Raw genomic sequence first — 72,089 nt, forward strand, 5'->3', positions numbered from 1 at the left:
CAAACTCCAGAAGAAAATTATCTACAAACCTTTCATTTCAGTTTTGCCCTTCACTCTGGCTTTGCGAGATATCTGGTGCTTCAAAATCCTGAGCTTTTCTGGGATTTTGCTATGAGAATCAACTTGATTCTCATTGGTTTCATCCTTCTGCAGACAGTTTTCAGCTTTTCTCATAAATGTAAACTAGATTTCAACATATGGTTAATAAATTAAGGATTTTCTACTCTCACCTTGAAAATTTTCCTTGAAAATTAAATTAAAAAATAAGGCAGAGTAGACTATTACCTATTAGCTACCTATCCCCGGTGTGTACAGATGCATTTTAGCATTTAGACCAGTGAGTAAGTACCAATCGTCCAACTTTAATGTTATTTTAATGGGACAATTTTAATTCTCTATATTGACTTCTAGTTGTTTTTTTTTTAAGAATACTTATAAAATCCTAATCCTGAACAAACTCTTTAGCTGAAAAACATAGATAAGAGGAAGGAGTAACCTAATAATTTAGTGTGACATATAACATAGGATCGTTGAATGGATCGTTATAGGCTTTCATGAACTCGGGAATCAACATATCTAATCTGTTACACCTGCAGCAATTTTGTATAAAAATAAGTTGCTGAAATACAGAGTATGTTCCTCAGAGGATTCACTTCTTGTCTAGTTAAGGTCTTGGGCATGTGGTTCTTTTCAGAGCAATCTCATTAATTGTTTATGTCACAGAGTTTTTAATTCTTGTGATAGTGATGTTGAGCTAACATTCCACTGTTACTTCAGTTCACATGACTAATATTAGTTTGTTCAATATAGGTATATGTTAAGTTTTGAACTACTGTATTAAGACTATACTTACTTAAATGGTTTTATGTGTAATTTACAAAGTCTACAGTTAGGAAAACCTATAGAACTCTCGTAATAATCATTAAGTCATAATTAATTAGTATTCTCATTATTTTTACTATTAATAGTAATTGTCAGCCTTATTAAATATAAAGTTTTGTGTCATATATAGCTTTCAATTTACCTTTTTTTTAAATATCCAAGTACAAAGGCACAGTAATATTCAGTTTTGATTTGGGGGTAGAAAGGGAGTCAATAAAATTCAAGATTGCAATTGATCTTGCAGAAAGGATTAAATTAGACACAACTAAGGAAATGCAGAAATGTCTAAAAGACATCAGGACAGACATTGCTAGTTGCCTGTCCAGTAACTATTCTCCTCTAGCTAAGTTAGGGCAACCATCCAGCCATCACTCTTCTAATCCTTGGCACTTGCTTCCAATAATAAACCTAAAAATATATGTCAATGATGATATGTGATAAAGTTGATGTTTAAAAACCAACTAATTATGCATGTATATAAAGTATATATAGCAATTTAATATTGTAATCAATCTCCATAAGTTGGACTACCTTTCTTTGGCACACTTGAAGTAAAAGTCTAACAGACTTTAAAGATGATAGTTTCCAAAGTAAGATGTACATTAATAATAATCCATTTGTACTGAGTTTAGCACTGTGGATGTATTCCTAGAAAATCTGGGCTGTCACAGTTAATATGGCATGGTACCTATGGAACTGCATCTGCAACATCATTTATTCAAATCAATCAACATACAATTAGGGTTTATTGGTTGATGACTTTATGTTTCTACATTCTTTAGAATTGCTTTAATGGTGGATTTTTGCTAGGACTGGCATATGATTTACCTCAATCTGGGAAATCACTTGCTAGACTCAGAGTAAAGCTGGCATTTTAATGCAACCAATGCTGTACCCATGATTGCTTATTCTTTGCAAAATAATCAAAGTGTCTTCAGATAATAGGATGTAATAGCACTAAAAGGGACTTTTGCGGAGTAAACAAAATTAAAGAGATTAGAAAGTGCCATGGAAATGGAGGAAAGTGCAGTAAAGGGGCTAAGCACTTATTTACATGAAAGCAAATTCTGCCATGCTGACTGATCAGTGCTATGAAGAATCATAACTATGTAGTTGTGCTAAATAATGTATTGCTGTAGTCATTCAAATTCACTTAATATTTTTAAAAGCATTTTCACATCCATTTGCTTTCTAAGACCCTTTAAAAATTCCAAATGTGTGAACTTCAATTTAATTTATGTTCAATATATCTGACTGTATTTTCATGCATTAAATTAATTTTACCTTTAAATACACACTTGGTTTCATTTATAGCCAAGACAGAGTAACTTGTCGCAAAATTACCCTCCCACTATAAAAAACTACAAAACTGGACAAAATATATGATGCATCTGTTTTTTAGGATTGGACTACAGGGAGTGCAGATCTTTGAAAAAAGGGAAACTTGGGAGGTGTGCTCCAAGTTTGCTGTGACTTTCTGCCTGGAACACTTTCACTATCACAGAACGGAGACAGGAAGCCCAAGCAGAGCCACAGTGTCACTGAGCTGAGCAAGCATACATCAGAGTTGGGACAGATTAAGTGGCTGGAAGTTGTTAGGACAAGAGGAGCTGTATAAAGTCTGCATGGGGGTCTCTATGGTCCTCGGCTGAGGGCATTGCTGAACCTGTGCAGAGCAAGCCTGTGAGGCTGAGCAGAGAGCACCTGCTTCAGGGCTGGTAGCTGAAGGGAGATGCCAGAGGTTAGACAGTGTGAGAGATGTTTGTGTTCAGGACCAGACAGGGTGGCAAGGCCTTGATGAACACTTCAGGCATTTAACTGATACTCCAGAAATGTGTATTTAGGAATAACTGCTAGAAAATAAAGTAAGGGCCACAGCTGCAACAGATCCTCTTCAATAAAGCATAAGAAAAGCCCTACAGAATTAAGGTGGATCTGAAGTCAACACTCTTTACAAGAAGGCAGGTCTGAGTGAGGAAGGTAGCTGGGGTAGGGGTCAGGGCTTGAACAAGGAAATAACCCTGTGTGGTTTTGATCCAGAGGAAGTAGGTGAATGAAGCATAGTGGCATGACAGAGGTTGCAATCTCATGAGGAAGGCAGCGTATTAGAGAAGTGACCCATTCTAGCATTCCTGGATTGAAGGAGACTGAAGAGACAAGACAACAAGGTGAAACGTGTGGTCCTGTATTAATCATTTACGGAGAACATTACTGGGAGAGTTGATGAAACTTGAAACTTTCTGGGTAAAATATATGTGGCAATTCTTGCAAACTTTTTGCAAATTAAAAATAGTTTTTCAAAACAAAAAATTAAGGAAAAATAGACAGAGAAATTGACATTTCTGAAAAAAATGAAAACACAACTTTTTGATAGTATTAGATCTGGTGTAAAAGTGTGAAATATATTAGGCAACTTCTCAGGTTTTCTTCCTGCACTATGTTATTGCATCATGAGACAGCATAATGTACTATGTGCACTCATTCTTAATGAATGTGAAATTCTAGGTCTTAGAAATGACTCAGTGTGGTATAGATATAAATATTTTAGAAAAAAATAATAGGTTAATAAAGTCAATAATTTGTTCAGGGCTAGTGTTTGGTAGACAGCAAATGTGTAACAAATATGATGGCACATTTAATGACCAGTCAGGGGAAAATGCACACGTATTCCCCCCAACGCAGTGAATTGACACTCAGGCACTTGTTGATGCATTGTAAGCAAAGCTGGCAAATACCAGGGAGGCTCTTCTTAGAGGCTTCTAAGCCCTTGGAAGATGTTGCCAAACCTGACTCAAGTCACTGGCAGGAAGTATGAGCTCTTGGGAACTACTCGTTGCCACTCCAAGGGCCATTTTAGGTTGCTGGCAGTTATCCAGAAGATTCTCCTGATGTGACCTATAAGATACATGGAATACAGTGATCTTTCTGAGCATTTGTATAACTTCCTCCTGCAGTGAAGACCTCACTGAGGCATGTTACAGTGTGGGGGCAATGGTGGTGGCTATGGTGGTGTGCATGTGTGTGAACAGAGGCATTGCAGGGTAGGGGGAAACAGCATAATTTAATTAGAATCGCTGAGCAATAATCTGCCTTTGATGGCACCTACCAGATATCCAGGAGCCTCAGGTCTTTCCATGTTGATTTTTTACCTCTTTGCATGCTAAAACCTACTACACTATTCAAAAAATCATATGCAACTTTCACTAATACCGTTCAAAGGTCAATGTAACTACTAAACATTTCAGAAGAAACAAGATTTTTGTTGAAATATTTAGAAAGAGGTAGAGGAAAATACAGTCAAAAGACAAATGCTGCTAAAAAAATCCAGTTTGAGTACATGTACATTGTTTTGATTTTCAACTCCAACATTTGTACCATGAATCCTTAAAATAATTATAAATTTTATTTGGTGTATGTCTGTGTAATTCATGCCTATTATAAAAGCAATACTTATGTTTATGAAGGGATAATTCTACAATATGAAAGTAAATAATGAAACCCCAATTATAGTAATGGGTTTCAACCCATCTATTTATTTACTATTGTTATTATTATTTGCTCTTTAATTAAAAATTTTACTTTATTCCTTCAAATATTCAGATTTGCACTTGGGAACCAGCCAAGCCCCTGTGATGACATGGTCACTGTTTGCAGAGCCTCCCCCTACCCACTGTGGACAGAGGTCAGTCTGAGGGCTGGCAGCTCCCCTGGCCTCTGGCCAATTTTTTCCTGCAAGGTGGGTGGTGGGGCAGGCATGGGCCTTACCTCCTGTCAGCCGCAACAGTGGGCTTCCAGGCCTCAGGGAGTCCTCATCCATGCTGCTCACACCAACTGCCTCAGCTTCCAGATGTGCCTGGTGTGCCACGTTCTGAGCACATCAAGGTCATTAGAAGCACCCAGGCAGGAAGGGGCAGAGCCCTTGCCAGCAGGGTCTGGGGCTCCCTGAATAGGCCTCATGGCTTCTGGTCCCACCTGTGCTCTACTTACTGTGCAGCCCGGCTGCCCATCCCCATCAGTAAGCTCTAGCTCATCCAGGTCTTCATCTTCACCATTGGGGCCCACCCTTGTCTTATGGCTGCTGACAGGGTGGTGGAAATGCCATGTGGGGGAAGGGTAGCCAGAAGTGCAGGGAGTGTGAAGGCCACCAGGAATTGTGCCTTCAGCAGGAGGTAGTCCAGGTTGTGCTGGATTTGCTTCCACACCAGTCAGAGCAAGGCTTGCAGGGCTCCAGCCCAGGGCTAAGCCTTGCACCTGGCAACTGACGTGGCCTTGTGTTCAAAAGCCTTCTTGTGGAGCGGGAGGCCAGACAGTGCTCACAGGCTGCACAGAACAGGGGCTGGTAGGGCGGCCTGCTCCCCAGGTCAGGCACACACGTCCCCCATACCCCGTTAGCCACTTGCGTATGGCTGTTTCACTCTTCTGGGAGAGCAGACTCAGGTCTGGGGCTCCCTTCTCAGGCCCAGACCATGGTGGGGGTAGCCTCTTGAGGCCCAGAGGCCCCTTGGGCTCCCATGTCCCTGAGCGGGACCCTGGTGTCCCTCCTGGACCACTCTCTGGGCTGGCAGCACCATGGGCAGGCATCTTGCTCGATCAGGGGAGCTCTGCCACAGGATGGTGGGCCTGGGAGAATGTACTGGTTATAGAAGTCTCCTTGGCCATCTGGGACTCTTGAGGGTTATGGGCCGTATCCCCACCCACTTCTGCAGGACTTTGGAATGGGAGTGATATTGCAGGGGTCAAGGAGTCTGTCCTAGAGGAAGGGTCTAGTTCCACATTCCTGGGACTTTGGGCTGCCCGAGTCTCCAACCCAGCTGACAGCAGAGTCCACAGCAGCCCTGTGGGGTCAGGGGTACTTCCCAGCCTGGGAAGGCCCACTGCAGCTGGCACAGGCACAGGCAGAAGTCCATGGGCTGTGAGCACCCAAGTGATGGGGAGGGGGATGTTAGCCACCACTTGGGGTCTACCCTTGTGCATGCCCAGAGCTGACATCAGGCTGAGGGCCTGGACCAGCAGCTGAGTCGGGGTGGCAGCTACAGGGAGAAAGGGTAAAACCTTGGGAAGGCCTTGCTTCTGGGATGTGGTGGGGGTCTGAGACGTTCCGAGATAGCAGCAGCTCACAGGGACCTGACTGGGGCCAAGGGCAGAGGTTTTGGAGGCGGAACTGGATGTACCCTCAGCCCCTGTGGAGGTAGGAGCGACGGGCAGGGATTGCAGGGTGTGTGTGGAAGGGGTGTGTCTCATCCTTGGCTGAAGTCCCAACATCTTTGCCAGGAGCCAGGAGCACTTGGACTCGCCACTGCCGGGGCCCCAGGCCCAGAGAGTGCTTGGTTTGAAACGGTGGCTGGGGAGCCGTGAGGGGGCGGGCGGAAGTGGGGGCTGGAGGATTATAGGCCAGGAGACCCGCGGCTGTGGCAGGAGAACAGCAGGTTCCTGGGAGGCCTTCCTGTCACAGGTCTCTCAAAGCTACTTCTCCTGAAGCAGCCCTGACAGAGTATTGGGCTTGGGCTGGGTGCCACATGGAGCCAGCAGGGACAACTGGGACAGGGTGGACTTGGCCCGGTGGGACTTCAGCCCTCGGCTCCCTTTGTGGCTATCTCTCTGTGCAGCTCCTCGAGCTGGCACATTTGGGAAGAGGCAGCCTGGGGTGCTCTGGGCACTTGAAGGCCACTGCTGAAGACATGGCAGTGGATCCTGAGTACCAGCCTGGAGCAGCTTGGACGGCTGGGCCTTCCTCTCTCAAAAGACCTCCATGTAGCTGGCAGTATGAATCTGGAACAGTAGAACAAAAAGGGTAAACACTGGGGTGCTGTTCAGGCGGGCATGCTGAGCTGCTTCCTGATGACACTGGCTCGAGTCTGTGCCACAGTGGGTCTCTGGGGAACCTGAATACAGGACAAGGACAAGACAATATCACCCACTCAGGGGATCATAGCCAACAGAAGCCTGTTCACAAGGAGCCTCCTGTACAGACCACATCTCTGGCACTGCTGTCCATTCTGGAAGGTTCCATATCACAGCTGCTGCACATGGGGCCCAGCCATGCTGTCACAAGGGCCGATCCCCAGAAGTGAGCTGAGCAGGGGTGCCTGCCTCAGTTTCTCCTTCAGCACATGGCTCCAGGTGGCCATGTTGGTCCTGAGCACCCTCAGCATGGTCTCTAATGGCACCCCAATGTGCAGATACTTCCCATCCCAGCAGACCAGCTCCTCTGTGCTTGCCAGGTAAGTGTCTGCCAAGTGTGGGTACTGAACACCTCTCAGGATGTCCTGTGGGTCCTTCAGGGGGCCTGTGCCTGGCTCATCTCCTCTCCAGGAGCTGAGGTGGTAGCAGAAACTTCCTTGGACCCCTTAGCAGGGCTGGGGAGGTGATGGGGCCTCCTGACCAGTCCCTGTACCTCTTCTCCATGGTTGGCACATGCTCTGCCTGGCAGGAACTCACAGGTCCACATCTGGGACCACATACTGCGAGCACAGCAGCACTTTGCCACCCTCCTGGGTCTCTTCTTGCTTGCTCCTGAGTCCTCAATGCTGCTGCTGCTGCTGCTGCTGTTCCACTGAAATCTGCCATGGGGTGTCTGCCACCTCCTCTGGAGACTCTGCTTCTTCCCAGTCATGATTTTCCATTTGTGCAGACACTGGAAGCCTGACTGATGGGGTAGTTCAGGAGCTATTTTTGCCCAGTAACCAACACTGTATTTTTCTATCAATTCAATTAATCATTCCTCTTTTGAATTCTATCATCCCTTTTTGAAGCAGAAATGCAATCTTCTGAGATATTGATCTTGTTTTGGCATTGGGCATCACTCCTACCTGGCACCTCTTCCCAGATTTTAAATGAATCCTGCTCCCCCTACTTGGCAACACTATGAAGCAACTTAGCATCTTCCTGTGAGGCCCAGAATTCCTTTTGCAGGCTAGGATCCAAGGTTCTGATCAACTGACAGATCAGCTGCATGGAGTCTTTCCCTTCCACGTAATAGACAGTTCTGCGGTAGGGGATGTGGCTCCCGACATGCATCTTCTGGGTGAGCATGTCGTCGTCCTCCTCTGTCCACTCCTCGCACTTTCAGGGCTTTGTTATGCTGCTGGAATTTCTGCAGGCACTGAAAGTTACCACAGCTGGTCCCCAGCTCCTCTTTGACCTTCTGCCATTCCAGGTGGCCAAATGGGCCTGTGATGGCCATCAGCTGCTCCATCTCCTCCCTGCTCCATTCCTGCTTTTTGATGCTAAGTTGCTCAGAGTTCTACCAGAGCTTCCAGATCTCCTTGGTGCTGCACCCTTCTTCAAAGTTGATTTTGGAAATCTTCTCCCAGTCATGGCTGTCTAGCATCTTCCCCAGCAAGGCCTCCTCTGGGAGCTGGCTGATATCCTGGACTTCCTTCTCCACTTCTTGGGCTTTCCTCTCTAGGATCTGTCTCTTTGGCTGGCTGGAGGCCCTGCTCTGCTTCTGCCACTTGTACTTGAGCTTCAGTAACTTGGGCTGAAGCAAATGCTGAGGGAAGTCACTCACCACTAACTTTCCAAGTGAGGCTTTTCCCCAGTTTTTCCATTTGGTCCCGAGGAGCTCCTCAAAAGCCTTGATTCCCTGGGCAGCCTTCTCACATGTGCCTTCATTGGAGAGAGGCCCAGCTCTAGTGACCTGGTCCTTGAAGTATGGCTTCATGAAGTGCCCTATGTAAATGTCTGGGGCAGGCTCTTCACCTTGGAGCCTTGAGACCCAGCCAACTTCCGTATTTCTTCATGCTATTCCCAAGTCCTCACTGGGAGGCAAATCCGCTTCAGAATCCGAGTTGAGATGTGATTCTGAGAACTCTGCTTGAATACTCAAGGAACTAGGAATCAAAATCCTTTCTAGCTCCTTGATCTCTTCGCTGTTATCTCTCTTTCAGCTTCTATATCCATGATTTCTGTAGTTTGAAAGCTGGGAAGTCCAAGGTCCAGGGAACACATCAGGTGAGGCCCTTCTTCTTGGTTGCCTGAACAAGAGAGATAACCTTCTCACTTGTTCTCCTTATAAAGCCATCAGAACCACACCCTTGATAGCTCATTACTTCATGAATAGGCTAATCCATTCATGAGGGCACAGTCCTCAAAATCCAGTCACCTCTCAAGGGCCCCACCTTTCAAACATCAAAATTGGATTTCCCAACCTCTTAACGCTGTTAACGATAGTGACCAAGTTTCCAATACATGCAATTTGGGGGACGCATTTAACGCACAGCACCCACCTTCACTGACATCAAGGACTGCCCATTCTGCTGGCATCTCACTCCTTCCTAATGGGTGAGTACAAGCAGCTTCCCACCCACAGGCAGAACCTCCCCATGAAGACGGTGGGCAGGAGACAACCCTCTCCAGCCCCAGATCTTGAGATCCTACACCAGACTCAGCTACTCCCCCAAAAGGCCAAGCCTACCTACCCATCATGGCTGGGTCCAATAGACCCAAGGAAGGCACTGGTACATCAGTGGGGAGGGTGGATGGCTAAATGCACTGGCTTGGGAAACATGATCCAAACCCACTTCTGCCTCTTGCTAGCAGTGGAATCTTAGGCAAATCACTTGCCTTCTCCGAGCTTCAGCTGCTGCATTTGTACAATGGGGTGAGAAGTAGCTGGCACCATCCCAAGAAGTACTTAGCACAGAACCCAGAGCACACTGGCACCTCATACTTGGGCTAGACTGACAGAGGCGGTGGCAGGAAGGAAAGGACAGTAGCTCCTGCAGCCCAGCCTGCGTCAGTTGGAGTCCAGGGATGGGGCCACAGCCTGCTCCCAGCCTAGGGGCACTAGGGACAGAATTTCTCCAGTCCACATCCCCAGGCCTCGGCCCTTGCCTCCTCAGGACAGTGACCCCTCAGCAGGGAGAGCCCAGGAGCTGCTGGTTCCTGAGCCCCCACGCAGTGGCTCACCTGACAATAAATTGTTTCACTCATTATCACTAGTTCATGACACATTTACATGATCATTCTTATCTTTACACAAAAATAACCCAAATATAAATTGTTTCCCAGTAAAGAGTTTGGCTACAATGTCCTCTTTATCTTCTAAATCAGTTCAGTTATGTTTATGCCTAGGATTCTGTGATTCCTCTATGCTAAATTAAGAGTGTATATTGTCTCATAGAAATTAACCAAATATTCTAGGTCTTACAGCTTGTGACTATAAGGGAAGCAGCCCTTTTTTTTGTTTGTTTTTTTAATACCCAGAGTGTAATGAGATGCATCCCCATTAGATTGACTGCCCACAAATAACATCCTTGAAGTGTATCCTCTTTATTTGTGAGATTTCCTTGGAGGGAGTTTCTCATGGGCCCCAAACCAGCTATCGAATGAATTCATTTCACAGTGTCCTCCTTGTTTTCTGCCTCTTGTACTTCAATTTTCTTCTGTTCTCTTCTGCTTTCTACAGAGCTGCTTGTAGAGGCTTCAACACTGCTTATACCCATCATGATAGCATCAGGTAAAGGTCAAGGTTACTGTTTCAGTCACTTGCAAATTTCTAACCCTCAGGATGCCTGAGCAATTCAAGGTTCCATGTGAAGTGAGGGGAATGGTTTCTTTACCTACTCTATGCCCCAGCTTGTCACCTGGGTTTAAAGCAGCTTTACTTGTGCCTAGAACTTAAAGATACTGTTAAATACTTCTTCAATCCCTCCGATAATAGAAGTTCTGAAATAATCCCAAAGAATGGGTGGGAAGCAGATATCATGTCATTCCCTCTGCCATCCTCCCCCCTTCTCCTAATGCCCTGACTCCAGTCAAAGTTTCTCCAGCCTTTCCAGTTACAAAATGTTTGCCAGTGGAATCAAATGGGTACTAGTAACTGAGAGCATAGTTGTTCTTTACATTGGTAACTTATAGCTATTAATGTAGTTTCTAGTTTCTAGCTACTCAGCCAGCTACTCAACTTCAGCTCAACTAGCAAACCAAAGACTCATTACAAAACATTTTCAAAGTCTGATTTCGCAGTACGCAATTTAAAAAATAGCTCTAATTTGTCATTCCAAGAGAGAATGTTATACTCTGACAATAGGGCCAAAAAGAGGTGAGGTTTTTATATTTCTGTGCAGGATTATACCTCAATAGGAGTCATGAAAGTAAAGTAAATAATGAGTACAATAAATTCCTATTTCATCTCACTCTGGCACTGCTGTGCGTCTTTCCTACTTTGTCATAAAAGACTAGCATTAATGAATAAAAGATCCTGCTGTCACAGAGCTCCATCTCCAACTCTGGATGACATCTGGTTCCCATATTTTGAGAATCATGGTATGGTGCAAGGCTCTATTTTTTGAGAATCACAGTGCCTGTTTAGGAGCTGTGTCAGCAGTGTTAGAGCAGAACAGACCTCCCAGCTGAGACCCTACACCTAAACTTCTGTTTAGATATCAGATTTGGAAACTGAAAGCTTCTGTTTACATTAGAAGTATTTCTAGCTTACAGGGAAAAGAGCAGTCATGGCTGATTCTGACAACTTAATTTCAGAAAGTTATAGATGGATGGAGAATGGAATGTCTATTAAGGACTAATGAATTCAAAATTTATTCATGAAGGTGTCTGCATTGGCTGAGCATTTCTTTTTGAAAAATTTATTTACTCAGTGGATAACAGTTATTAAGTTGCTACTCCATACCACGTGCTGTTTACAATAGGGATAAAGATGACTAAGGCAACAAACAAAAACAAACAAATAAAAGAACATCTGAAGTTGCCAGTTTTAGAAAATTTGTGGCAACAATGTGGAAGACGGGAAGGGAGGTGTGATGAGAGAGACAGAAGACCTAACTGATCATTGCAATACCCAAGCAAGTAGTGATGAAGGTACAAATAGAAAGTAAAAGATGAGAATAGATTCAAGAGATAATTCAAAAAAAGAATTGAAATAACCTATTGAGTATGAAGGATGAGGGAGGCGGGCTCATAGGACTTTACTTTCCTGATTGAACAGATGGTGGTGTCTTTTCTTGAAATAATGCCCTGAGAGGTGGGGCAGTTTTCTGTAATGATTGTGGCTAAAGCAATTAAAAGTAGATCAGTTATGGGTATTGTGACAACTTTGTGAGAGTGTGTGTATGAGCATGAATGTGAGTGGCAGAAACAGTGACCTAATTTCCTGTTATTTAATGTCAGTTTAGGGAAATAGCTTAAGCATTTGTCTAACACTCAGTAAAGTCCAGATGCTAATAAAATATTTTCCTGATAGTGTTAAACTGAAAATAATGAGAAGTAAGTAGTATGGATTTACCAGCAGATAAACCCTAAACCAGGTTAACAACATGGCATGACATCTTGAGTCTACTGTGTCACCCATGACTAGGCAGGCACACCAAGAGATTGTAAGGAGAAGAAGAGATATGTGGAGAGTGAGGCACATATGTATGACCAATTTTGTATATATTACAGTGTATTGCTGAGATAGTACTCTAATCCTGACCTCCAAGTATTCATGTTCAAGTCCTAGAGGTTCAAGTAAAACTCAATGAGTATGCCCACTCGCCACTCTGAAGAATATTGAGAGCATGTGTGTAACTCAGATCAAGGGGGTAAGGAATTCATTCACCTCAGCAGAGAGCACAGTTCTGTCCTGGATTGCTTTTGGCATTTGCTGGCTGTACTAGTAGCTTGTGCAGTGAGGTGGGGAATAGCTCCAGAAGTTTTGGTGGCAGTAGCATTGGTACAGATATCAGTTCTTTTGAGATTGGAATGAGACACCTTGGCATATTTTGGCAGCTATCACACACAGAGTAGGCAATGGCAAAATGACTTGTACAAGCACAAGCAACAGTATTACACAATTGCCACTGATCACTGCAAGGAGTCTGAACCAGTGAGGGAAAAATGGTCAAGACTGCCTTATGGTTGAGAGGAGATTGTTAATCAGAATGTGGTATGCTTTTCTGATATAGGGGTGAGGTTTTGGCTTTACGTAGTTTTCTATGGATAAGTTTTCACTTATGACATTGCTAAGCCCAAGAAACCACATAAAATCACGAACACTTGGCACAATCTTATTCTCTGGATAGCATTGAGCTAGGTTGTGATTGTAGCCAGAGAAGAAAATTAAAGCAATGCCTTTAACAAATGACATCATGCATATCAAACTTGCTAACATTTCTTCTGATACCTCAAAGTAGGAAAAATTCACAACTGTGTACAACTAGATGAAATTACTATTATTTTTTTGTGCTGCCAAATCTTGTTTTTTTTATTTATATGTATGCTAAAACTATCAAAAGAATGTTCTTATTTATGAGTCACTTTTAGAAATGCGCGCTACCAGATGTCCCGCGCTACCGTCTCGCCAGCAAGAACGACGCGGCACACAAAGGATCCTTCTGCAGATAAGCTTTAATGCCTCTTGAGAGGAAGAGCATAAGCTTGCTAAGAAATGGAGACCCCGAGCGAGGGGAGCCGCGCCCCTTATATAGAGACAGTCCCTCGCCTAGGACGTGTTCCCATCTGATTGGCGGTCGTGCATCAGCCCAGATGACGCCACGGGAGAGGCAGAGACTAGAGGTGGGGAAATTCCCAGCACATGCGCTCTAGACTTGTTTTTGCCGATTGTCAATGGCCATACATACTTCCAACATGGTGAGAATTTTCTTTACTGAACAAATCTTAGGCTAAGGAAAAAAAACCACCCCCCCCCCACCCCACCAAGGAAAACAAAAAGATAAAAAAATTAGTTTATTGCTCCAGTGAGGCGTAAACAGGATTGACTTCCCATCCGGATTTCCTGCTTTGAAGAAGTCACATCATTCTGACTCTGATTGCTTTCGACCTGAGGACGCTCTGGTGTCCAAGACTGAGCCCAGGGTCTCAAAAAGAATCTTATTTATTGCTGTGAGAGATATCAGTTTCCTCAGAGCTATGTTATTAAATCATTGTCTTTTCAAGAAGTTTTGTTACAAATTCATAACACGAAGTTTTTTTTTTTTTTGGATCTCAAGAAGTTGGCCACCTTTTAAGCGTTTGAACTGTAAGAGGGAGTTTCACTTCTTTTGAGAGAATAAGAAAGCCCATTCATACAAGAGCCTGACAGGGAGAAGCACATTTAGGGGTTGGCTTACTTGGCAGATATTTTGGTCCAATGGAAAGGCAAATCTTCTGACTGAAGGCCCTGCCATTGCCCGTGAATGCTCTGGAAAACAAGAAGTTCTTTGGGCTGTTTTCATTCTGCAAGAGGAGGATGGGGGTTCAGGAACATACAAACTTTCCAGTTCCAGAAGAAGTGCTTCCAGGGCTCTGAGTTGAGAGTGACGGTCTTGTCATTTTATCCATTGGCAGAAGTCTTTGGCTATACCAAAATACTAAAAAAAGTTTTTGAAAGTTAACACTGTTCTGATGCCCTTAACATCAAAATATGGATTTATTTTATTTTCTTGATGAAATAGACAGGATCAGTGATGCAGTACTTGCAAAGATGACCTTATTGACTGGGGGAAGTAATGTGACTAGAATTTATCCAAAGGGTCTTGGAGAATGTTTTTTTTCTTCACACAATTTTATCCTTGGCTAGCAAAAAAGAGAAGTGGTTATTCTAATTCTGTGTGATGTGGCAATGTTATCGTATATAGTGAGCTAGGTTTTTCACTACTTTTTGCCCTCAAACAACAATAAAGTCATAAAGCTATTGCGCCTCTGAGATATATTCTCTTTGCCATGTCAAAAAAAGTTAAGACTTTTAAATCAACTTCTTGAAATTTACTACTGAGAATTGGTTTTCTTTTTATTTCCACAATGCAATTTATTTCCATTTTATTTCAGGAAATGGCCTTTAGTTTTTGCCTGAAAAATGAGAGTAAGACAGAATTATTTATTAACAAACTGTTTTCCAAATATTCTGTGTAAAGAAAGAAAATCAATTCATAATAATATAAAATAAAATTATGCAAAAATATATGTATATGTGCTCATGTTCACATTATTGGTGAAGGGCTCTGGCTTTCATAAATTTTACAAAGAATCTAGTGGCCCTCACAAAAATAAGAAAAACTACTCTGCTAAATAATCTCTAAGAAATTTCAGTGTATAGAATCAGAATCAGACTTCAATAGGAACTTAATCTTTATTTGGTTTAACACCAAAAAAAAAAATGAGAGTATTTAAGTATTGTATTAGTCGCTAGGGCTGTCACAACAAAATACTACCAATTTCAACAAAAATTTTGTTTTCTCATGGTTTTGGAGGCAAGAAGTCCAAGACCAGGGTAGGTTGGATCTCATTCTAAGGATTCTCTCTTTGGCTTGCAGATGGCTGCTTTCTTGCTGTGTCCTCACATAGTCTTTCCTTGTGCGTTTGCACCTCTGGTGTCTCTGTGTGTCTGGATTTTCTCTTCTCCTAAGAACACCAGTCAGATTGGATTAAAGCCTACCCTAAAGAACTCATTTTAACTTAATCATCCCTTCAAAGACTTTATCACCAAATATTGTCACATTTTGAGAAACTGGGGGTTAGAAATTCAACATGTGAATTTGGGGGGATGCAATTCAGCCCATTATAAGTCTCTTCTGAGTGCAAGGTGGGGATGGTTATGGTGGAGACAGGAAAGAGTTGAGATTGGTCTCCAGTCATGGACTTCTTCAGGTAGAAAAGAAGTTCAAGCCTGATATTAATAAAGATGCCTGAGATCTAAGATAAGGTCCAAGAAAGTTCCAGGAGCAAAGAAAATCGAGACCTTCAGGAAGGATGGATTAATTGGCCATGTAAAATGATAAGTCAGGTAAACGATGTGTCCACTTTCTGAGAAATGCCATAATAAAAAGCATACACAATAAAGCAGTCAGAAAAATAATTTGAAAACAACCTGGTTTCCCCTTTATTTGTCTAATTTTATGGAGGGAATTTATAACCATGCTCTAATTTCTTAACTTTCTTAATTTATATTTCATCCACTTCTCTCAGTCTTTCTGTTCTTTTTGCACTTTTTTGTAATGTTCTCTTGCATTTCCTTCACCATCTATAGCTCTCTGCCTTTTATCCTATACTCTTGACTCTTTCTTCCTGACCCTGCCTCTTAAAATTCAGCAAATGAAACAGAGAGGTCAATACTGGAAACCTTTTCTTGGGAATGGAGAAAGCCTGATAATACTCTCAAAGTTAAGTGTTTTGGATTTGTTACATGAGGAACATAGGCTTTGGAAAATTGGGGTTTGTTACTGATCTTCCCAAGAATGGCTTTATTGAATGGGATTAGAGGCTACATTAGAATGGGTCAAGCCAGATTGGACCTGAGGCAGTGAAAAAGAAGAACAAAAATCACTCTTTCAAAATGATAACACCTAAGAACATATGAATAGAGCAACTGCTAGAGGGAAGCTAGAGGGACACACAGGGTATGAGATTTTTATGCTTAGAAAAATTTGAGCAGATTTGCATTCTGAAGAAAAGAGTTCATTGAAAAGAGAGAATGGACATTTGGGCAGGAAAGAGAAGACCTGATGGATCATTATCCCTGAAAAGGAGATGAGACAAGATATAGCTAACTGAGAAGGTCTGAAATTAGGGTACATTTTTAAGCAGGAAATTGAAGTACTTAATTCCTTGGTAGACTATTTTTTCAGGGAAATACAAAGAAAGTTTTCTCCAGAAGGAGGAGGAGTGGAAGTCTTAGGAAGGGTGGTGAATGTTTGGCAAATTCAGGGAGACCAAGACAAGATGGAACCAAAATATTGGCTCTGAAGAATTTTAATGTTGAAAGGAGGAAAGGAAATGACAATCTTAGGGCAAGAGCTGCTTTTCTGGTCCTATAATTAGCAGAAAATGATGGTCAAATAAGAACCATAAAGAAGATGAACTACACTTTCATCATGAAGATCTTTTTTTAATGTATAGCTTCTTAAATCAAACTGTTTCAATCCAAAAAATGAGAAGATATCTTAAGGCTCAGGAGACCTTTTTTCCCTACTTTTTCTTCGTTAAGCACTGCCGAACGTAGTGATGTTAGCTGCCATAACAATTGTGAGAACTTCTCATTTCCTTCAAGTGTAGGCAAATGGTGGATGTGTGCTATATTTTATTTTTATGTTCCTACTTTCAGGCAGCGTCAGCTGTTTATAGAGTGACAATAAAAATTCTTATTGCTGGGAGAACTATGTTCCACAAGTTTCTTTTCTCAGCTTTTCTGTTTTCCTTTGTAGAACTGTTCGGCAGAGAGAGATAATTTGAACAACTCCACTAAAGCTGAAGCAACCGATGTCATCAGTGAAGAGTGGGATACAGATTGCAGATGCAGACAAATTACTGCCTCTTTATTGATTTCTGAGTATTGCAAGAAACATGGCTATAAAATTGTTTGTTTTCATAGCTACTTCTTATATCAGAGTAATGCTATTCTGTAAAATTCTCAAGCACATGGGTATGATTTTTTTGGTATACCATGTCTCTACTTTTTGGCATGAAAGATGGTATCAGAGATACAAAAAAGTCTTTACCCACTTTTAGGCTTTTTGGAATCTCAAGCAGTACACTTAATTATAAATGTGCTACATCATTCTTCCATCAGTTGATCTATCCATCAGTCCCTGTTTATTAAATGCGTACTATATGCCAGGTCTTATGCTGGGGGCTTGAAGATATAAAGATGAATACATAAATCTAGTTCCTATTATCATGATGATTACAATCTAGCCATCATTTCCTCCACAGGATAGCTGTGCATAATATACATGTGTACTCAGATTTAATATGTACAGTTAACTTGGGGAAGCAAACCCAAAGCATCCTCTATTTCACTAAAGAACCAGCCCTGTGTCCCAGGTGAAGGATTGTGACTATAATAATTACATAGCTACACTTACAAAATTGCATGCTATGAGAAAAATGCTATTCTTGACACATCGTATACAGTAATCCCCTCATAAACACTATGAAAGTAGATATTACCATTCTCACTTTACTAATGAGTCAAGTAAGTTGCCCAAAGTAATCCCCAAGTGGTAAAGAGAGATTTCATCCCAAATACACTGAGTTCAGACACTATGCTTTGTACTACTCTGCTGTATATTCCTTTGGCATATCAAACACATAATTATAACACTTCAAATTTACGTGTAACAAAGGAATAGTTCTCATCTGGGGAGATTTTGTCTTCCAGGGGACATTTGGTAATGTTTGGAGACATTTCAGGTCATCACAACTGTAGGGGTGCTACTGCATCTAATGGGTAGAGGCCAGGGATGCCACTGAACCTCCCAGAATACACAGGGCAGCGCCCACAACAAGGAATTGCATGGTTAAAAATACAAATAGTACAAGCTTGAGAAATCCTGCCTGAGAGAGTTCAACTTGGAGACTAGGCCTCAGAGAAAAAAGGTGATCGTGCCAGGTCACCAGAGCACCTTGAGGTCTCCTGATTTCTGAGTCAGCTCTTCCTTGTCTCTCTGTTGCTCGTTTTGTTTCACTACAGTGCATCTCTTGACAAAGATTCATTGAGTGCTTGGTTCACCTAGTGGAGGAAGGAGGGTCAGGCTAGTCATCAGTACTATCTGAAACTTTATGCCCTCCCATCTACTGTTCTAGCTTCTGTTTCTATTTCCTTCTGGTCCTCTGCAATTCTTATTTTAAATAAATGCCGTCCTACTGCCCATAGTACCAAGTGCCCTTTAAGTAGGCTCTCCTTCCTCTATAATGTCCCCAAATCCAAATTACCTTTTCTTTCCTCAGTCTTTTTCATCAGAATTCTCTCAGTGATGTTTAGCTAAATGTTAGGAAGGAATCTGAGTAATCATAATTACCTAAGTTGAAATGTTTGGTAACCTCCTCATTATCCCTCCCCCCTTAAACTTTCTTGGGATGTTTTCAACTTAGTGATTATTTGAATCAGTGTGGGGAAAACATTGTAGGTGGGAAGGCTCCCTGTGGTTTCTTGAATTATACTGTGTGTGACTATTTCATCCATAGGTAACATTCGATTTGGAAGCGAGCATAAGTTACCTTATTGGTTATTACCCCATCTGAGGGAGTAATCATCCTTTGCTTTCCCTTACCAGGAAACAAATCTGCAGTCACCTTGATTTTGGACTTCCCAGCCTTCAGAACTGTGAGAAACAAATGTCTGTTGTATACCACTCAGTCTATGGTATTTTGTTACAGCAGCCCAACCTGACTAATACATGATCTGAGAAGTTTATTCATCTTGAGGAATACCTAGAAAAATCAGGAGATTGTGTCACAGGAGTTCCTTGGTTTATGGATCTAAGTAACTCTTGAAGGACTTTTAAGTCTCGCCTATTCTAGCCAGTGATCCACAAATGATTTATTTCAGTTCTTAACCAGTTTGGACTCTTTTCTTCCTGAGATCATCCTGTGACTACTTAGGTGAACAGTGGCCTCTCTATTTCCCTGCACTAAATTTCCAAGTGAGGCACAACCCTTGCAGAGAAACCTCTGGTATTGGCACCACTCTCATTCAAACCACTAGATCAAAGAGTTAAATTCTGTGACAACTGGGCAAGATTACAGTAATTGGGCCATCAGCAGGGAAAGACTGAGAAGACAGAAATTTGCTTTTAGCATCTCTCTCACCCCAAATTGTGCCTAAATCTCAGGTAGTACTACTAGTACATACTTTAAGTTTTCTTTAATTAAATGTGTTTGATTTAATTATAAATCTCAAGTCATTAATATAAGTAATTGCCATATCATTTTGCTTGCATGTCATGATCGTAACTTCTTACAGATAAAAATTGTGGAGGGAATATGACATTAATATACTATTTCCTTTTAAAATCCAGTATCTGCATTTGGAACTCAGATTGATGCTGCTGTAGTCAGAGAGATCATTTGTATTCTATAGTGCTGATATAAACATAGAGAAGGTTTTAAGATAAGAAGAGACTCTACAAAAGGAAAAGAGTGACACTAATAAACATTAGAAGGCTAAGTTCCTGCTTCAGATGCTTAAAAAATATTTATCATTGAATGAGATACACAACTGGTTGGCATAGTGATTTCTATACTCTTTAATGCTGAAATATTTCAATTACAATTTAACAAGGAGCTATATTTCATTGTGAGCTTGAGCGACATAGTCTTGGACCTCAGTTTCCTCATCTTTAAAATGAAAAGTCTGGACAAGATAAAGCAAAAGTTTCTTCTGATAGCAAATTATATGTTCCAGTGTTCCGTGCTGTTTTACTTTTTATTGAGAAGTTACATTATTTGAGTTTCTTTTGCTGACAATTGACTACATGAAGTCTGCTAACATAACAAGCACAGAGTGAATTTTGTAAGCATATAAAAATTCAAAGTTGGATTAGTAAAGATCTTTAGGATTAATGTCATGGTTATTTTACTCTCTTTTCAACTGTTTTTTCTAAGCTATTCTTCAAATGGAAGAGTGTTATTAGCTCAGTGTAATCCTGCATATTAATGCATGTAAATGAGGGACAAACCCAGTCCTTTCTATCATTCCTTGGAAACTGGTTGTGGTGGCCTGGTAACCTGAGCATTCATACTAATTCTGTTGTTTACTAACATGAGGCTTAGTGTAGGTCATTTCATCTCTCTGCTTCTTGATTCCATGTACCAGATACAATATCTGGTTTCTTTTTATCTTTTGCTTTTTTTGTTTGGAAAGGTAAATATATGCTCATTGTAGAAAATTCAAATAATACCAAAAGTTATAATGAAAGAAGAAAAAAACTTTCACCGCCCAGGGACAACCAACCCCCACAGAATTATAAATAATGCTACTGTGAATTTATCTTTACATCCTTATTCTAGTCTCTACTTAGAATAAACTCCTAGGAATGGAATGTTGGATCAAGGGATAATTATATTTAACATTTTAACTAAGTGTGTCATGTCTTCCACAGAGATGTTAGCATTTTGCATATTATCAGCTCTGACGTAGAGTGCTATTTCCTCACACCGTTGGCTACACTAGATATTAGCAATATTTTCACCTTTGTTGATCCGATTATGACAAACAATATCTCACTATTCTTATTGCATGTATTTGATATTATATTTCATAAGATTATATTTTGAAAATATAAGGTGATATATTTATGACATTTGTTATTATTTTTAACTTGTGCTAATAAGAAGACTAATCTTTGGTTATCTAGAATGAGATAGAATTGCTTTTTTGTATTTTTGAGGATTACTTTCAAAGGCATGCATTCTAGAGGTTTCATCCTTTCCAGGGGTGCAAAACTGCATTTGCTTCTTTCTGTATATGGCATACAAGTTCAAGGTCTTTCCAAACTGTATTTTCACATTGCTTCATGGTGTCATAGCATCACATGATTAAATTGTGTTCTTGTAGAGATAATGTCATACAATCTGTACCCTGATCTGTGCAAAAAACAAATATAGCCTGTTTAAGTACCTTTCGTTTATTTGTTAGCCTATAAAAACATAAAATAAAATGTTCATTTTAGCTTTAACAGTATCTAATTAATAACATTTCCTTCACAAAAGTTTCTGTCTTTTTTATTGGCTCTAGTCAAACTGTTTTATATGTCCTACAAAATGTCTCATCTTTTTTATCTCTTTTAAACTTCATTATCTTTTTGATGACACAGTAATTTTCTTTCCATCTTTTATCTCCCTTTAGCTGACATCTTCACTTTGTCTCTCTTTACAACTATGCAAGCTCTTATCCATTTGTTTTGGTAACTTTTAATGGAAAATTCAATTTCTGTGTAGTATATTCAAGTATTTTTAGAAGTACTTAATTAAGTTCTCAAAAGGGTAGGCGAGCAGATTTTTTAAAAATGTATAAATGTGGCCAGACAGCTTCCTCATGGGAATCTACCAGGGAGGATTTGGAGTGAATAGTGACAAATTATATTAAACTGATATTCTATTTTTCATTAATATCTTCCCGAGAAAGATTCAGGGAATTTGTTATATGTTCCTTAAATTTCAGAAATATTCATGCATAATGAGTAAAAGCAGGCAGTATAAGTAGTCAGAAAAAAAAAAAAGAAAAATATCTAAAAATCATAGTCAGAATTTAGAACTCAAGAGAATATATTAATTTTATGAACAATAATTATGCACCTTTATAAATAATTTTTTAGAATTTTGAGGCCCAACGATATACTTGACCTGTACAATTAGTTATTCAGATTCACTAAGCACCCTTCTATTGTGGAAAGTATGTTGGATTGGAAGCAAGGAAAAATCTGTAAGTCATCTCTCATCAGTGTTATTTCTTCCAGAGTCACAGTTCTGTGATAGTCCTCTTTTCTTCTGTTTGGCTCTTCTCTTTCCTTCTAATCGAGGTTGTACCATTTTGATAGGAGAAGGCAATCACACTTGTTGGTTACATTTGCAAATATAATTGAATTTTTCCCAGAAACACAATTCTTATTAAATTTAAAACAAAAGAGAATAGAAAGGAGAGATGGAGTAGGTGCAGGATCTCCTTTCTTTGTGCTGGCACTAGTTAAAATATTCTGAAAGCCTCAGAACTTTTGGAGCAAAAATAGTCACCTAACTAAAAAAAGTGGGAGTGAGGAAGCATCATCAAAAGCAGAAATGATTTGAAACCAAATGGGGGAATGTTTAGTGGACATATCATCAGCTGTGATGAAATGTGGAGGAGTAAGTATAGCATGGTAATTTAGAGTTTGGGTTTTGAAGTTGGAAAGACCTTCGATTTTTAAGTGTTCCCATATATATATATACACATACACTATTTACTATCTCATCAAATGTCCTCCTTGATGTCTTAGGTAAAGGTCATATTTCAAGAATTTATTTCAAACCAAGGCACAGAATTGTTCTTGAAAGGAAATCTAACTTTATGCATGCATTTAACTGTGCTCATTATTTTATAATATTATCTCATGTAATCATAACACCTCTATGAACTATGTATTATTATTATTTATAAGAGGAGAAACTGAGGCTTAGAAACCACAGGCAATTTGCCATAATATCAGATGAGCAAGTGGTAAAGTCAGAATTTGAGCACAGAATTTTTAATTTTAAATCTCATTATTTTCCCACTACTGGCACTCTATTGAAATATAGCTATAGCAGAAAACACTGTATGCTGGAGTTCCAGGAGCAAGGTCTGAAATGAATTAAAGACAAATATTTTCTGAAGTTACTTGTGTATATTTAAATCATGCAAATTTTTTATTCTAGTCATAATATTTCCATGTTAGTTTTGCAGAAGAACAATTGTTGTCCTTACCTATTGTTATGGGTTTCATTACCCTCCCCTCCCCCATTCATATGTTGAAGTACTAACCTCAGGACCTCAGAATGTGGCTGTATTTGGAGTTAGGGTCTTTAAAGAGGTAATTAATTTTAAATGTGGTCATTGGGGTGGACCCTGACCCAATATGATTAGTGTCCTCATAAGAAGAGGAGATAGCCGCAAAGATACAGAGGGATGACTGTGTGAAGATAATGGAAAAAGACAGCTATCTCCAAGCTAAGGAGAAAGGCCCTCAGAAGAAACCAAGCCTGTTAATACCTTGCTCTGAGACTTCTAGCCTCCAGAACTATGAGGAAATAAATTTCTGTTGTTTAGGCCTCCTAGTCTGTGGTACTTTGTTATGGTAGCTCCAACAAATGAATACCCCTACCATCTGGTACAAATGATACTCAAGAAAGATGTGCTGTTTTTTATTACAGCTTAATTTATCCTCAATTACACAGACATATTCTCCCCGGAGGTTGAGAAAGAAGGAGCTATACCTTGCTGCCTTCCTTGGAAACAAGACGCGGTGTGGAAACAGAAGGATAACAGTATTTTGAGGCACTATTCAAAATGCACATTAGGTTAACCATCTATACTAATTCGCCATTGATAGTAATGAATTCCTGGTTCAGGAACTGAGACTATCATCATCAGGACTCTGAATTTATTCTTAAGCAGATGCCTTGATGCCTGTTTAAAGCTCAAGAGCATGTACGACTGCTGCTGTCTGCTCCTTTAGATTAGCCTGAAGCCAAGAAACCTAGGTAATAAGGAGGACAATACAATATCCCTAATGGAGAAAAGAGTCTTATGTTTATGTATAGAACACCAGAGCTTTTGTTCGCTTAAGTTAAAAACAATTTGTGCAAACATCTGTGTACTTATTTTAGTTACCAGCAAACAATCAAAACAGAACAATTTATTCAAAACAAAATTATATTTTTTTCTGCGCTAAATGCAATGACCATATATGTTGGACTCATGTCAAAATAACCTGAGTATAATGGTGACATACAAAAATAAATGTAGTAAATGGAAAGATGTTGAATATAAGAATATAGAACCGAGTTAGAATAACATTCAGTTTATTAGAATTAGTCAATATTAGAGCAACAAATATGAGAGATATTCCATTTGGACATTTTTAGTAAGCATCCACAGAATATAGATGTAAATTGGTCAGCATCTCTTCGTAATGAAGTGAAAAAGTTAACTTTCTTGCAGACTTGGGAAATTATTCAGAATATAAATATAACAATTCATTTATTGACTTTGCATCTTAGGAAATATCAAGAAGAATTGTCTGACATAAACATAGACCTTGGGCTTGCTAAAATCAATATTTATTTCACAGGTCAATCAATTTATTGATGTTCATCTCAATGAGAAGTCAGTATGTGTGTAATATCACTGTGGACTAAATTTCAACATAGAACTGTTATAATCCTGAATTTACTTTTGCTTCCCTAAGAATCCTTTTGTTCCTCCTGATTTTACCTGTTCTATATCAGGTCCAAATAAAAAGAGTTTACATCTATTAAATATTTTAGACTTTTTGTTTCTCATACTACTTAGCAAAAGCAAAAAATACTGCCTTTAAGTGGTTTAAAATGAACAAGGTCCAAAGTAAACTCTCATCAACCTCATTTCTCATAGTGAAATTTTCATCAGGTACATAGAAATTATTTAAAGCTATGAATTACAATTACAGATTTTCCAAAGAAATGATGTCATGAATTTAAAATAAGTACAAAGAACGATTATAAGTAGAGTAAAAACCCCTAAAATATTTCTTTTATATGGCAATCATCAACTGATTAATTATGATGATGTAGAAAAGTATACATCATGTATGAATACAGAATTCCAGCTAATGTCACAAGCTAGTGAAAGGAGCAAATTTGCAGAACATCTACTTCAACCATTTGTTGTTTGATCTAATCATTTCTACTTTGCAGCTAATGTCTACCTTCATTAGAGAGGGTGCCTATCTTTATTTATTTATTAATTTTTTATTATACATACATGTGGGTTACAATGTTGATTTTTAATAATCATATAGAATGTGTGGTGGTTAGATCAGTATAGTTGGCTTATTCATCATTATAATATGCAATCACTTTGTGTCCATTGACTAATTCCTCATTAGCCCCATCCCTCTCCCCCTTCCCCTTTTCCATCTCTAGTTTTTTAAAAATTCAAATTATTACTGTGATTGCTGTTTCTTTCTTTCTTTCTCTCTGTTTCTCTTTATTGTTCATTTGTTTATTTATGGATTCATCTCTCAGTTATGAGTGACAACATGTGGTATTTCTCTTTCTCTACCTGGGTTGTTTCACTTAGGATAATTTTCTCCAAGCTCATCCATGTTGCTGCCAATGGTAGGATTTCATTCTTTTTTTATGGCTGAGTAGTATCCCATTGTGGTATTCCATACCACAATTTCCTTATCCAGTCATCCATTGAAGGACATTTAGGTTGGTTCCATTGCCTAGCTATTGTAAATAGAGCTGCAATAAACATGGGAGTTCAGGTATCCCTTCAACCTGATGTTTTCCAATCCTCTGATATATCCCCAGGAGTGAGACAACTGGATTATATGGAAGTTCTATTTATAGTTGTTTAAGGAACCTCCATACTGTTCTCCATAATGGCTGTACTAATTTACAGTTCCACCAACAGTGAAGGAGGGTTCTTCTTTCTCAACATCCTCGCCAGTATTTGCTATTCTCTGTCTTTTTTATAATAGCCAGTGCCTGTCTTTAAGTATATTTGATTCATTTTTCCAAATACACTTCAATCACATATATTTTTCTTTTTATAATAGAGAGCCAAATATAATAAATATTTTTTATATTCTTCTTGAAACTAATATGTGTCTTGCTTAAACTGCATGTGACAATACATAATTGACATAATCATACCTCATTCAGAAATTGGCTATTTTTATTTATTGTCAATAGTAGTCTTAGTTCAATTGTTAGCTGTAACATACTCACTAAAATCTTGTTATTCCACTCTTTCCTATGGATTGATATTAGCTGTTAGAAAATCAACATAAAAGGTTTATAAAGGCAAATTTACTCTGAAAAGAACTTGTATTCTTAGTATGCCAGTAATCATGAATGTCAAGGCCTACAGGTGAGGCCAATGTTTTTGGCATTTATTTGCAGATTTCAAGTCATATGGTAGTGAATACATCCACCAAATAGAGTCAGGTTCTAAGGTTTCTGTTATCTTCTCTGCTCTAACCTGTAAGACTGAAACAAGGCTGTTGCCTTACTTTTCTCACCTCTTGCCTCTTGGCAATGTGACTGAAGTTAAAAAAAAAAAAAAAAAAAAAAAAACAGCCTTCTTCACAACTATCTGACTCACATCCCTCTTATTTATTGATTTTGACCACTAGTTTGGCCCAGCCTTGCTTTCTTTTGCTATTTCTGCTTCACCTCTAATCCTGGAACTCATATAATCTCACCCCAGTGTTCCAATAAATCCTCTCTTTGAATGATTTAGCACTGGTGTTTTCACTGGTCTTGTAGCCTAATTAAACTTCCCATAATATATCAGCAGGAAGAGCTAAGTTTCTTTTCCTGACACTTCAGACAACATTATGGTAATATCTGCATGATAGATATTGCACAAATTAATTATAATTATAATTAGTTGTCCTTTTTATTCTCAGTTAAAAATCTTTCTTCCTTAAGGTGATATGTTTGTCTAATGTAACTTTACTTCATATTTCTACACAAAGTAGTTTGATTACATTTAGTTAAAACATGGAACACTAATTTAAAGAGGTGTTTTAATTTTTTGTTGACTGTTTAAATGGAACTTGCTACTTTTCAGTTGATTAATTTGTTTTCTCATAGAAATAACCTCAAAGTTCAAGAGAAGATTTTTCTGTTTTTAATTCCAGAAATTCTGATAGGTATATAATGTGGGATGAAGCATTTACAATATTAACTGGTTAAATTGACTGGGGATACTTAAAGTTTAGATGACAAATTTTGGAAAATTAATATTTATCCCCCCAAGATTTTCAGATTTTCACATCTCCACTTACCTCTCAGTTCTTCAGAGAGTCTTTCCCTTACCTCACATTGGAATTTTAATTTATAGCATTCTCTATTCTGGCTCCCTCCTATTTTCCTTCAATGAAATTATAACAATTTGTAGTCATATACAAGGGGTTTTCAAAAAGCTCATGGAAAGATTAGATTATCTTTTAATTCTATTTTTCAAACTTTTTAAAGTAACCTCATATTTATTTATGTTTTTATTTGTTCATTTTTTGTTTTCTGAACTAGTTTGCAAGCTCAAAGAGCTCAGGAATCATGTACATTTTGTTCATTAGTGTAAATCCTGGGCATAGTAGAGTTGGAGAGTATCTGGCACATAGTGAGTGTTCAATAAATGTCTGTTGAAGGAATTAAATAACAATGATTGTAAACTAAAAGGAAGAAGGAGGAGGAGGCGGCAGAGGAGGGCCAGGCGAGGAGCAGGAGGACAGTGGTGACCAATTTTTATAAATTCTTATGATGCACTGACTATTTAATCACCACAACAAACCTATCAGGTCCCATTGAAGCAAAAGACACACAAAAGGTTAAGGAAGTTGCTTATGGTCATACCCCAAGTGGCAGAGCTGGATTGTCAATTCAGGCAGTATGACCACAATCTAGTCTGCTGTATGCTATCCTGAACAGAAAGACTGCAGCATTTCTCCAAGCTGCTCATCTGACTGATGTCATCTTTCTTTAAGGCAGTTAGGGTTTGTGAAAGTAAATTTACGTAAAAATACTGGTATGATGCTGTGCAGTTTAATGAACCATGTGTAGAAGCTGAATTTTTCAGGCGCTAAATAGATTTACCTTATTCTCCTAATAGAAAGGTGCTTCTCAGCTGCAGTGGCAGTGATTGTTCTCCTTGGGGTCTATCTATCCTCTGTGTCTGTGAGTTCTACCCTTATTTGCCCAGCTATGGCAAATGACATTCTACAAAAGCTTCCTGAGGTTTTGAAATTCTTGTGTGAACCACTGATATGATATACATTTATTCAATTCATATGTTACCTTAGGCCGTAAGGTTGCTCTGTGCCTTGAAAGTAAAACAAGTCAACCTATTGCCCTCAACTTTCTTCCCTTCCAATAAACTGATTTGTATCTTAACTACCACTCCCTCTGTCCCGTCTTTAAAGAAAAGGCGTTCTTGATTTCCAAGGCTAGTTTGTCTCTCTTCAATTAAATACATTCCTGTTGGTGATTAGATTCATTATTCTTCTCAGGTTCATAATTCGTTTCCCATAATTGATATCTTTCTTTATATTCACCAGATTTCCTTCAGCCAACAAACACTCATATTTCAAAAGTAAACAAAATAAAATAAAAACTCCCCCACCCCGATTCCCTACCATATTGCCATCTCATGTCTTTCCTTTCTTAACCTTATTAAATTTTTGAAACACTATTTTAACTGGCTGTCTCCATCTCTTTACCACCCATTAAAATGTTTCGTTACGGCTTTTGTCTTCCACACTTTACTGAAACTGCCATGTCAGAGGCCATCAGTGCCACGTCGTTAGCCATTTTTAGTCATTCTTAGTCCTCATCTTTCCCAAATTTTCTGTTGTATTTGTCCATTATTGGCCCCTCTTCATTCTTTTTCCTTTCTGTTCAATTGATTCCCTGATGCTATTCTTTAGTTAGGTTTATCTTATTTCTTATATTCTTATGAAAGAGGTAAAAAAAGATTATGTTTTGTTATTCTTATTTTTAAAGTGGGTGCCTTTCATTTTCACCATTGGGCTTGTTCTTTTTCTTCTAACTCTTATTTGTCTATATCACTGTTTCTGCTTCCTTTGATTAACACACACATATAATCTCTTCCTATAATTCTGGTCTAGGTCTTTTTATTATTTAACACATTTTTTCCTCAAAATGTCTTGCCCCAGCTTCTGGGCAATACCTGGCAACTTTGCAGGTTTTTCATGAATTTGCACGGTATCTTAAAGCCAAGTTAAATTCCATTCAGTAGAGTCAGTAGTTTATCTTCTAGTCATCCCATAAAAGGAACCTCAGCTATCTTTGAGTCTTTCAAGACCCTCACCCCCATCCTACTAAATCAATAAGTTCTATTTGTTCTACCTGCATGATGGCACTTCATCAGTCTGTCATTTTTTTTTCTGTTCCTCCTGTATAGCAAGCAGTGACACTGTCTCACACACAGTCTATTCCTGTAGCTTTCCAATTGATATCTCTGCCTTTCAGTATACTACTCTACCTCTCATACCGGTTCCAGAATTAGCTTCTTAAAATGTACATCAGAGTGCATATCACTTTTTCAATTAAAAAAATTTAGATCACTGTCTACGTCCTGCAGAATACAGTCAGCATTATCTAAGATGGCATTCATAGGCTGCTACAACTGATCTCAGTGTGCTTGTTCAGACCACTTCCCAACGCATATTCTTTCAATAAGCTTGACTTTTAGCCATTTTATCCAGTACATCATGTACTTTCATGTCCTTATGCTTTTGGTCCTGATTATCTTGGAATTTATTTTCCCTACTTTCTCCTCTTTCACTGAAAGCACATTAATTTTCAAAGAGTTAAATCATTTTATTCCACCTTGCATGATGATTGCTTCTCTGTCTCCCTTTCTATTCTATAAACACTTCTAAAGCAGAAGTAATTTTATTCCTAATTGTATCCTTCATCCCCTACCACATACATAACTCTCTCTCTCTCTCTCTCTCTGGTACATAGACAGTGTTCATTAAACATTTTTGGAATGTTACTGTAAAGTTATGAAACTTCATAGAGTTACGAAAATCAGTTTGGCACTTTAATGCCACACTTTTTCATGTAGGAATTATTTTACATAGAATGAAGCATAAGAACAAAGCACAGTTTGGAAAAAAAGGCAGGGTTAGTCATTTAAAAAAGGATGCATTCATCAGTCCTCTTTTCAAGATTTTATTAGTCCATTTCTGTTGCTTATAACAGAATACCTGAAACAGGGTAATTTTTAAAGGAATGAATTTTTTTTCTTACAGTTCAGAGGCTGGGAAGTCCACAGCCCAGGGGGCAAATCTGGTGAGGGCCTTCTTCTGGGTGAGAACTCTCTATCGGGTCCTGAGGTGACCAGGTATACATGGTGAGAATGGGCTGAGCAAGAGAGCTAACCTGCTCACTTACTCTCCATATAAAGCCATCAGAACCACGCCCATTACTCCATGAATGGATCAATCCATTCACATGGGAACAGTCCTCACAATGTAATCACCTCTCAAAGGCTCCACCTTTCAAATACCATAATTGGATTTCCCACCCTCTTAACCCTGTTACAATGAAGATCAAGTTTGCAATTCATGAACTTCTGCGGGATACATTTGACCCATAGCAAAGAGCCTGCAGGGCTCCTCCTCTAGACCCCTCACTGAGGCCAATTCTTTCATAATGTTCAGCCTGCAACTGATCATTCTTGATGAGCTTAATGACGAGAATCACTGAAACTTCGCTAATGGTTATCACTCCTGTTTGTTTTTGTTAGTGAGTAGTGTGAGAAGTAGTGAGAGTCAGGTGTTTGAAAAGGCAACCATGGAAGCATTATTAAAGAGAAGATTTACCAAATGTCAGAAAAGCTTTTACAAGTATACACCTAAAAACGAACAAACTCAAACCTGACTGTAAATCCAAAGTAGCTATTATTAATAAAAACTCATTTGCATCACCTCAAAATATATATTTATCCATACTGCTTTTGAGACTTTTAATTTTTACAATAATTTTGTTAAAATAATAAACAGAAAAATTTGAAAATATAGATAAACAAAAAATTTTTTAAAAATTCCACTTTTTTCAAACAATCCAGAAAGTAACACTCTTTATGACTACACAGTTGGATTTTTTTAAAACAAAAAAATGAAAGCTTAACCTAAATTTGCTGTTTTAAAACATATTTGGGACATCTTCCTGAACTATTGAATGCAATATTTATTTTTAATCATTGCATATTATCTAATTGCAGTGATTTACTCTAGTTTATTTAATTAATCCATGAATGTTCAGTATCTAAAATTGCTTCTGTATAAATTGCCTTGTAAAAATTTTGACTGAGAATTTAATAGAATGCATTTGGGAGGACAAGAACAGCAGGGAGAGTGAGAGGATTTGAGAGGCCACACTAAATCCTGTGTCCTCCCAGGGCATATTTCTAGCTCCAATACCCCTGACTCATAATCATACAAAAAAGAAAAAAATATATGTGTGTGTGTGTGTGTGTGTGTGTGTGTGTGTGTATATATATATATATATATGTATGTATTCAGCCTGAACATCCAACTGATTAAAATTCTTCTGATGACTCAAATCACAGTTCTAGACATCAGAAATGAAATCTCAATCTGTGCCAGTTAAATGTTAAATAACTGTATTTCATTATTAATACAAATAATATTTTATTCATTACACATACCAAAGAGATCAGAGTTCATTCATTCTTTCATTCATTAAACACAGTTATGACAGCCTTGCTGTGTCTCCAGGATGGAAAGAAAAGAGAAAAATGAATATCATCATTTTTAGTGTGTGAAGTAGGAAATGGAGGTAATTTAGGTGTTAAGTGACTCAGTCCAAGTAACTCCAATAGTTTCTCTTTTAGTGCCCAATTGATCAAAATTGCTTTAGGTCAGCCTGTTTCTTCTCTAGTTGGGCCACTTTCCTTCCTGTGTTCCAAACATGCCTCTTGTGTCCTGCATCCACACCTTTGATTTTGCTGTTCTTTCTCTGAAGAAGGGGAAAAGTACATGCTGGCAATACTTTCAACTATTTGCTAAACTTTCTCTTGTCCTTTTGCTGAGGGCTTTCCAAACTACATTTCAAGGTTTGCTCTTCACATATAATAGATACTTTGTGGGGGAAACAAAAAGACTTCCATGTTTTAAAACAATCTGATGACTCTTGATAACCTTTATTTAAATAATTTTGATAGGTTTCACTACAGCAGGATTTTGTGAGAATTACACAGGGACTCCCCAGACTAGATTTGGCTCCCTATTTTATACACTCCCTGTTTTTTATACTACTTATTTGCAACATTGGCCCAATTACAATTTAAACAATGGTTTAGTTCATGTATCCCTATAGATTTTAAACTTCTTGCAGGTGTGGACCATGTTTATCTTATTCACTTCTATATTCCAGAGTGAAACACAGCTTAAGGCACAAAGAAGAAACTACAAAATAAAGGCTGAATGAATAAGTAACTAAATGGACCTTCATAAGCACTATGGATGGAATATGTAGAATTCCCCAGATATAGCTGACAAGGGAACCCTTCTTTTATGGAATATAGTAGTTCTTTCTTATCCATAGGAGGGTGTGTTCCAGGACCAGTGGATGCCTGAAACCTCAGAACCCTATGTATACTATGTTTTTCCCTACATATCCTTAGGGGATTCCTTGCTGAAGTCTCTGTGTAGGTTCAATGATTACTGGTGCAACACGTTGCCATCAATCAAAACATATTTTCTGTTCATATCTCCTACCCACAACTTCAGTGCCTTCTCCATCTTAACTGAGCACTTACCACACACTGTGACTGTTACTTTTGCAGTCTGAAGTATGACTGCAAAACTAACATAAATTTCTTTTTCCTTCGTCAAAATTTCACGGGTAGAAGATTTGTTCTTACCGTAGATCATAAAAACCTGAGCGTACCATTTTTCTTTCTTTATTAAGTTGAGAACTTTCACCTTTTCACTTAAAGGAAGCACTTTACTGTTTTTTTTTTTGACATATCCAAATTGCCAGTATCACTACTCTTGCACTTTGGGGCCATTACGAAGTAAAGTAAGGGTTACTTGAACACAAACTCTGTGATACCACAACAGTTGATCTTATAACCAGTACAGCTACCCTGTGACTAATGGCAGGTAGTGTCTGCAGTGTGGGTGTGCAGGGCAAAGGGAGGATTCACATCCTGGGTAGGACAGAGCAGGACCGCTCAATATTTCATCATGACATTCAGAATAGCTTGCAATTTAAAATTTATGAATTGCTTATTTCTGGAATTTTCCATTTAATATTTTTGGATCTCAGTTGACCATGAGTTACTGAAACTGTGGAAAGTGAAACATGGTCAATTGTGGATAAGGGGGACTACTGCATCTATTAACATTTCATCCTATTTATTTTCTACTTGTATCAGCTGTAGGCTCTTCAATTGCATAAAGTCCATTCATAAATGCTGCCCCACAATCACTTATCACATCATAACAATCAGAGTTTTTGTCATACTAATCTCTTGTTTAAAATATTTTTGGGATTTAAAAAATTTGCATAAATCTCTGCTTACCTCTTGATTTCAGCATTACCTTCCCTGGGTCAGTCTATAGTCTAGTTCTATTGAAGTCAGCCTCTTTTTAGCTTCTGATTTCAGGGCCACAATGGAGGCCATCCCAGCCGTGTACTGCATGACTCCAAGACAATGATGTGAGTGGGGCCCCTTAGAGTTGTGCAACTTCCCTACCTGATCGCTCATTTGTTTTATTCCATCATGGAACCCTCTCCAACATTTTCCCTTGTTTCTTTTTCTTCTTGTTTACCATAAGCCGTCTTGTGACCACTCCATGATCTTTGGGCACCTCTGCTTTGTGCCCCCAAAGCATACTTGTATTTCTCCTGCCACAGCACTTCTCACAGTCTCCTAACTATCTTTCTCTCTAATTACACTGGAAGAACTGTGGAAGCAAAGCCTCTTCTATTCCATATGTTGGATATTCCACATCTGGCCAGTGCCCAGCAGGCCTGCATCTGCAGAGCCTTTGTCTTTGCTGTTCCCCTGGCCTGTGATACGCTTTCCCAATAGCCACAAGGCTCTCTCTTTCAACTCTGTCAGCTATTTGCTCAAAGTATTACCTTCTTAGGTTCCTCTCCACTTTATGGCATCCCCTCTCCTGTTGCTGTCTATCCTCCTTTCTTGCTTTAATTTTTCTCTATCTCAGATCAGCTAAGCTGGAGAGGGCTGAACTGCCAGGTTTCAGAGTAGCCAATGGCAGCAAATTAAAGTAAAAGTAAACCTTTAATCACTTACTGCTGTGGTATAAATGAGAGGCTGCTGGGAAAATATAGAAAAATGGTCAGGGCCCCTCAGATGTTCAGAATCTTGCCGAGCATTCACTGTGAATAGGTTGTGTGTGGGCAGAGTTAGTGCGCCTGCATGGCGCTGCCACCTTGGCTGGTGTTTACTACCTTGGGCGGCTGTCGCCACATTGAGAAGCCACGCTTTCAAACCTATGCTTCCAAGGACCTGTTTGCTGGTTACCTAGCTCATAGACCTGTGTGTATGGGGTCTGGTGACCCAGTCTGGCATGTGAGGGGTCTGAGGACCCAGCCTGGCGTGTGAAGGGTCTGTGACCCAGTCTGGAACAGGCTTGAGGGGTCTGTGAGCTCCAGACCCTGCCCTAGCTCGACAATTGGCCCAGTCAGTGCAGGATTATGGGCAGATAAAAGAGCCTGACAATTGGCCCTGGTTGTGTAGCTTTACAGAGGGTTAACCGACGAAAGAACAGACCTTCCCCCCTTTCCATTGAGGTGCATCAGCACAGATGTGGGGGTAGTCTCACTGCTGAAGGAGACCTGAACAATACTTTCTACAGTTTTATGGACCTGAGGCCTGGGGAAAGGGGGAGGGAAAAGGAGGAAGAGTTGTAAGATATTGAGTACTGAGTCAGAGTGGAGAAAAGTATCTTAGAAGTCCCCTACCCCTGAGTTGTTTTAGACAGAGGAACCTGGAGAAAGCCTCTACTGAAGGCTCCAATAAAGAGGCCTTGGAATACAGGTTTCAGGGCTAAGAATTTGGAAATGCATAAAAGCATGGCTGGCCAAGGGAGCGTGAGACCTTGACTGCAGCTCCCTTCACACTGCAGTGTTGGGAGGACAGCTTTCCTTGCATGAGGCCTGGCAGGTAAAGCCTTTGTAATTGCCTGTGGTTGGGCCTGAAAAATTCACACATAGGTTTGTAGCCAGGAGCCAGACTCCCTGGTCTCATTAGCAGTTATCACTTTTAACATACTGTATGTTACAACTCTATATTTTATTTATTTCTGTATCTTTCCACTAGCATATAAGCTTCATCAGGGCAAGAAAATTTTGCTGTTTGCTATTGTATCACTAATGTACAGAAAAGTGCCTTGTACATGGCAGACACTTAATAAATATTTGCTCAATTAATAAATTTGTTTTACTTTATATGTGCATTTTTGTCTTTGCAATTAAACTATAAATTTCCTTGAGGATTGAGACCTTGCCATATATTTCTTTTTATATGTGTATCTTAGTTATCAATCAGATAATATAGTTTAAATGTTAAAAATATTCTTCTCTAGATTCATTTGTAATTTTTACCCTGCATCTTAAGACACACTTTAAAGTTACAGTCGCTAAGTCTAATCACTTCTTTACTATAAAATCTGAAATATTTTAAAACAGGTGCCAAATATCTACCTAACTTTTGTCTTTTCCAAGTCTCTTTTAAGTCTTTTAAGTCTCTCCTTCTCCTTAACCATTTTTCCTATGACAATAGAGTTTGTTATGGTTGATTTTATGTGTCAAATTGTCTGGGTCACTGTAGTCAGATATTTGGTCAAACATTATACTACATGTTTCTGTGAAGGTACTTTTTAGATGCAATTAACATTTAAATCAGTAGACTTTGAATAGAGCAGATTGCCCATCACAATATGGGTGGGCCTTGCACAGTCAGTTGAAGGCCTTAAGACAAAGATTGATCTCCCTTGAGGAAAAGGGAATTCTGCCTGCCGACTGCCTTTGGACTGATTTGAACTTCAACAATGACTCTTTCCTGGATCTCCAGAGTGCCAGTTTACCTTTCAAATTTTGGATTTGCCAGTCTCCACAGTCATGTGAGCAAATTCCTTAAAATCTCTCTCTCCCTTACCCCCTCTTTACACATAGACATACACATACATACATCCTATTGGTTGTGTTTCTTCTAATACAAGAGTCCTGTTTTTTTTGATCTTGTTTAATCTCTTCTGGAATAACTATAATCTATCAGTGTTCCACTTAATTAATATATGGTTCCGAAGCAGACAGACTGCTTTGAATATGTCTCATCAATGCAAGGTATAGGGGTTTGTTGACTACCTTGCTAAACACTGTCCTATGAAAATGCACTATTCGTTAAAAATTTGTCTAACTTAAGCATCTGTTTTGTGATAGGAATTGTGTTAGGAGCTATGGATATGGAACTGCAAGGTATAGTTTCATTCCACAAAGGACATGGATTTTCTTTCCTTTTTACAATCTCTGCCATTCTGTGTTTGTGAGGTTTACTTTTTTTTTTTTTTTTTTTTTAAGATGACAGGTAAGGGGATCTTAACCCTTGAGTTGGTGGTGTCAGCACCATGCTCTCCCAAGTGACCTAGCCAGCCATCCCTATATAGGGATCCGAACCCGGGGCCTTGGTGTTATCAGCACCACACTCTCCCAAGTGAGCCATGGGCCGGCCCATAGTTTTTAAACTGAAGTTTTAGACTTTTTACTTATCTTCTAGAATTTCTTCTTGCTCAATTTGATCCACTGTTTCGATATTCATAATGAAAAAATATTAATTCTTTCAATCATGGTTCTGTCATCCAATATTTTACTATCTGTCCAATTGATGCACATATTTTCTATGTCTACATCTACTTTTTTAAAGAAAAATTGGGAATGAGGCTCACAACAGGTTAAGAAATGAGCCATATAATCACCATGATTTGAGAATAATTGTTCAACTAACACATATCCACATAATTTACAAAAATCCTCTCCACATCTATGTGATCCACAAAGGCATCAAAAGAACACTCCATTAAATGCCTTATTGAAATGCATATTCATATGTCTTTATAATTTAATTAATTTGGTATAATTTATTCTTAGTGAACTTAAAGAGGCTCTTGGTGATTGCCTCTTCCTTTTTTAGGTGTTCGTGAGCCATCTGTCTAATTATATGTCTTAAATTTTGCTGGAAATTGATGGAATTAACCATGATGTGTAATTTTGGTATGCACATTTAAATTTTACATGGGAATCAAAAAAATATTGACCTACATATCATTTTCTAGCACTCTTCCCAGTCACCGTGACTGTCGAGACACTGCTTACCTTGGTGCTCTAAGTATATGAGGAATAAGGGTGGCCTTGTGAAATCCAAAGGCAGGGATGGAATTATATTTCAGAAATTAACCACTTGTTATTCTGCTTGAAGGAAGTCTGGAAAATGCTATCTGTTATCTTTTTTCCCTCTTCACATCACTTATTTTCTTATCTATCTACTTATTTATTTTTGCAGAAAAAATTCTGTTTCCTAGTTCAAATAGTAGATAATGGCTAATAATAACTCTCAAATTTATATCCTCTCTATTTCAGGAAGTGACCTATTTCAGGCTGAAATTTCTTATTCCTATTCCATGCAGGAAGAGTTTTTGCTTGACTTGGTTAAGGTTTCCCTGTCTGGAGTAACAAATGTTGTCAGGAGGTGAAATAATATTCTATGAGCATGACTGTCCTGTGATCATGAAAATGGTAGGAGGTCAGGATGAAGTTTCCAAAACCAGAGGTGCCATACACACAACCTAGTAGGTGTCTATTACACATGGGATCTTATTAAGATATCCCAGAATGAAAAGCCTAGGGCAATCTGGACACATGAAGCCTGGAATTGGAAAGTATCTGAGGCTACTTCCTGTCTTTCCTGGGTGATCTGGTCTCTCACCTATGCCTTTCTGTATACACATGCCTCAAGGTCTTTCTGTTCTCAGAATACTTGCATTCTTTGGCTACTCACGGCCTTTTCTTCTCCATGACATCAGTGAGCAAACAGCTTGGATTTGCCATAATGCTGATCCTAGCCTGACTTAAAATGAGTCTTCTCTTCCACTGCTTACCTTCATCTGACTAGTTACACTTTGTGATCCTCTTAGTTTAGACTCTTGAGAAAGGGAATCAGCTTAGTTATTGATTGCCTGTGAATGGGCTGAGGATTTTTGTTAGATTCCCACTGCTAAGATGACAACAAAGACAGGGCAAGCACATTGATGGATATTTTTTCTCATATACAAAATAATTTATCTATTCATGAACACTTAAATTTACTGTTCATTATAGATATAGCTACCTAGTTATCTTTTATTTGAATTTGGTATATCTTCACTAGTATAAAGATAAGTTTTCATTATAGAGAAAGTAAAGATTAGCTATTTATGCTTATTTACTACTTTTGGTTAATATGAAATGATCAGCATCAAGCACTGCAATTAATCATTTCCCTTTTTAAAAAGCTTCGTACATGGCTAACAGATCTGTATATTATCTTTAATTATTTAAAAACTTTATATTGGGATTTATATTTCTGGACTTTCATTAATCTCCTTGAGCCTCAGTTTTCTCATCAGTAAAATGTACATAGAGACAACTCTCTTAGCATCACCTATGTGAAAACCCAGCGTCTTCTTTCCATATAAAAGGAATTCAACATCCTTTTCCTTTCCCACTGTTACAGTGCAGGAAAATGTATGTAGCGTATGTTAGTTTCTCTTATACATCTTTCCCTTTTGTTTCTACCTTGTCGAAGCAAGCCGTTTATAATTTTCTTATCAGACTTTGTTTTTCAAGGCCAACAACCTTTTAAAAGACTAAGGTTGTAAAATGACTCAGATCTACTCTGTAAAAATTTTAAAACCTGCTTTTCTAAAGTCCAAGATAACCTGTCAGACTCTGCTGAGTGTTTCCTTTCTTGGCTATTTTGAGCACTAAGATGACAGGTTGACTTTCTCGCAAGGTTCCTGTCACTTGAATTTCATGAAACAGTTCTTTCTTTTCATCAAAGTTAAGTCCAGAGAAACAGTCTTCCTCACTGCTTCATCAACTAACTGAGAGTTGAAATGTTCAGTAAAAAGAGACTTCCAGAAGATGTCTGGCTCATTGACATTTCAGCTATAGCCTGCCTGTCTAGCTCGTTCCCACATTAAAATCATTTATGCCTTGCGTTCCTTTAATCTGCAGCATGGTATAGTTCACCGTTTCTCAAACTGTAGTTAGAGGATGCAAGTTCATGGTCCAAAAGTACTCTACAGGAATTTTAAATTTTGCATTTTTAGTGATAAAATAAAAATCAGTGTAATTATATTCTAGATTATGATTTCATTTCCTGACTTTGCATACATATTTATGATTTTGCAGACGTCAAGTGATCACCTGAAATGACATTATTTAATATTATTGTGCTGCACAACATGGATGGACCTCGAGAGAATTATATTAAGTGAAACAAGTCAGGCACAGAAAGAGAAATACCACATGTTCTCACTTATTGGTGGGAGCTAAAAATTAATATATAAATTCACACACACACATACACACATACACACACAAACGGGGGGGGGTAAGAAGATATAACAACCACAATTATTTGAAGTTGATACAACAAACAAACAGAAAGGACATGGTTGGGGGGGAGGGGGGGAGGGAGAAGGGAGGGAGGTTTTGGTGATGGGGAGCATTAATCAGCTACAATGTATATCGACAAAATAAAATTTAAAAAAAAAAATTAAAAAAAAAAAAAAAAAAATATTATTGTGCTGCCATTAGGATTGCATGTTTTAATGGCAAGATGAGAGCAATAATCTCATGTACACTGTTGCTGAATTATTTTCCCTATTATAAATACATACTATTATTTTTTGCAAAGTAAATTTGCAATTAATAGACGTTTTTATAGAAAAAAATTTCGTTTCTTAAGTTTTTCAATAGATGAAAACATTGATTTGACCTCATGAAAAAAACAGTGCAGTACTAGTTCAATTGTCACTGGCTAATGAGGAAAGAGCAGAGAGGTGGACTCAGCATATAAATAATGCACCTTCATCAAATGAAGGCCATGGTGCTCTGTGGGAATGAAGGTGCCACAGAGTTTGAAGAGAAAAAGTGAAGGAAGAATTAAATCATCACATGACAAACATAAAAGAATCCAAAGCATAACAATATGTTTTCTATTTCCTTTGATTTAATTTCAGAAAAACAAATCGTTACATTAAATAATGTTGAATGTTGTTGGTTGTATCGGCCACTCTTTAATATAGACTATATTTTATAAATTTTAACTTTATAATTGTAGTAGGATTGGGCTACATGGTGGAGATTCAATGATGTGTATAGGGAATTCTTGTTACTGTCCTAGTGGATTTCAGGAGAGGTAACTATTTGAAAATAACATCAGTTCATATCTGTTTTTAAGCAACTCACAATATAAATTAAATTTAGGAAGACTGAGTGATGTAAAGTCATCAAATAATTTGGGGATACACCACACACAATATCATACTCCAGGAGATTCACAATAAGCATTTATCATATAAAAACTTCTGAGCCTGTTTTTCACTAGTAAGGCATACTTAATTTAACCTATCACTTTTCTAACATTCTTTCTGGACTTATATGGTCATAGAATATTTTTTCACATAATAATACTTTATTAACTTACCATATAACTAAGATTTTGCTGAAATAACCTTGGCAAATGCTATGCTAGAGGCAAAGTTTATTAATGCTTTAATTATCATTCATTATTTTTCTGGAAGAGATAGTTAATGCTATACATCAAGATAAAAATTATAGATTTCAGAATTGGATCTTGCCAAAATTATTATTGGTTTGCAGATAATAACTAACCTACCTAAGAAACCTAATAGGACAAACTAAAATTCTGTTGAACCTACCTAATAAGTTCCATGAAATAACCTTTTGTAAAATCAATATACAGAATAAATATCATTTCTTTTTTTTTTCTTTCTTTTTTTTTTTTTTAAAGATGACCGGTAAGGGGCTCTCAACCCTTGGCTCTCAGCACCATGCTCAGCCAGTGAGCTAACTGGCCATCCCTATATAGGATCCGAACCCGTGGCCTTGGTGTTATCAGCACCGCACTCTCCCAAGTGAGCCACGGGCCGGCCCAGAATAAATATCATTTCTATATATCAATAAGAAACAATTAGAAAATTTGATAATTGTCTCATACATGGTATCACTACACTTGATCTTAGCCAAAAGGCCAGGAAGCAATCATATGTGATGTCACTGAAATTAAATATTATAGAAAATCTCGCAGGACTTCTATATTAAAAATAAAGAAATAAAACACTTGCAAATCTATGTTTAAAGACATTATAAATAAAACCTACCATTATTAAATGTAGCAAGTTGAGTGGCATTAAATTTCTAGAATCCTCTCCTAATTCTTCCTAGCCCATGTTCTTTGTTCATTCAAAGGACCTTTCTTTATCATGAGGCATTTAAAATAAAGATACTCATCAGAGTAAGACTTACTGCAAGTTTCTTCCATCAGAAAAGGAAAATTCATCTTTCATTGCAATCAGTTAGAGTAGTGAGGGTTTAATTATTTACTCAATTATTTTATCTCACTTAGGGAAATAGTTCAATAATTCAAACCATTTTTTTTTTTTTTGCTAACTTGTAGATGGTTTATAACATATTTTGAACCAGAACATTATACTTCCTGAAATTTTCATAGGTAATATGACTTTTTCTCCCCTTTTTTTTTTCAAAAAGAAAAAAATCATAATATATTGCAGAGGAAATTCTATAATTAATGATGTCATTCCTGCCTTATCATTTTTTAGTTCACCAAAGTTAAACAACTTAAAAATTCCTTGTAGTCAAAATTTGAACATAATTTTTGGGTGGTGAAACTTGACAAAATGATTGTAATATGTATTTTGAAAAATAATCATAGTAGAATAGCTAATGAAACTTGGAAAAATAAGGGTATTAAAAGCAATAATTTAAAGATATGCAAACAGAACAAGCAGATCAGTGAAAATAATAGCGCATGAAATAGAACCATGTGTGTAGGTAATTTATTATATAATAACATTGACCTCTCAAGCCAGATAGAGGAGAGGGCAAAATATTCAGTAAATGGTATTGGATCAACTTGCAAGACATTTGGGAAAAAAAGTACTTTATACCACCTCATATCTTTGTCATAAACATAGAAGTTACATAAATACAATGATTTTCAATAAGAGCATAGTCCATGATATAATATAACATTGTCATAAACTCAAAGGCTGTGTGCTCATTTATTTTACAATTGGCAGTTTGCTTTGAAGAGAGCATGTGTCAAGTAAATACATGTACTTGCACAAGGTATGGCATTTTGTTAAGTGTGGGACATGAAAGCCGTGGTAGAGTATATACACTTGTACAATTTTATATTGCAGTCATGTGCAAGCCTAAATAAAAATTCAGATATAAGCCATGACCTTCTTAATCAATGACACCATCATAAGAACTTCAAATACATGGCTTATTGAGAAGGTTGCACAACAAATGGGCTAAGTTAGCTGCACAAGTTTGTCACTGTTGCTTAAATGTGTTAAAATTTTAACGTATTATATAACAAAGTTTATGTGTTTAATTAAACAAGTAATTTAAACTTCACAAGCTTCACTATCCTCATACATATAATATGCACAATAAAACCTTCCTCGCTGGAATTAAATAAAACTGCATGTATAAAACACACTGGCATGTAGGAGGCACTTAAATATTAATTATCTTCTATTTTTCTCTTCCCTGAATGTCTTCCCACACCCACTGAACACCCGTTATAAAGTAAAAATAGGTTAATTTGAGACTGACCTATGCAAATAATGGGAATTTAATATTCAATATGGGGAAAATGGAAGTTAAGTAATTCATATTACTTTTTCCTTTTGGACATATTAACCTATTAGGACAATTAACCCAAAGAATCCACACAAACAGTTGTAATTTCAAATACAACATTGGGAGAGCTGCAAATCCAACACTCCATTTTGCTTACCTGTAGCTCTGGCCCTGAACGCTCTTTAGCTTACTGAGAGGAATATCGAAAATTCAGGACTCAGAAAATTTGTATCTGCATTTGTGTGCACTTAATTCAGTTTTGTTAACCCAGAAGTATGCAAAATATCAGATCATTTTTGCCTTAAGTTCTTGTTTCAGTCCTTGGCAAATGCTGTTGTCTTCTCTTGTAGCATTTTTGTAGCACCGTACTCTCCTCACCCTGTCTACCTAAATCCTAGTCGATCTGAAGTTTTTAATTTAGACATTATTTCCCTGGGAAGTCTTTTATGATTCTGCCACACCTGGGTAGTATTTTCACCCATTTCATGTACTTTTATGGAATAGTTCCTGAGCTTTTCCTTCCAAGCCATTTCTCAAATTGTATTGAAATTACTTTTCTTATACATTTGAACTACATACTAGACAGTAAGGTCCCAGAGAACAGAAACCTTCAGTATTGTTTACTATTGTCTTTCTAATGCTGTATATAGTTCATGACACAATGTAATTTTTTAAAATTTTATTTTGTCGATATACATTGTAGTTGATTATTGTTGCCCCTTACCAAAACCTCCCTCCCTCCTTCCTCTCCTCCCTCCCTCCCAACAATGTCCTTTCTGTTTGCTTGTCGTATCAACTTCAAGTAATTGTAGTTGTTATATCTTCTTCCCCCCCGCCCCGTTTTTTTTTGTGTGTGTGTGTGAATTTATATATTAATTTTTAGCTCCCACCAATAAGTGAGAACATGTGGTATTTCTCTTTCTGTGCCTGACTTGTTTCACTTAATATAATTCTCTCAAGGTCCATCCATGTTGTTGCAAATGGCAGTATTTCATTCATTTTTATAGCTGAGTAGTATTCCATTGTGTAGATGTACCACATTTTCCATATACACTCATGCGAGGATGGACATTTGGGCTGGTTCCAACTCTTGGCTATTGTAAAGAGGGCTGCGATGAACATTGGGGAACAGGTATATCTTCGACTTGATGATTTCCATTCCTCTGGGTATATTCCCAGCAGTGGGATAGCTGGGTCGTATGGTAGATCTATCTGCAATTGTCTGAGGAACCTCCATACCATTTTCCATAGAGCCTGAACCATTTTGCAGTCCCACCAACAATGTATGAGAGTTTCTTTTTCTCCACAACCTTGCTAGCATTTATCGTTCAGAGTCTTTTGGATTTTAGCCATCCTAACTGGGGTTAGATGTTATCTCAGTTTGGATTTGATTTGCATTTCCCAGATGCTGAGTGATGTTGAGCATTTTTTCATATGTCTGTTGGCCATTTGTATATCTTCCTTAGAGAAATGCCTACTTAGCTCTTTTGCCCATTTTTTAATTGGGTTGCTTGTTTTCTTCTTGTAAAGTTGTTTGAGTTCCTTATATATTCTGGATATTAATCCTTTGTCAGATGTATATTTTGAAAATATTTTCTCCCACTCTGTTGGTTGTCTTTTAACTCTGTTAATTGTTTCTTTTCCTGTGCAGAACCTTTTTAGTTTGATATAATCCCATTTGTTTATTTTTCCTTTGGTTGCCCACGCTTTTGGAGTCGTATTGATGAAGTCTGTGTCCAGTCCTATTTCCTGAAGTGTTTCTCCTATGTTTTCTTTAAGAAGTTTTATTGTTTCAGGGTGTATATTTAAATCCTTAATCCATTCTGAGTTGATTTTAGTATATGGTGAGAGGTATGGGTCTAGTTTCATTCTCCTGCATATGGATATCCAGTTATCCCAGCACCATTTGCTGAAGAGGCAGTCCCTTCACCACTGAATAGGCTTGGTGCCTTTGTCAAAGATCATATGGCAGTAAGTGTGTGGGTTGATTTCTGGATTCTCTATTCTATTCCATTGGTCAGTGTGTCTGTTTTTATGCCAGTTCCATACTGTTTTGGTTATTATAGCTTTGTAGTATAGCTTAAAGTCGGGTAGTGTTATGCCTCCAGCTTTATTTTTTTCCTCAGCATTGCCTTGGCTATGCGTGGTCTTTTATTATTCCATATAAATGTCTGGATAGTTCTTTCCATTTCTGAGAAAAATGTCTTTGGAATTTTGATGGGGATTGCATTGAATTTGTATATCACTTTGGGTAGTATGGACATTTTCATTATGTTGATTCTTCCAATCCAAGAGCATGGGATATCTTTCCATCTTCTTGTATCCTCTCTAATTTCTCTCAGCAGTGGTTTGTAGTTCTCATTATAGAGATTTTTCACCTCCTTGGTTAATTCAATTCCTAAGTATTTTATTTTTTTGGTGGCTATTGTAAATGGGCAGGCTTTCTTGATTTCTCTTTCTGCATGTTCACTATTGGAGAAAAGAAATGCTACTGATTTTTGTGTGTTGATTTTGTATCCTGCTACTGTGCTGAAATCATTTATCAATTCCAAGAGTTTTTTTGTAGAGGTTTTAGGCTGTTCGATATATAGGATCATGTCATCTGCAAACAGGGACAGTTTGACTTCATCTTTTCCAATCTGGATGCCCTTTATTGCCTTCTCTTCTCTGATTGCTCTGGCTAGTACTTCCAACACTATGTTGAATAGGAGTGGTGAGAGTGGGCATCCTTGTCTAGTTCCTGTTCTTAAAGGAAAAGCTTTCAGCTTTTCCCCATTCAGGATGATATTGGCTGTGGGTTTGGCATATATGGCTTTAATTATGTTGAGATACTTTCCCTCTATACCTAACTTATAGAGGGTCTTTGTCATGAATGAGTGCTGAACTTTATCAAATGCTTTTTCAGCATCTATAGAGATGATCATATGGTCCTTGTGTTTGAGTTTATTAACATGGTGTATCACATTTATTGATTTACGTATGTTGAACCAACCTTGCATCCCTGGGATGAATCCCACTTGGTCGTGGTGAATAATTTTACGTATGTGTTGCTGTATTCTGTTTGCTAGTATTTTAGTGAGGATTTTTGCATCTATATTCATCAAGGATATTGGCCTGTAGTTTTCTTTTTTGGTTATATCTTTAGTTGGTTTTGGTATCAGGATGATGTTTGCTTCATAGAATGAGTTTGGGAGATTTGCGTCCGTTTCAATCTTTTGGAATAGTTTGTAAAGAATCGGTGTCAATTCCTCTTTGAATGTTTGGTAAAATTCTGCTGTGAATCCATCTGGTCCTGGGCTTTTCTTTATTGGGAGCCTTCTGATAACAGCTTCAATCTCCTTTATTGTTATTGGTCTGTTCATATTTTCTACGTCTTCATGGTTCAGTTTTGGGAGTTTGTGTATGTCCAGAAATTTATCCATTTCCTCCAGATTTTCAAATTTGTTGGCGTATAGTTGCTTATAGTAGTCTCGAATGATTCCTTGTATTTCAGATGAATCAGTTGTAATATTGCCTTTTTCATTTCTAATTTTTGTTATTTGAATCCTCTCTCTTTTTTGTTAGCCATGCTAATGGTTTGTCAATTTTATTTATCTTTTCAAAAAACCAACTTTTTGATTCATTGATCTTTTGTATTGTTTTTTGGGTTTCAATTTCATTAAGTTCTACTCTGATCTTAATGATTTCTTTCCGTCTGCTAACTTTAGGTTTGGATTGTTCTTGTTTTTCTAATTCTTTAAGGTGAAGTGTTAGGTTGTTCACGTGCCATCTTTCCATTCTTCTGAGGTGAGCTTTTAATGCAATAAATTTCCCCCTTAATACTGCTTTCGCAGTATCCCACAGGTTTTGGTATGATGTATCATTGTTTTCATTAGTTTCAAGAAATTTTTTGATTTCCTGCTTGATTTCTTCTTGGACCTATATGTCATTAAGTAGAATGCTGTTTAATTTCCATGTGTTTGTATAGTTTCCAGAGTTTTGTTTGTTATTAATTTCTAGTTTTAATCCATTGTGGTCTGAGAAGATACATGGGATAATTCCAATTTTTTTGAATTTATTGAGACTTGATTTGTGACCTAATATGTGATCTATCCTGGAGAATGATCCATGTGCTGATGAGAAGAATGAATGTTCTGAGGTTGCTGGATGGAATGTTCTGTAGATATCTGCCAATTCCAATTGGTCTAGAGTCTTGTTTAGATCTTGTGTTTCTCTACTGATTCTTTGCCTAGATGATCTGTCTAATATTGACAGTGGGGTGTTCAGGTCTCCTGCTATTATGGTATTAGTGTCTATTTCCTTCTTTAGTTCTAATAGAGTTTGTTTTATAAATCTGGCTGCTCCAACATTGGGTGCGTACATATTTATTATTGTTATGTCTTCTTGATGCATCAGTCCTTTAATCATTAAGTAGTGTCCCTCATTGTCTCTTTTTATGGTTTTTAGTTTAAAGTCTATTTTGTCAGATATAAGAATAGCTACTCCAGCTCGTTTTTCTTTTCTGTTTGCATGGTAAATCTTTTCCATCCTTTCACTCTTAGTCTATGTGAGTGTTTATGTGTGAGGTGGGTCTCTTGGAAGCGGCACATAGTTGGGTCCTCCTTTTTAATCCAGTCAGCCAGTCTGTGTCTTTTGATTGGGGAATTTAAGTCTTTTACATTAAGAATTGTTATTGAAAGGTGTTGATTTATTCCTAGAATTTTATTGGTTGTTTGGTTGTCTTAGGTGTCTTTTGTTCCTTGCTTTCTGATTTACTGTTTATTTTCTGTGTTTGTTGGTTCCTTAGGTTGTAGATAGTGTTTTTGTTTGTTTGTTTTCTCTTCATGAATGCCATTTTTATTATACTAGTGGGTTTTGATTTTTCTTGGGTTTTTATGGCAGTGGTAGTTATTTTTCAGGACCCAAACTTAGTACTCCCTTGAGGATTTCTTGTAAGGGTGGTCGTGTGGTAATGAACTCCCGCAGTTTTTGTTTGTCTGAGAAATATACTATTTGCCCTTCATTTTGGAAGGATAGCCTTGTAGGGTAGAGTATTCTTGGCTGGCAATCTTTGTCTTTTAGTATTTTGAATATATCATCCCATTCCTTTCTAGCTTTTAGGGTTTGTGATGAAAAGTCTGATGTTAGCCTGATTGGGGCTCCCTTAAAGGTGATTTGACGCTTCTCTCTTGCAGTTTTTAAGATTCTCTCTTTGTCTCTGAGTTTTGCCAATTTGACTATGACATGTCTTGGAGAAGGCCTTTTTGGGTTGAATATGTTTGGAGATCATTGAGCTTCCTGGATCTGAAGATCTGTGATTTTTCCTATACCTGGGAAGTTTTCTGCCACTATTTTGTTGAATATGTTTTCAATGGAATCTCCGTTTTCCTCCCCTTCTGGAATACCCATGACTCGGATATTTGAGCGCTTAAGGTTGTCTGATATCTCTCTCAGATTTTCTTCAATGTCTTTGATTCTTTTTTCTTTCTTTTTGTCTGCTTGTGTTATTTCAAACAGCCCATCTTCAAGTTCAGAGGTTCTCTCTTCAACTTCGACAAGCCTGCTGGTTAAACTCTCTGTTGTGTTTTTTATTTCGCTGAATAACTTCTTCAGTTCGGCAAGTTATGCTACATTTTTTTCAGGGCATTGATTTCCTTGTACATTTCCTCTTTCAGGTCCTGTATACTTTTCCTCGTTTCATTATGATGTCTAGCTGAGTTTTCTTGTATCTCATTCAGTTTCCTTAGAATTATCACTCGAAATTCCTTGCCAGTCATTTCAAGGGCTTCTTGTTCTATAGGATCTAGAGTTTGAGATTTATTAACTTTTGGTGGTATACTTTCTTGATTTTTTGTATTTCTGGTATCTTTTTTTTTGATGTTTATTCATTGTGGCAGGTGGTTTCACAGTCCACCAGTTTGAGACTATTGACTAACTAAGATGTTGCTGTGGTTGCCAATTTGGTATGGCTACCTCCGTGACTGCTTAGTTGGCCTCTAGTGCCTTGTGTGTGTGGTTGCCTTGGGTCTTGGGCCTCTCTGGGGAGCCACCTCTCTGGTCAGCTTGGACTCTGCTGGGGTGCTGGATTACAGGGCAGTACCGCAGGGTGTGTGGTCTCTGCTGAGCTTCCACTTCCCGTGCAGGACATCTCCCTGTTCCGTGCGCTCTGGCCCGGGCTTTTGGATCATGCAGTGGCGACCCCACAGGGTGTGTGGTTTCTGTTGAGTCTCCGCCTCCCTAGCCAGACGTCTCCCCACTCTGTGCGCACTAGGCTGGGTTGCTGTATCTCGCAGTGGCGGCCCCGCTGGGTGTGTGTTTTCTGCCTAGTCTCCGCCTCCCTAGCCAGATGTCTCCCCGCTCTGTGCGCACTGGGCTGTGCTGGGACGTGTCTTCTGCAACCCTCATCTATCGGCTGGGCCTTCAAGACCCTGCTCGGCACCGCCTCGCCCAGGAAGTCTACCAGGTTTCTGCTAGGTGCAGACGACCAGTCGCTCTGGGTGCCTTTGTAGCACTGTGTAGATCTTTCTCGGGACTTATCACCTTCCTCCTGGTATCGTGGTTATTTGTGTACTTGTCTTATCTCCCACACCAGAGCGTGAGCTCCTCGGGGGAGGAGCCCGCAGCACACGGTTCACCTTTGAATCCCCCAAGCGTGGACCAACTCAGGTGCCCACCCGCAGTCAGCTCTCTGGCAGGTTCAAGCGCACTCGGGAGCGCTCCGACCACACTATTCCTAACCAGAAATCGGTTAGGCATTTTTCCGAACTTGTGGCCACAGAGATGGTATCTGTCGCCCCGTAACAGGAAGTTTACCATGGGCCGGAGCCCAGGGTGCGGTGGAGTGACAGTCGGCCCAGCCCATACTTCCTTGCCCTCCTGACACTGGCCGGGGCCGCCCCACACGGAGGGCGTGGGAGGGGAGGCTGGCCCACAGGCCCTGGGAAGCCCCGCTCTGGGGCAAGCAAGTGGGAAGGCTCAGTGAGGACCGAGCCGGGCGAGGAGGGCAGGCCTGGCCGAGCCAGGCCAGAGCTGCCACCACCTGAGAAAATGGTGGCAGCCCCGGGGCCGGTGAGTGGCCTGGTGGGGCAGGTGGAAGCTGGGCGGGCATCCACCTCCCTGAGCAAGGCCGGGCTGGGGGGTCACTCATGGGGCTGGGCTGGGCCGGGCGGCTCCCTCTCTGCCTCCGCGTCGTTGCCGTCCCCATCCTCGCCATCCCCGTCCTCGCCGTCCCCGTCCTCGGCCGCTGCCCACAGTGTATTTTTTGAATTGAAGCTCATTAGAGGAAAAAAAAAGGGCTTTCTATGGGATTCAATCCAATATAAAATCTAGAAACAGAAATGTGCAAACCTAAATTATAAACTCAATTCAGCATTTGAGAGTCTGTTTTGGACTTTAAACTATTTAACTTATTACATTCAATCTCTGTAATGAGGATTTGATGTTCTGAAGAAAAGCCGTGTGATGCCTTGTGAAAAATATTCATTGCTACGTAAATGTTTAATGGACGGTTTTATCACCAGCAAAATTATCAGCTTGTGGTATCTGGAATCAAATCTTAGACTAGCCAGTCATCTCTTACAAACACTCAGGAGCCACCAGAAGTATTTTACTCAAGTTTCATGCTTTTAGCAGTAGAGATTAGCACAGCAGTCTGAAACAAACAAATCAGTGATCTACAGAGGTGGAGCATAATTTGTCAGAAAGCCATGTACTGGAAACTAGTGTTGAAACGCTAATTGCAATTGTTCAGATTTTGTCTTCAAAGAAGTTTTGATTGCTTACAGAACAAACAATTTTTATCTTTTCCAAAATGTCAATACTTTTGATTTCTGATCTAGGAAACAAATGGCACTGTATTCAAACACTTCAGCAATTCATTGATTGCAACAATTCAAGAAGGAATATTAAGAGGGATTAGAAGAACACCTGTGTTACCATTGAACTTTAGGTTTGTGAATCAGCATTCTCAGTCACCTTGTGTTTTACTCATGTAGAAGATAAAACTGTTGAAATATTGGGATAATTTAACATGTCAGTTTTGCTACTAAAGTTAACATACCAGTTTTAGATAATGGTACATAAAATTTCCTATGAGCACTGCATTTGTTTAGCTGCAATTGTCCTTTCCTATGATTGCAATTTGTAAAGATAAGTGGTAAAATAACAAGTTGATTTGTTTTGTACTTTGCTTTGACCTATACTCTTCATTTTCTGTGTCCCATATTAAAGCAAGTTGTCACTAAAATATTGAGGCAAAATTTAAAAATGGATGAATATAGAGTTTAAAAACTTTATCAAACAAAATATTTATGATTTTAACATCAATTAAAGAAGGAAATGACTAAGTGACCAGGCAAGTTCATTACCTCTCAAGTGCAATTTCAGGGGTGCTAAATAATCTATGTATATTACTAAGTCATTGTCTGTACAACAAAATAATTCCATTTTTGAAGTTCACGTCATTTATTGACATCTGCAACATTTACTGAATTCAAGTTTTAGGGAGGAACTGGTATGTGGATCTTGAAAAAAAATGCAACAGAAGATTTTCTTTATGCCTTTAGGAGCTTGTAATCTAATTAGGGACATTTTAAATACCAAAACCGATTTTCTGTAATTTAATTTGCTATAACTGTGGATTATTGCAGATTACCCTAGTAGACTGCTGCTTAACAGCTGAGGAAAAGATAAGTAGAAGAGAAACTGTCAGGTGGGCTCAAGGATGAAAGGCTTCCTGAAGAAGATGAGGTTTACCCTATGCGTAGTAGATAATATGCTTTCCATTGCAAATAACAGAAAGTCCAACTCACATAAAAAATAAAGGAGATTTATCGGCTCCGTAACAGACGAGTTCAAATGTAGATCTGGTTTCTAAAAGGGATTGAAACTGAGGTACAAAATGTCATCAGGGCCTGGCTCCATTTCTTTTCAATCCTTTGTGTCTGCCCTCCTTGGCATGTTATCATCATATTCAGACACCGCTCTTTCAGTACCGACAATGATTGCAGTACCAACTCATACACTCTTCTTACTCTGTAGAGGGTGAGTTATCCTGGAAGAATCTCCGAACAAATTACTGTGGCTAGTGGGGATGTGCATGCGCTCTATCCCTGCCTTAGAGAGAAGTTTAAATTCTCAGAAACACCCATATCTCAAATGGAAGCAGGAAACTATTAGGAAAAAGAAAAGTGGGGGGTGGGGTGGGGGCAGATAAATTCTGGGAAGGCAACCAATAAACATTGGCTTTATTTGGAAGTGCACTTTAATGAAGAAGAATATAGACTTGTAGAAAGGGTTATGTAAGATTATACGCAGAAGGAGTGATATGCCAGTTAATAAGTTGTGTTGGATCATGAAAATTACCTTAACTAGCATGTAAAGAAATAGTGAGATATTGATGAATTAAGTGATGGGAAGATTTTGGATGGTCTTGAAGGTTAGCTTAAGCATGTTAATTTTAGAAGCTATACCATGAAATGTGTACCCTGGTGTAAAAGTTACCCCATCTAAGAAAAAGCATTTTCCCCCTCCAACTATGCTCCATGGATATGGCAGTTAGAAAAAGAGCAATTTCAAAGATGCCAGCAAAATTACCAGAAAGATCCTTTTAATAATGCATGAGAAAAGCAATAGCCTTAGGAAAGGCTGAAGTTACTAGAATGTGGTTGTCATGGGCTAAAAAACTAAGTATAGCTTTTCTTAGTATACATTGTAACTCTATCGGTAGTTTTATGTGCAAGTTCCCCAACTCTTGCTGGAGAAATTGCCATGGAACTGCTCTCATCTTGACATCATCATCATCTAAGATGATAAACTGAAATAGGGAATAAAATCTAAGAAGACAGGTCTTAGAACCTGTTGAGGGGGAAAAAGAACTCTTCTCATATGATTGTGACTGTTTCATTCTAGAGTTGGTACTATGGACGTACTCAAAGGAATTCCAGTGGTTGGGAGTAAGCTGGTTTTTATACTTTGACAGCACTGCAAATGGGTGGGGTGACATCTTGGTGGAGGGTACAGAGGAAGACTTCTAGCCAATGTGCTCTGAGAGTAGTGACTTCCAGTCATCCTTGTAAGTAATTCTCTGCATTGTACTTACCTTCCATTTTACATGAATCTTTAGTAAAAATGTATATTTGAATGTATAGTTTCATCTTTGCTGAACCATAGAGAATCAGAATGAGCTTATGCTAGGCCTGTAATGGAGCAACTAAAGGGATCTTTTTGACTTCTCCTTTGATACCAGGGCAGTGTTAATAGTGGTGGGCCCCACTGAGGAGAGGAGCAAAAAATGGAGCCATGGTCTTAGGAGGGTCAGCAGCAGCAATGGAGACTGAGAGGAAGAAACACTAGAGTACAGGAAGACACTCACAAATATTTCAGAGTAGAAGCAAGGCTCTCAGCAGGGGATTCTCATAAGTAGCTGAAGACACTCTGTTGGGAGTTATTAAACAAGAATGTGAATTTATATCAAAGGCTACTAAGGCAAGACATTTTGGCTAATATTATAAGAAGCCAGGGTAATAATGGTAGAATGACAGTATTGGAGGAACATCATATAATACTATTAGCCATGCCTAGGGTAGATAAGAGGGCAGAAGAAACTAAAGATTGAGGGATCAGTGGAAGAGTGGATAAGAAATAAATCACTTTGTGTGCCACGGGCTCGGCCCAATCACTTTGATAAATTTTAAATTCCTGTTTTTCTAAGGAATCTGCAAGCTTTTGGGTTGAGTAATATGTGTGTTGTGAATGGTGTGAGTTAATGGTAGTTGAAAACAAAGTAGTTGACTCTAGGGAGGGAAAAAAATGAGAGAACGGGATGTAAGTTTCTAGTTCTAGTTTTCATTTCTTGCACACGACAGTTCAGTCTAGATCTGAAAGTGACATCACATCTTCCCTTCCAAGAGCACTGCCGTGATTGACAAATAGCCCATTTCATATGTTCTTTACTTTGCTTAGAAGTATAGCTTGATCAGAAAAACAAAACTAAATGTTTCCTGATGCTGGCCATGTTTGTATTCCTCTATATTGTGGAAATAATTTTAGGAGACATAGAGTATACAGTGCAATTTGTATTCCCATTTGTATTTTTGTGGGTATGATAAATTTGGGCATAACAAATCATATTTCTAATTGCCAAGTTATACCTGTGTGTCTTAACATGAAACAAAAGCCTAAGTAAAGCTGCATGTTTCCCATGGAATTATTGTATTAGACTGTAAAGAATTATTTATTTATTTATTTTTTTAATGTGTGCACTAAGTGTACCTTGTGCGTTTTTTATTAAGTACTGTGCTGAACCAGAGGGAGAACTGAATGGTTAGGTGGGCTTGCTATGACAAGAAGACAGCAATTTGACGTGTGGTGATATCTAAACTTTAATATCACCAACTACTCTTGATAAATTTCGAATCACTGATTAATATACAGCTGCCCATGTGCTTCATTAGCTAGAGAATATTTAGCTCTAATTTTAGGGATCATTTTCAATTTGGGTAATTTTAATCATTATGTGATTTAATTTTCATCATTTATCTATAGACCAATGTCACAGAAAAGTGGATAAAGTATTGTGTGTAGTTATATTAAAGTGAGTTGTAAATAATTTAATTCACAATGGAAAATTAAATATATTTCCAAATAGGAGAAATCCTGTGTTAGATTACAAAAGTTTTGTTTAGCTCAAAATATTTAAAACATTAGCCTAAAGTCATTGAGAATTTCAAATAACATTCCCTTTTCAAATTCTGCTTCTTTAGAAGAATTCAATTCTTTTTTTTTTTTTTTTTTTTTTTTTGCTAAAACATCTTCTTTACAGGTATAATCTTAAAATCCTTTAAGTTGCTGAACTATAATAGATAAGTTGGTGGTTTCCTATTCTCTAATGCTAAAGTTAAGTGTGATAAAAGATTTTTCAAAGGATTTAAACTTTAAATGGTGCATAAACGTTTACTTAAACAGCTCGATCATATTTTATACTCATAAAAATATCTCTTTAAAAAACAAATGTAAAAATTTTCTTTACCTAAGCCTTTTGTAACAACATATTTGGGAGATGTTTAATATGAAAAACTCAATAAAAGTAAAACTAATTGTTTACAAGTTTCACATAAAGCTTGGTAGTGAGTTGCTTTGTTAGAGGTAAAGTTTTTCTTCTCTGCTATCGTCTTCTTTTCTCTCCTCTTCTTTCCTTGCCTCTCTTTTTCTATCTCCCCTCTTCCTATTAATTGAAAACAATACTGCTGTGATTGGGAAATAAAAATGCCAGTCACAATGTTGCAAATGTCTTAGATATATGGTCATTGTTTAGCTGTTGCCATGTGAAAATGAAGAGAAGAGCGTAGATGGGAACCTCCTTGAAGGCATGAGGCCTATTTTATTTATTACATTTCCCTGTGCTGACACCAATAAGCACTTCCATTATAAATTCCAGTAAAATAATCATATAAAAATAATCCTGAACTTCACTTCTGATTGCTGTTGTGTGCTTATTATAAAGTTTTCAACTTCAGGATTCCTTGAATACTTTTATAACATTAGTTAATCTCATGGTCTTTTCCTTGACTATTGTGTTTAGTTATGATATCAGTTATTCCTAGTCGCTTTCTATTAATACTTTGCCTTTTATTTTTAATACATCTGTGAAGTTTCCTGGATCTTGGTATTTGGAAATAAATTTTGAAATTTCGAAGTGGTATTTTGCTTTCCCTTTTTTTTAAAAAAAAATTAAAGTTTAGTTTTAAGTGGAGTTTAACTTCTTTCTGTGACAGAAGGCCAATTAAATTGACTGTGAGAATATGTCATTTAAAATGTTCTTGAATACCACATTTTTAAAATATTGATTCTGGATGAAAGAGTGGGCAAGAATTCTCAACATTAGCCTTGTACAGCTTGGCAGGAAAGTGGGAATTGCACAGTCCTATTGATACTCCATGGCAAGACCAATCCTTTCTGCAGGAAGCTTCTAAGTATCATAACTGATACTAACTCTCCTAATGGATTTCCATGAGATTCTGGTGAGAAGTTTTTATGTTCCTGTGATACTTTGAAATACAATATATGGTCTTTGTTCTGATTCCTGTCCTTTTCCTGGCATACAGGTCTTAAAATCCTTGGACTCTCCAAAGCAGTGTTTTTTGTATGCTAATGAGTTGACCTAGGGCTGGCAGCCACTAGATAGCTTCAGGATGGGGGCTGGTCGCCAGAGGAACCAACTTTGTGATTAGAGAGTTGGGACTTTAGCCCACCTTCCAACCTCTAGGGGGAGGAGAGGGACTGAAGGTTAAGTTGATAACTTCATGGTCAATGATTTAATTAATCATGCCTCTTTAATGAAGCCTCCACAAAACCCCAAAGTTCTTGGTTAGGAGAGCTTCTGAATAAGGATATCTGAACACATAGATGTTCCTGGAGGGTGGAACACCCAGGCAGGGCATGGAAGTTCCATGCCCCTTCCCCCATACCTCAACCTATGCATCTTTTCTTCTGCATCTTTTTTAATATCCTTTATAATAAATGGGTAAATGTAAGTGTGTGCTGCCCTGAGTTCTGTGAGCCACTCTAGCAAATTAGTAGAAACTGAGGAGGTGATTGTGAAAACCCCAATGATACACCATTGGTCAGAAGTTCCAGAGGCCTAGCCTTGTGACTGGCATCTGAAGTGGGGGTAGTCTTGGGGACTGAGGTCTTAACTTGTGGGATCTGAAGGTGTCTTCTGGTAGACAGTGTCAGAATACACTTGGATTATAGGAAACCCAGCTGGTGTCCTTTGAAGAATTGATTGCTTGCTTGCGGGTGGGGAGAAATTCCCACACATGTGATCACAGAAGTCTGTCTTCTGTGTTGATTGTTGCTAAGTAAGAGTATAGGAAAAGCATGTTGGTTTGTTTATTCCCATATTGTCAGTTCCGAAGTCTCGTATGATTCCAGATGAGAGTATGATTGTTTAGATATTAAAATACAAACATAATTCCATAGATATCTGATAATAAATAGATAACTGATTTTCCAAAGACTATTTTGTTTATTGCTTTGTTGGAACAAACGTTTAGGCAATGAGTCAATGCAAATAGTGAAAATGCTCCCTATTTCCTTCTAATTTTTAAATTAAAATATTTATAATAAGTTATAATTTTGAAAAATCCGCTCATAAATTAATGCAGATTGACATATCCATCACTTACCTTATATGAAACGAGTTTTTCAATTATTTAGGAAGTTTCAGAAAATGTTTGGCAATTTGGATGCAGGGTTGATGACCTAATTCCATGTTTAAAATATTAGAAACATTTCACATGCTTAAATTTTCTTTAAAATATTTGTGTTTACAATTTATTCAGAAGGCTTGGATATCTACATGCTATGATTTTTAAGTTTGTAAAGTGATGTTCATTGTTATTTCTACAGCTGGAAATTCTGAGCACAAGGAAAGTAAAGATTGGAACATTTTTCCCTCAGAGCCAGAGTAAACACACACATGGTTATTTTGGAAGGCCCTTCTGACACTAGACTGTCAAGTACTTGGCATTCAAATTTGGGGTTACTAGTAATGAAAACATTTACAGAGCATGAATGCCTCTGAAAGCCTTAGAATGTAAATGCTGAGGAAGAACAGTTTCTATAATGCAAAATTGGAAGTGTTAACTTTATTGCAGTCCATATAATTAGAGTCATGTGTCTTTTAAAGAGGAGAGAAATGCTTCATTAGGCGATTTTGTCGTTGTGCGGACATCACAGCGTGTGCTTACGCAAACCTAGATGGTATAGCCCGCTATATATGGTATAGCCTACTGCTCCTATGGGAGTAATGCCCTGAGCTATGATGCCCTGACTTCACCAGGCGATAGGAATTTTTCAGCTCCAGTATAATCTTATGAGATCACCATTGTATATGTGGTCCCTCGTTGACTGAAATGTCGTTATGTGGCACGTGACTGTGTATGTATGAGAATTGTGGGGATCTTATTTATGAAAACAAGGTCACAAAAACAAAGATTGAAAATTCTGTTATCAGAAGTTGGGAGTCACTTGAATTCCCTTTATACAAGCATTAGCTAAAATATTTACCCCAAAAGGCCGATTTAAATTTTTATTGACATTTCAGATTTATTGGCAGTGTGGATAAAAACACTGAGAGAATTATCATTTGAAATTATAAATAATTGCTGCACTGTGTCAAGTCAGAATATCTTGAGGGCGAAGAAGATGACAGAGTAATAATAACAAACAGATATTATGCAGAACTTTTATGTATATCTTTTATTCACTTGAAAAAGGATATGCTTTTTCTAGAGGAATGAAAATTATGCATAAAATATAATCTTTCTTTATTGTATCTCTGCTTACTAGCACCTCAGGCTTTCCTACAACTTATTATAATGGACTGAATTTTTGTAGTTCTTAAAATCTCTGAAATAGCGTTATAAGGTACTGAGAAAAGTAATTATTTCTTGATCCATGAAAAATAACTGTTTCAAATTTAGTTTTGCTTGGTTCGCATCGTATTTTGATAGCATGGTATAGACATAATACCATACTCTCTATACCATAGATAGTAGGGTTCAAGACAGAAATAAGACAAAATATGTACCCAACACTGTAAAGGCTTCGGATAGGATATATCTTTGTTTTGAAATAGTGTTTTAGAATCTGTTGGTCAGTGCGTGGTTAGGGTCATAGAGGGAATATTGCTGTACTCATTCGATAATGTGCTTTCTATTCAGGGTACAAATGATGTTTACCTGCAAAATGTAGACCACAAGTAAACATAAGCTGGAGCCATAATTCAAGAGAACAGGCTATTTATCTAGTTGAGAAATATCAAGAAACAGCAACAAATCTATTAGACTGTTGTCGCTCTCTCCCATACGTGCTCTCTTTAGACAAAATGGGTTGCCTTAAACTCTAACCACATCACACTATTTATGCTTCCTTCAATATGCTGAGTACTTTCATGCTGTCTTGATGTTCCATCTGCCTAGAATGGCTTTTCTTTTTGTCTCTGTCTAATGATTGCTTATATTAAAATAAATTTCTCTTAAATAAAGTCCTCCCTGATTCAGCCCAAGGAAAAATTGACCACAAACCGTAACTGTTTGGTTATTTAAAAATTATTTGCTTATATCTTTGTTTCCACTTTTAGATTATGTTTATCAAAAGAACAAGACCACACCACTTGCTTTCCTTTTTTTCTTTTTTAACTTAAAACAAGAAAAAATTTTTCTCTTACAGTTCTGGATGCTAGAGTTCTGAAATATCACACAGTACCACATAAATATGTACAATTATGATGTGTCAATTAAAAAACAAATAGAATAAAATTAATCTTTTTTTCAGGAAAGTTTTTCTCTGTTACGTGTGAATTTTTTTATCGTTGTTCCATTTGTTCTATTTTTCTTTTCAGAAACACTAATTGTGCAAATGTTGTATCTCTTTGGTTTGTCCTTTGTGTCTTTTGTTACACACTGAGTTGGGTTTCCCCAAAAAGGTATGTTCACGTTCTAATGCCCAGTCCCTCAGAATATGAAATTATTGCGAAATAGGGTTGTTGCAGATGTAATTAATTAAGATGAGGTTATACTGGATTAGAGTGGGCCCTTAATCCAACATGACTGGTGTCCCTATAAGAAGAGAAGGGACAGAGAATAACATGAGATGACAAAGGCAGAGATTGGAGTATTACAGCTACAAGCCAAAGAATGCCAAGACCATGCCATTTTCTATCTCCAAACCCTCTCTTAAATATTAAATTGAGTAAAATAATTTAATGTTTAACAGTTTTGTATTACTTTGTAACTTTCATAGATATATTGTTAATTTATTTCTTCTTGATAGTCACAGTTTTAATATTTTCTCTATAGCAAATTCCATATTGTTTTAATTTCTAATTACACTTTTTTATTTCTATATTCTTTCTAGGTCTTGCTTCAGACCATTGCCTTTAATCTCCAAAAGGTAAGAGGAAAAATTTTATTTGATAATGCATTTTAAAGAAAACTCTTTCTTACTGGGAACCTGCAAAAGTCCTTGTATTCACAGATAACCCATATTGCAACAAAAATTCAGTATTTAGAAAGGTTATTAGTCTCCCTTCTCTGTATATTTGTGCGCCACGAAATACGAAGACGCTTTCCCACTATTTTATACTTTCGTGATCTAATCTCAGCTGCAGTCCCCAACCATGTTTGTCAGCAGCCTGCTGCTTAAATCTAATGCCCTTGCCTCCCATCCATTTTAGTCGAAATAGAATTATTGACAGAAATGATTTCTGGAGGGAAATTAAGAATGATAATTAATGTGGTGCCCCTTACACTTACTAAATGGCATGTCTATCTCTATTTGTTTTGGGAGAGGTGTAGTAACTCCATCCAATTTAAATGAATTGGTGTGAAATTTGGCAAAGGGACTCACAACTCAGAGACCTTATTAAATACGAGGATGATACTACATTACATTTAAGTAGCACCTGTTGAAAATTAACAACTAATAGGATACAATTATGTAACAATTTCCTCAAGAGGAAATCTGCCTTATCTCTTTAATTCAACTCACTTTGCTTCAAAGAATTACATTATTCAGCTTCTGGTTCTAAACAGAGGTGATAATATTTATTTGTTAGGAAGTAAGCATCTTGGCTGTTGAGCAATCCCATTATACAGCAGAAACATTTTCCCCCCGTAGACTTTTATTTCAAGTACTTACATTTTATTTTGTGTGTATATTTCACATCATGAATTCTTTAGCATTAGATGGATTTGCTAGGGTTAAAGGACTAAACATCACCAAATATATTCATTTTTAGTTTAACCTTTATTTTTATTTGACATAATTCATACATATTGTTTAAAAGGTCAAACAATACTCCAAGGCTTATAAACAACAATGACAATCTCTTATCCTACTCGTTCTTCCTAAATTCCCATCCTCACGACTGATGTTTAGTGAGTATATCCTGGAATGGCCTTACTGGTTGTTTATGGACAGACTATTGGATTAGTTGACATATATATGTTATTAGTTGCTAAATATTTCAATATTCAGCCTTATTCGCCCCCTCCCTAATTCTCATTTCAAAGAATTGTTTGTGAAGAATTAGAAATAGGTAATAGAGAACTATCCGAAGGAAAAATAAGGCTGTTATTCATTTTAGAAAAATGACAAAAAAAAAAAAAATGTAAGAAAGGGAATGCAGTTGTAATAAACTTGTAAATTTGTAAACTTGAGTCTCATTATTTATAAAGTCATAATAATATTAAATCTGAACATTGACTTACCTCAGAATAGTGATATAACTATATTGAGAGGATGGATACAAGAGGGAAGAATGGTGTGGTATGGTCATAGCATAAAAGTGGTAAGGTTCAGATAATAAAAGTCAGATAATAGATAGTGTCTAAAATTGACCAAGCAGCCATATAAACATATAACAGACTATTTAGAAATGTAAAAGGAAAGAGCAGAATAACCTGCTAAAGAATTTATTTCCTCTCTTCTCAATTAGAAATACACTTCTTATATTATTTTAGTGATTACACTAGAAATCAGAATTTGCATACTTGATTTATTAAATTCCAAATATTCTCAACACTTGTGTTCTCCTCTCAGACAATATAAGAACTGTAGAACATTTAATCTCCATTTAATGCCCAAGACTTACATGTTATTGTTTTTGCATATTTTGATTCTAATTTTTAACCACAAAATATATTTATTATTGTTTTAAACGGCCGTTGTTCATTTCTCACTTGCTCTGTTCGTTATTCCTGGGATCACTGTCTTTTTTTGAAGTATCTCCTTTCGAATTCCTTTTGATGAAACAAGGTGTGCCTTGCACTTGGGTAGAGGACAGTGCTGTGCTGGGCAATGGGAATCTTTATACGGAAGAAATCTTACAGGAAGAATTTTAACATAAAACAAAAAGAAGTTGAGCTTTTCTGGTTGAATTAGGTTAGGTACCTAGAATCCTATTCTATGATCTGATCCTGTTTTAGGCTTCAGTTTTCTCATCTGTAAATTGAAGCTACAGAACAAAATGACAATTTTCTCATCTACAATTCCCAATTCTTTGATTATCTAAGATCTTCCCACTCTGGTAATAAAATATATCAATTTACTATCATTCAAAAGCAGAATGGCCTGCTATTTTTGTTTGTTTGTTATTGTTGTTCATGTATAACTCCTTTATCAACTATCTCCCCAAAGCAATACCCACAGAATTAAAAAGAGAAGAAAATAAATTGTCAGATTAAACCTGTAAAATTTTGCCAGGGGCTTCTGTCCTTATCTCAAACTATTGGTCCTGTTAGAGGGATGCCATGGTGAAGCTAGGGTTATGCAGCTCCTGTATTTCATTGGGGATCAAGGTTTTGAACGGCTCCCATGCAATTTCAACATGGCCCTCAACCCCAGGGGACAGCATTCATGTTGCATTTTATGTAAATAGTGCCCCTGGCACTCCAGGAACTTCAAAAAAATTATATTCTGGCTTTTATACATTTGAATTATAGCCCTTGGAGTTGTTTGTGCACCCTGTTCCCAAGTGAGAATCCCCCTGCCCAAAGGTAAAACCTTGCACAAATGGTTTTTTGTTTGTTTGTTTTTTAAAGATAATAAAGAAAGCTTCCTGAGGAAAAAGATGGTAAAGAAGATACAGGGGAAGAGAAGTCAAGGAGTTTTGACTCCTGCTTATAGTTCCTGTTATGAGAGCAGACTTTAAGCAGTCACAAGATACAAGCTTAATTGCATAGTATGGTAATTTCTTAAGATCATTAGAGCAGCATCCATAGCAATGGGCATATGTTACTTCCATGTCTTTTCATTTTTATAAGCGCACCTCCCTCCCAAACAGAAAAAAAAAAATTATTTTCTGCTTTGCTGGAAGAAAAAAAGCATTATTGATACAACTGTGTGCTCACAGTAGATGATGCAACTAAACTTATTTTACTAACAATTTCACTGAAGGAGCATTTTTTGAAGGATAGAAAGGCATTTTCACAATCAAATTGTGTTTCAATTTTCTCCTATGTAGTAAAGTTAGAATAACAGATGTCCCGAAAAACTGTATTCATGACACCTTTCTTCCTGTTTTCCTACCTATAGATTTCTTCACAATTGTGAGCTTTTGTAAATATATAAGACTATATGTCCTTTGTTTCACTCTATTTTTTTCCTGAACATATTTGATAATTGCTCTATGGAAAGAGGAGAAATAGTTTGATGTGATTTATCATAAGGAAAAAGTAACTTTCAAATTCTTCCAATCAGTTACTATTCCCAGGCTTTAATCTTTTTAGGAGGGTAAGGCACTTACTTTTCTGCCAGCCTTCACTGTTGCCACTTACATTTCTTTTTCTTCCATCTTTAATGATACCCCATCTTATTTATCATTTATCCATTACCGAGATGTCTTCAATTCCTTACTATTTTTTATGTAATACATTTTGCCACTCACCTCTTCTGATTCTATGCTTATCCATCTTCATTTGAACAGTTAAATATAGTTAAAAATCTCACTCAAATGCTAGTGAATTTAAAGACAGAAAAAACCTATTCACTATTATTCTGCTTAACAGGTAAACAAAGTGAAATGGATGTACTGTATAACGTATGGACAAGAGTACTTCAAAAAGTTCATGTTAAATGAAATTATAAGATAATACAAATCTTTTCAAGAACTTTTTGAAGAACCCTCATATTATTTAATTTTCACATAAGACAACTTATATTTTGAAGATGCAAGTGACACAATGTTCTCTGTTAGCTTTCTTTGTTAATTAATCTGAAATGCACCACAGATTCAAATATGTTTGCAGGTAGCTAGATTTCCCCCATAACCTTCCCATTGGTTAAAGGATATCTTACTTGTTAGTCTCAAACTGAATAACCTTTGGTGGTTAAGAGTTTAGTAGAAATAAATATAGCGAATCTTTTGAACTAATGAGCATTTTTTCTCTAGTAATCCTCAACTACAATGATATTGCTTGAATATTACATATTATTCAGCTATTTTGAAATTTTACTTTACTCTTGTTGAAATTTGTGCAATCATATTACAGTTGACTAATGAATCATTTAATGAGAAGTAATGTAAATTATATTTCTATCCATGTTTTAAACATTTTCAAATATGAACTATGCATACATTCTTTAAAAAGTTGTAATAATGTTTACAAGAGGACACTAAAACGTATCTTGTTTCATACTATAACTAGTATTTGTTAACTGTCTTCTGATCATTTTTTTCCCTCTTCTTAATTTCCAGAAGCATTTAATTTCCTTTCAGTGATCTTTAGGGTTTTAGAGAATCCGCTTCCACCCTGGACTCTTTGAGTGGAGTATGTAAGCTAAAATAAGTATCTTATTCCATACTCCCAGCTTGAATCAGGGGTAGTAGAATGATTTAAGATGTTCTAATTAGAATAAATAACAGGAATTCTGCTGGAAATACAGGATTTAAGATGCATGCTCTTTCTCCTTCTAGTTTAAGCAAGTAATTCAGAATATGCGGAATTATCTGATGATGTAGGTTCAGTCACAATGAGAGCCAATACCACGTATATTACTCAGCTTGCCTTACACTTTCACACATAATAAACATCTCTCAAATCCCAATTGCTTATGACAACAAAGTTCTATTGGTTTCTCTCTTTACATGTTGACTGCAGGCCATTGCTGGTCAGTGACAACTCAGTGCTTCATGTATTCTTTTTGCATGTATCTTTTCCATTTGAGGATCCAGGTGGAAGGAGCAGTCTCTGTTTGGGCAATGTAGTCCTCATGGTATAAGTAAAAGAGCTAGTCAGTGAGCTCAAACATCCAAGTGCTCAGAGCTTCTGCTTGGTCATGGCATACTTCATATCCATTCACCTTATGAAAGCCAAAGCAAATCTCACAGCTGACTCCAAGATTAATTGGGCAGGGTGATTAGGAAGCTAATGAGTAAAGTCAATTTGCCTTTATATATAGCTTGTATAACTTTCTGGAATTTTGCACGTACCAAGAAGTAATGGTTATTAAAAAGTAAGGTACAGTTAAATGTTATTAAAAGTTGAATTTTAACTATTGGGATAAAAATGATGTCATTTTAAATAATGATTTTCCTTTGGTTTTAATGAGAGAAATATATAGTAAAGACTTCTGAAACATCCAGTGGAACTTCTCTAAATTCACCAAATGCTTCTCCAGATGTCTACAAGTGTGAAATTAAACTTGCAAATTATTTTGCTTCATGTGGGATTTTTAATTGAAGAATCACTCATTTTCTTCTTTCTTCAAAATTGCTGACATTTGGTAATTGATAGCGTTGTAGAGAAAAACTTACTTTCAGTAAAGTTCTGTACTTATCTTTTCATAATGCCCTTGAAGTTTTCAAAATTTACACGTGGTGGTGAATGACACCTATATTAAATAAAGCTTCCATGCTGCTTTATCAAGAGGTTATCTAAATAAAAAATATTACTTTCTTAGTTAACCATATTTTTCTCTTAAAATGAAAAGATTGCTATGTACATCACAAAATTTGTAAGGCATATGTGAGTCCAGATTAAATTTCTTGCTTGTTTAAATATAATTTCTTGAAGCAAATCTGACAAATATGTGCCTAAAAAATGTACCTGAAATTTTGTTATACAAATTAAAAACAAAGGCAATCAAGAATGTTTTTTATTGCCTTATGTATTAATTCAAAAGATTACAGTTATGTAATCTGTTAACTAATCATATTGTAGAAGGTTTAGAAATAAGTAAAAGGAAAGAAAGTCATGAAACAAACAGGAAGTGAAGGAACAAACAGAAATTGTCTCTGTTTAATTGATGATGATAAGGGTATCTGTCAGGTGGCTCACATAATCAACATGAAGGTAGAGAAGCAGGACTGGGCAGGATCTAAGGAAGTCTGCATAGCCACAAGCTTGTTACAGGAAGTGTTTGTTAAGGGCATCATTGCAGGCATAATAAGCCCTGGCAGGTAATATTTCTGGCCCTGATGCCGGTGGACAATTAGCTAATATGCTGCTGGACTTCATATCTTTTCATATTTGTTTTACATCACATCACTAGGCTATCAGCTCCTTGGTAGCTGCTTCACAGAACCTTAGAACTGACACTGTATCTTTAGTCACTTACCCAACAATGTTCATTTTCCTCAGCAGCAGCTACTGTTTGGCTGCACTGGGTCACATGCCTAACACTAGCTGCTAAAGTTTGTTTAGAGAAACATATTTTCACATCCTGTAGTGGTGGGAGAGAATTGCTTGCCATGCTGGATATTTGCATTCTGGGTAGATAAGACAACACACTGTTTATCACTGTCGCTTGTGATCTCATCACACAAAAATGGGATCATTAACATTTTGATCACCTCCTTCTAATCATTTTTATTATAGCCAGTACACCAAACAAAACATTTTCTCAAAAGACTCAGTTTGGTAAAACGAATTGAAGTTGAGAGGAAAAAAAAACTGGGTGTTAGCTGCATCTCATATGACAGATAAAATGTTAAAGATCTTAATACGTGAAGAAATTTTGACAAAACAAAAACTTCAATTAAAAATTGACAAAGGACATGAACAAGTAATTCAAAAAGGAAATTAAAATGGTTATTAAATGTATGAAAACATGTCAACATAACTGGTATTCAAGGAAACACACATAAAACAATGATCTGTCACATTTTTGCTTGTCAGACCGGGAAATATTAAAGGATGGACAATGTTCAATGCCAGTAATGACATGAGGAAACCAGCACTCTTGTAGTAAATTGACACTCCCTATAGAGAAGTTTGCAAATAAATTTAAACTACTAAAACAAGAATGTTTTAACACAGATATTCTTTTTTTCTAGGAATTTATCATAAAAAACATGAAATAAATGTGAGATGATATGTCAAAAGATAGTTATTACAGTATTGCTTATAATAAAGTGTTAGAAATAAGCTAAATGACAAAAAATTGAGAAAGAGAAAGAGCGACAGAGAGAGAGAGTGAGAGATGTTGAGAAGTTTGTTCCAAACAAATACAAGTGTATACTGGTTACCTTCAGTTTTAGAGCAGTATGTGAATTTTATTTTCTTCTCTGTATCTTTTCTTAAGGCTGAAATTTCCTATATGAACATTTATTATTCTCATAATTAGAAAAATAATTTTCCCATTTTTTCTATAATTTTGGAAGTGATCATGTTGGTGAGGGCAGGGAATCATTGGTGTCTCTTGGAAATGCATGTCTTTCATGAATTTTTGGAGTTGATATTGAATGGCCACTTAGGCCTGAAAACCAACACCAATGACATTTTTTATTTTCAGAAAAACTTTTGGGGAAAGACTGAGGGTGGAAATCAAGATTCCCAAAGAATTTTCAAATGACATTAAGTGACAAGAGAGGAAATCCAAATAGCTAACAAACATGTAAAAAAAGACTCTCAACCTTATTAATAATCAGAAAAGTGTGATTTTAAATTATGATGAGCTACTCTGACACATGCTTGAGATTGACATAAATTAAATAGAAATACCAAGTGTTGGTAAGAATACGAGACAATGGGAACAAGTACACTATTGGTGGATCATAAGCTGGGGCATTTACTCTGGAAAACAGGTTTGGTATTATGTAGCAAAATTAGAAATGGATATATCCTATGATTTAGCAATCCCAATCTAGCTGTACACTCTAGAGAAAACCACGTATGTGTACAACACATGTTCATAGCAGCCTTTTTTATAATAAGCCCCAAATGGAAACAACTCAAATGTCTGTCAGTAAAATTTGAACATTTTGGTATATTCATAAAATAGAATATTATATGATACAACATCTAATATGGATGAACATATACATACTAATGAGTGAACAAAAGAGCCAAAAACGTATGTTCAGTATGATTTAAATTTTATAATTTTAAGAAACTGGAAAAAATAAACATTTTTTGTTTAAGGATTTATAAATAGGAAAATGTAAGAATAAATTTTTTTATAGAAATCAGAATAATGGTTATCTCTAGTGGGAAGGAAGGAAAATGCAATAGGGAGGGATAAATAGAAAGCATTTAAGACACTGACAATATTCTGTTTCTAAAACCTAGGGTGGTTATAATTATTTTTGTAATTTACTTGCATGTTTTATATACATTCCTGATTTTAAAAATATAATTTAAAATTAAAAATTAAAAACACATAAAATAAATCTATGTCAGAAAATATAATAGCTATTTCTATGTGTTTCTCTTGCATTTTCTATATCTGGTACTGGTGGTCCTTAGTAGATACAGCAGGGTTGTTAGAGCAGAATTGTACAGCAAAGATATTCTGAGCAGATTTCTCAACTGAGTTGAGAAATGTGTAGCTAAAATCCTCATTCTCTAACATGAAAGAACATATGTGAGAGGCATACAGCAAGATCAAAGCTGTAATACATAGTCAAGATAAAAAATCACAAAAATAAGTTGAGAAGAATGTGAATTCTGCCGTTGTTAGGTAGAGTGTTCTAGAAATCCAATATGTTAGTGTTCTATAAATCCAATATGTTAGATCCGATATGTTGACAATATTGTTTAGTACATCTATAACTTTACCAAATTTCTGTCTATATGTTACTGACAGAGGTGTTGAAGTTTCCAACTACAGTTGTGAATTTGTTTACCTCTTTTAATTCTGTTTTTGCTTCATGTATTTTGTAGCTCTGTTGTTAGGTGCATACACAATCATAATTGGTAAATCTTCTTGGTGAACTACAACTTTTATTATTATATAATGCTCCTCTTTATCCATGGTAATCTGCTCTAAAGATTACTTTGCCTTATTTTATTTATTTATTTATTTTAAAGAATATGCACATTTATTTGTTCAAATAACAACATAAACTGAAAAACAGATGAATAACATAATACTCTGTAGAAAGCAGGGCTTCATATTTTCCAAAAAACTGGAGATATAAAACACTAAAATTTACATATTTCATTTTTATCTCTTCAATTATTTGTAATAAGTCTATAAACTCTTCCAAAAGCATGCAAATATCAAATTAATTTCTAAAGAGGAAGATGAATAAACTTTTCAGAGGTAAATTAATTTCTAAGCATATCAACAAGTTTAATTAATAAAAAGAAACTAAGAGCAGATATTAAATATCTGAGTTCAGCAAGATAAATTGCATAAAAATCAATAAAATAGAATATAAACACAAGGGCATTTTTAAAAGTTTGTGGAAAAATAGTATTGAAAGATAATGAAAATCTTTCCATGATCTTTTTTCTTGTTTTGTTTTGTTTAAATTTTTCCTTGTTTTTAAAGTTAAAAAGACTAAGATCAGAAAATATGCTTTCTCACCACTGTAAGAGAAAGAAATATAGAAAATTCACAAAAGTATGGAAATTAAACAACACTCTCCTAAATAAACAACAGGTAAAAAGAAAAATCACAGGGAAATTAGAGAGTACTTTGAGATAATATCAAAGCACAACATATCAAAATTTATAGGATGTAGGACTCAGTGTTTAGAGGAAAATTTGTACTTGTAAACACCTATATTAAAAGTAAGAAGAATCTCAAATCCATAATGTAAACTCCTACCTTAAGAAAATAGAAAAAGAGTAAATTAAACCTAAAGCAAATATAAGTAGGAAATAACAAAGATTACAGCAGAAATATTGGAAATAGGGAATTAAAAAATGACAGAGAAAATCAACAAAACCAAAAGTCAATTCTTCAAAAGATCAAAAAAATTTTCAAATCTTTATCTACACTGACCAAGAGAAAAGAGAGAAGACTGAAATTACTAAAATGAGAAATAAAGTAGGGGCATTATTATAATGTCACTATGTACTTTTTTGGTCGTAAGATTTTTTTTCTTTCTCCTTCTCATTTCCATTTTTGTTCTACTAGTGGGTTTTGTTCTTTATTGTGTATTCATGGTAGTGATTATCATTTTTTGGATTCCAGTTGCAGGACTTCCCTTGAAGATTTCTTGTAGGGCTAGTTGTGTGGTGGTGAACTCCTATAGTTTTTCTTTGTCTGGAAAATGCAATATTTTTCACTCATTTCTGAAAGATGGCCTTGCTGGGTATAGTGTTCTTGGCTGGCAGCTTTTATTTTTCTTTTAGTATTATGAATATATGACTCCATTTTCTTCTGGGCTGTAGAGCTTCTGTTGAGAAGTCTGCTGTTAGTCTGATATGGGCTCCCTTACAGGTGACTTGACACTTTCCTCTTACTTCTTTTAGGATTCTCTCTTTGTTTTGATCTTTGCCAGTTTGACTATAATTCGCCTTAGAGAGGATCTTTTTGAGGTGAATCTGTTTGGGGATCTTTGAGCCTCTTGTATGTAAAGGTCTTTGTGTCCCCTATACTGGGAAGTTTTCCATTATTATTTCCCGTCTTTCTCTGGAACACCCATGATTCAAATGTTTGTGTGCTTAAGGTTGTCTGCTAGCTCTTTTAGATTTTCTTCATTTTTTAAAATTCTTTTTTCCTTTTCTTTTCTTTCTTTCTTTTTTTTTTCGTACACTGGGCTATTTTGAAAAGACTATCTTCAAGATCAGAAATTCTTTATTCCACTTGTTCTAGCCTGCTGCTTAAGCTATCAGTTGTGTTTTTTATTTTTTTGAGTAAATCTTTCAGTTCCATGACTTCTGCTACATTCTTTTTTAAGGTGTTCTCTTTGTAAATTTCCTCTTTCATATCCTGGATTTTTTTCTCATTTCTTTATGTTTTCTAACTGAGTATTCTTATATCTCAGTGAGTTTCCTTAAGATTGTTGCTCAGAATTTCTTCTTGGTCAGCTCAAGGGTTTCTTGCTCTAAAGGGACTGGTATTTGAAAATTACTGTATTCTTTTGGTTGTGTCATATTTTCTTGCATTTTCTTATTTCTGGGATCTCTGTGTTGATTCTGGTCATTTTGTAGAGCAGTTGCTTCTTCTATTACTCTGGAGTAGGCTTTGAGGAAAGAGTCATCCTCTTCTTTTTCTGGTCTTTGTTCTTGACTATCCTTGTATCAATGTATTCAGGAGAACAGTGGGCCACCTGCATGGTAGCTGTGGCTACTGCTGTGGTGTCGAGCTGCTTTTGCAGCAGCTATGGCTGTGGTGGTGAATATGGTGGGCTATCCTCATGGAAATGGTGTTCTTAGCATTCTCTTTTGCCTGCTTTTGGGTAGGGGATACTGCTCTCAGATCCTTGCCTAGGACCCTGGCTGTGCTCTCTTCCCTGTTCTTGGGCAGAGGGAATTGCAGCTCTTGGCTTATTTTCTAGGACCCTAGTTCTGCTCTCTTGCCTGCTTCTGGACAGAGCACTCTGTCTGATTTTAATTTAGCCACATGTCGTCTTCAAATGTTTTTCCCAACTACCTTTGATTAATGTTTGATAGAATATCTTTTTCCGTTATTTTACTTCTTAGACACCTATATTACTATAATCCAAGTGAATTTTTTGTCATATTTGTTTATGCATTCTGACAATCTGGTTTTTAATTGTATGTTTACATCACTTAAAAGGATGTGATTTTTGATATGTTTGGGTTTGGGCCCAGGTTTTTTTTAATGTTTTTTTCCCTCCATTTTTCATTCCTCTCTTTTATATTTCTTGCATTCTTTTGGGTTATTTGAACATCTCTTAGCATAGAATTTTATTTGTCTTTTTTGATTTTGAATAAATATCTTAAAAATGTTGTGCCACTTTTTTCTAGCCTGCATGGTTTCTATGAGAAATTTTAAATTATCAGGTCATTGTTCTATAGGTAAAGTGTTGTTTTATCTGGCTGCTTTCAAGATTTTTCTTTTTCGTCTTTAGTGTAAAATGGTTCAATTATCATACATCTGGACATGAATTTTTTTTGTTTATCCTGTTTTAGACTTACTCAGCTTCTTAAATCTACAGAGAAATTTTGTTGAACTTAAGATGTTTTAACTATTATATCTTTAAATATTTTTTCAGCTCTGCACTCTTTTTCCTCTCCTTATGTAATTCTTTTTTTTTTTTTTTTTTTGTCATTTTTGTGACCAGCCGCACCGCGCTCGGCCGGGGATCCGAACCCGTGGTGGGAACACTGCTGCGCTCCCCTCCTTATGTAATTCTGATGATACAAATGTTAAACTTTTTTGATTGTCTCATAGTCTCTGAGGCTGTGCTCATTTCTAAAAACTTTTTTCTCTCTATTTTCAGAGTGGTTAAGTTTACTGGCTTTCCATTGTCATTTTCATTCTGCTATTAAATCCATTCACCGAGAGTATTCTTTTTTCCCTTGGTTATCTTAGTTTTCAGTTCTAAAGTTTCCACTTGATTTTTCTTTATATCTTCTATTTCTTTTGCTAAGATT

At 37.1% G+C, this 72,089-nt stretch overlaps 1 pseudogene; it reads right to left on the reverse strand.

Annotated features, from left to right (window-relative positions):
* Window positions 1-4,704: 4,704 nt before the first annotated feature.
* Window positions 4,705-33,526, reverse strand: LOC134372719 (snRNA-activating protein complex subunit 4-like; annotated as a pseudogene).
* Window positions 33,527-72,089: the final 38,563 nt, after the last annotated feature.

Source organism: Cynocephalus volans, chromosome 3 (genome assembly GCF_027409185.1).
Source record: "Cynocephalus volans isolate mCynVol1 chromosome 3, mCynVol1.pri, whole genome shotgun sequence".
NCBI lineage: Eukaryota > Metazoa > Chordata > Mammalia > Dermoptera > Cynocephalidae > Cynocephalus > Cynocephalus volans.